The sequence below is a fragment of the Maniola jurtina genome, chromosome W (assembly GCF_905333055.1).
Source record: "Maniola jurtina chromosome W, ilManJurt1.1, whole genome shotgun sequence".
In the NCBI taxonomy this organism is placed as follows: domain Eukaryota; kingdom Metazoa; phylum Arthropoda; class Insecta; order Lepidoptera; family Nymphalidae; genus Maniola; species Maniola jurtina.
In genome coordinates this window covers 5,395,280-5,464,671 of record NC_060057.1, presented here as the reverse complement: position 1 = coordinate 5,464,671, position 69,392 = coordinate 5,395,280, and the positions used below count along the sequence as shown (strand labels likewise).

The following is a 69,392-nucleotide window of genomic DNA, read 5'->3' as shown; positions in this document are numbered from 1 at the left end:
CTATCCGAAGGAAATTATCCACCTTATTAGAATAAAGAGAAAGCAAAGAAAAAAATGGCATGCCTCGAGATCGCCAGAAGACAAAACAACACTTAACAAACTCGCGAAAACAATCAAGAAAGCAATCAAAAGTCATAACGAAAATAAGTTAAATGATTACCTACGAAGCTTGACCAATGATCGAGAAACTGACTATTCTCTTTGGAAAGCAACGGGAAATCTAAAAAGACCCATCACACATATACCACCACTTAAAGACTCAAATGGAAAATAGGCTATCAATAACATTCAAAAAGCTAATAGATTCGCTCAGCATCTGGAATATATATTTCAACCAAATGAGGGCCATTCACTTGATCTTAGTGAGAATGAAGAAAGACAAGATGATCGGCAAAATATCAGACTTGTGACACCAAAAGAAGTATCTGAAGAAATAAAGTTCAATTTAAGCAAAAAAAAAATCTCCAGGATACGATCTCATTACTGGAGAAATTTTAAAAAACCTTACCTCGGAAAGCTTTAGTGAAACTTACCAATCTCATAAATGCGTCATTTAGACTGAGACATGTACCTGAGTTATGGAAAGTTGCTGAAGTCATTATGATTGCCAAACCGGGGAAACCACCCCATGAAACAACATCATATAGACCAATCTCTTTATTACCAGTTATTTCAAAGTTGTTTGAAAAATTATTACTCAAGAGACTAAAACCCGTACTAGAAGATAGAAAATTAATACCAGATCATCAGTTTGGATTCCGAGAAAAACACTCAACGATAGATCAAGTCCACAGAATAACTGATATAATAGAGAAATTATTAGAAAATAAGAAAGTGTGTTCTACAGTTTTCTTAGACGTAGCGCAAGCTTTTGATAAAGTGTGGCACGAAGGGCTTATCTATAAACTCAGAAATATGCTACCAAAGTCATTTGCAGATATCCTTGAATCATACATTTCAAACAGATGGTTTAGAGTTCGTCAAGAAGATGCGTATTCTGAACTCAAGGAAATTAAAGCTGGGGTACCACAAGGAAGTGTCTTAGGTCTGGTCCTGTACTTATTGTACACCTGTGATATTCCAGCACTAGAAAATAATACCATTGCAACATTCGCTGATGACACTGCGATTATAGGAACTGGTGAAAGTCACGAAGAAGCAGTGGAAAAAGTTCAAGTTGCCATAAATAAAGTTAACGAATGGACTATAAAGTGGCGAATTAAGCTTAACGAATCGAAATCAATGCATATAGATTTTACCAATAAGCGACCGAAATATCACCCGATTTATCTAAATCGGCAACTTATTCCATATGTAAATACAGCAAAGTACTTAGGTATGACGCTAGACGCAAAGCTTCGATGGAAAGCTCATGTTAAAAAGAAACGCGAGGAGCTGGAACTACGTTATAAAAAAATGTATTGGCTGCTTGGAAGGCACTCAACACTCTCTATAAATAATAAACTTATGCTATACAAGCAAATTCTGATGCCTGTATGGACGTATGGTATACAACTCTGGGGGTGTACTAAATCGACCAATGTACAAGTAATACAGAGATTCCAGAACAAAGTACTCCGGGAAATAACAAATGCACCCTGGTATGTAAGAAATCACGATCTCCACAGGGACCTTAAGATAGAGTTCGTATACAAAGTCATCCAAAAGTTCGCAGAAGCTCACCAACATCGACTTCATCATCACGTTAATTTCGAGGCTGTGAAGCTTCTAGATAACTTGGACATAAAAAGAAGACTCAAAAGAACCAAGCCGTTCGAACTAGTGTTAAAAAGTGCATAAATGCAGTGATTGTGTAATAGTGTTTGTGCTACTATATTTTTATCTAGGTCGCAATAACATAGTGGACCGTAAGCATATTAGAATAAACTAAGGACAGTTATTGGACTGAAATTAGATTTAGAAATTATTCATAAGTAGAAGTTTAAGCTAGAATAAAATTACTAATTAGCCCATAGGCTAGATCGTAGTAGGAATAAAGCTACCATTATATAATGGATGTTCCAGCGCAGCGCTTCGTTGTGATTGTGCTAAATTTATATGGATTCTGCATTGCGTGTAATTTTACGTCAGGCTCTTTAGTGTGATAACACGTCATAAAATTCAAAAAAAAAAATTCAAAATGTTTTTATTCAATTAGACTTTTACAAGTTCTTTCGAATCGTCAAAAGCATCTACCACTGGTTCGGAATGCCTTTCCTACCGAGAAGAACCAGCAAGAAACTCGGCGGTTGCTCTTTTCAAAGATTTGATATACAATATTATGCCATGTATAAAAGCAATTGAAGTCCTGCGCATTGCTGGAGCGAATCGAAGTTCAAATCCACGCTTTTTTATCATTTACATAATCTTCGATAGTATAATATGCTTTTCTCAAGAGCATATTTTTAATAGATTTTTTGAACCTGTGTAAAGGCAAGTCCAAAATTGACTGAGGAATTTTGTTATAGAAGATTATACCCATTCCCACAAATGACTTTTGGACCTTCCTGAGACGGAGCGTAGGAGTCGCAAGCCTGTTACGGTGTCTAGTCAGCCTGTTGTGTAGATCGCCAACCCTCTTGTAACTAAGAATATTTTGTCTTACAAAAATTATGTTGTTGTAAATATATTGAGAGGCTACGGTAAGGATACCTATTTCCTTAAATTTTTCTCGAAGTGAATCGCGTGGTTTTAAGTTATAAATTGCGCGTATTGCCCTTTTTTGTAATACAAAAATTCTCCCAATGTCTGCCGCTCTACCCCATATTAAGATTCCATAAGACATAATACTATGAAAATAAGCAAAATATACTATCTTTGCGGTCTCCACGTCAGTTAATTGTCGAATCTTTCTAACCGCGTAAGCAGCAGAGCTTAGTTTGCCAGCAAGAGTTGATATATGGGTGCCCCATTGCAGCTTCGCATCTAAGGTTATCCCCAAAAATGTAGTAGTCTCTTCTATTTTCAAAATATCATTATTTATCCTTAAATTAATGTTACTTGTGTATAAACCCAGTCCGCCATTGTTTACGTACAGGTCGATTAATAAAGCAACTAATATCTAAAGTTAGTGTTATTTGTGCCCCAATGTATACCTAAATATACATAATGGTGGCCCATGAGGGGACCCAAGCAGCGTGAACCAGCAGGACAGCGAAAATATTGCATCACGACGCAGAAATATCAAGATAAGTGTCCATCCTTTGTCCTACTTTTTTCTTATCCAAATTTCCAAAATAGTGGCTAAAGCTATTAGGAGTTGCATTTATTTGAGTAGATAAGGTTTCGTTCGTGTTGTAATTAGTGTAAAATATCAGTAAGTAACGTAAAATTACGAGATAAAGCGCAGTGAAAGTTTTTTCAACCCACCTACATTTGTGAATAAAAAATAAATTTTTGATTATCATGAACTTTATTTGATATAAATACTTAGATAGTTCTGCCGACTATTCCAGGCTGTAACCAGCGTTGTGCTACGCGACTGCTGCATGACAGCAGCAGTTATTCATCGCATGCGGCACGTGGGTAAATAAGGCGTTTGGTGGTCTTCAGCCTGGCATCCTAGGGCAACCGAAACGAGGAACGTGAGCTTATTGTTTTCATTTAGTTTATTGAGTTAAATATATTAGTTTTGATTACCTGATATCGTATAACTAACAATGCCTAACGAAAGGGATAATAAACAGGGCTTAAAGGAATTATTAGTCAAGCGAACGTCCGCCAAAGGACAGATCACTAAATTTAAGAATTACTTGAGCGGACTTGCTATTAAGCCCGACTTGAACAACATTCAATTAACTGAGTTGAATCTTAAGCTTGCAAAGTTCGAGGCATTGTCAGTTAGAGTTGATGACTTGCAAAGTGACATCGAGGTTTTATGTCCCGAAAATATTGCTACCGAAATCGATGAACGTGAAAGCATAGAACACGATATCATTATTAACATTGCCACTGCCAAAACATTGGTGGAAAAATTCACAAAAAAGGTTGAGTGTGAACATATGAGACTAGGCTCGTTTCTTGACAATTCTTGCCATTCTGAGAATCAAGAAATTGGGTTAAAACTACCTCGTATTGAAATTGCTAAGTTTGATGGCGCGTGTTTTCGTTGGATGGAGTTTCGTGATACGTTTGAATGCTTAATTCATAAAAATTCGCGTCTCACTGATATTCACAAATTCCATTACCTTATTTCATATTTAGAAGGCGGGGCAGCACGAATCATTTCAAATCTAGAAGTTTCATCCGCTAATTATTCTGAAGCGTGGAATTTGCTATGCAATCGATACAACAATAAAAGGATTTTGATAAATCATCATTTAAATTCATTGTTTAATTTTAAGCAGCTTCCACGGGAATCAGAGAAGTCCTTAAGATTCTTGGTCGATCACGTGACAAAAAATTTGCGCGCACTGGCCAGTTTAGGACAACCAACGGACCAGTGGGACGTGTTGATTATTTTTATGCTGTCGTCTAAATTGGATAGCACCACACTCATAAAATGGGAAGAGCACCGCAACAATTTAGACGATGACGCTCCAACTTTGGAACAGTTTTTTAAATTTATGATTGATCGTGCGAATGTGCTAGATGCTTTAAACCGTACAAATAGGCATGACAGCACTGGTTCTAAGCCCCACATCAATAGTGTACGTAATATTTCAACAAATGATAATCCCAATAAGCAACAAGCATCTTATACTAAATCATTTGCATCAGTAAATAAGTTTAGAAGGCCAATTAACGTTCTTTCTTGTGTTATATGCAATAATAATCATAAAATTTACGATTGCCCTACCTTTAAATCAAGGAGTGTTGACGAAAGGATGAAGGAGGTTAATAAATACAAATTATGTGTGAACTGCCTTCGTCAAGGACACATGGCCAATAATTGCCGCCTGCGCCCTTGTCAGTGCGGGGAATTGCATAATAATTTGCTCCATAGTCCGAGTCAGACTACTAGCCACCACGTTGATGTGGATGATATAGATAATAGTAGTGATGATGAATTAATGGTTAACTTTTCAACACAAAATTCAAAGCAAATTCTTTTATCAACAGCTATTGTGGAAGTTACTAATCCATTGAGCCGGCAAAAGGTCAAGGTTAGAGCACTTCTAGACTGTGGTAGTCAAGTGTCATTTATTTCCAAAAATCTAAAGAATAGACTACAATTAAAATCAAATCCTATTGACTCGCTTAAGGTCATAGGAATAGGAAGAAATAGTTTAGATAATGTGTCAGAGAGTTGTGATTTACAAATAAATTCTATAAATAGTACTTTCAGTATAAATATGTCAAGCCTTGTACTTAATGAACTAACAGGAGAGATACCTAAGCACCCCGTTAATATTGATTCCTTAAATTTACCTAAAGATGTTTTATTGGCTGACCCTAAATTTTATAAACCATTTCCAGTTGATGTTCTGATTGGAGCCGATTTGTTTTGGGACATACTAGGAACAGAAAGGATTGCGCTTGGGCCTGGGAAACCAAACCTGAGAAATTCTCGCCTAGGGTGGCTGATATCTGGTCCTGTAAGCTCAGTGGTTGTCAACAAAGCCACAGCCTATAATGATGCGTTGGTTCCTAAATTAGCAAGTAAAAATAAATTCTGCAAAATAAGCAAATGAAACTTCTATCTCATTTTGCAAGTCAACAAGGTATTATGTTTAAATTTATATCAGCGTACGCTCCTCTTTGAGTTTGTCTGGGATGCCTGGGCATGAACTCCGCTAAAACGCGGTACATAAATACTATCGGGAACTTATTCATTTGTTTATCAGTCAATCATTTATTGCTTGAGCAAATTTCAACTTTGTTTGCACAAGTGGAAGCAATTCTTAATAGCCGACCTTTGTGTTCCTTTCATCCTGGCCTAATAACCTACTGTCCCTCACTCCTGGACACTTCATCATATGAAGGCCCTTGGCTGTATTACCTTCGTCAGCATCTGAAGACTGTACCGACAATCAGCGAATACGTTATGAACGCATTAAGAGCATAAAGCAGCATTGTTGCAACGATGGTAGAAGGGCACCTTCCTGAACAAAGGACAAAATAACGAAACGAAATTACTGCGCGTCTCAGCGAAGGCGTTATGGAGCTTTTATCTGAAGACGGCGCACCCCCATTGTGTTGGCGCTTAAGACGAGTTGTACAGCTTTTCCCTGGACCAGATGGAGTGTCAAGAGTCGCAGACATCCATACGACCAAAGGCCGTGTGCGTCGGTCGTTCACTCGTCTTTGCCCACTACCTACAGCGGATGAACCGAAAGGTTGAAGTTGTCATTTCAACGGGGGGGAAGATGTTCCAGCGCAGCGCTTCGTTGTGATTGTGCTAAATTTGTATGGATTCTGCATTGCGTGTAATTTTACGTCAGGCTCTTTAGTGTGATAACACGTCATCACACTAATATTATAAAGGCGAAAGTTTGTATGGGTGTGTGTGTGTGTGTGTGTGTGTGTGTGTGTGTGTGTATGTTTGTTACTCCTTCACGCAAAAACTACTGGACGGATTTAGCTGAAATTTAGAATGGAGATAGATTATACCCTGGATTAGCACATAGGCTACTTTTTATCCCGGAAAATCAAAGAGTTCCCACGGGATTTTTAAAAAACCTTCATCCACGCGAACGAAGTCGCGGGCATCAGCTAGTAGTTGTATAAACCCAGTCCGCCATTGTTTACGTACAGGTCGATTAATAAAGCAACTAATATCTAAAGTTAGTGTTATTTGTGCCCCAATGTATACCTAAATATACAATGGAGCTTTATGGTAAGAAAAAAAAAAAAAAAAATCTAACACTTACCAGGCTGCATGGTCTACGACCTTTGCCTCATATAAATTTTTTCTCACTGGTTTTAAGTTTCACAAGACCAGTAAGCAAAACTCAATGTTACTCACTGGTTTTAGGCAGCAAAGGCGCCCTGTTTGAGCTAGAGAGGTGAAAAAATACTGTTTCTCACTCCAGTGAGCAAAATTGAGTTTTGCTCACTGGTTTTAGGCAGCAAAGGCGCCCTGTTTGAGCTAGAGAGGTGAAAATTATATTATTAACTAGATGATGCCCGCGACTTCGCCCGCGTGGATTTAGGTTTTTTGAAATCCCGTGGGAACTCTTTGATTTTCCGGGATAAAAAGTAGCCTATGTGCTAATCCAGGATATTATCTATCTCCGTTCCAAATTTCAGCCAAATCCGTCCAGTAGTTTTTGCGTGAAGGAGTAACAAACATACACACACACACACACACACACACACACACACACACACATACAAACTTTCGCCTTTATAATATTAGTGTGAAGTGTGATAGTAGTGAAATAAACATAACTTACTCGTAGTTAATGTTATATTCCTTGTACTTTACCACTTTAAAATTTCGTATATTGACATAAGTAGGTACATACTAGATTTATTACACAAAAGTTAAATATAAATAGTAATTTAGCCAGTGTCGCTAACACAATATATCTGTAATTAGTTAGTTTAGATAAGTTAGTTAAGCAACATTGTTTTATTTTGTTAAAACTTGTGAGAACTTTTTTTTAATAAATAACAATGTCAACAAATTACAGAAAGATTGATCATTAATTTCTGCCTTACTTTAAGACTTAAGAGCGTTATTTGACATTATTCCGACGACTTTGTCCATGTGGACTACACAAAACCGTAATAGCCCGTCCCCGGGATGCAACGTGTTTCTGTACCACGTAAAAACATTTAAAGTCCTCGAGGTTAACGACAAAGTCTTTACTTGGTACAGTTACCTTCAATATCAATCAATTTATAACCGACAGTTTCTAAATCCCTTCAGTTTTGAATGGTCATGCTCCCTGCAGCATCAGGATTGAGGAGTTGGAATCCAAATTTTTTATAAAACAATGTCGCAAAGTTCCTCTATCGATAAAAAAAAAAAATGACCCAAATCGGTTCAGAAATCTCGGAGATTTCGGTGTACATAGGTAGAAAAACAGAACTCCCTTTTTGAAGAGGTGGAACACACAGAATTTGGATGCAAACATACACACATACATACATACATACATAGACTGCAAAAATCATAACCCTTCCTTTCGACTTTGCCGCAGTCGGGTAAAAAGGAGGAGGTTCTTAATTCAACTGTATGTTTTTTATATTATACAGATTTTTCATTATATGGATGAAATGAAAATAATCAAAAGTTGAATTGCCAAAATATGTTTTTTTTTATTCACTATAGGCAAGATCACACCTGATGGAAAATGATGATGTGGTCTAAGATGGGACGCGTTTACCTAGAAAGTACCTACCTATTCACTCTTGTTTTAAAGATACCCGGATTGTAACTGGTAGAAAACATAGATCGCGGAAGAGTATTCCAAACCTTAGCCATGCGTATGAGGAATGAAGACGCAAAACGTTTCGTGCGTGTAGATGGAATGTCGACGACATAAGGATGGAAACTCGCCCGACGTCTTGCGGTTCGGCAGTAAAATGGTGAAGGGGGGACAAGATCGAAAAGGTCCTGTTCACACTCTCCGAAATATATCCTATAAAACACCGACAAGCCGGCGACCTTACGGCGGTGATCGAGACTTTGAAGTTTTGCCAACAAAGGAGTCTTCGCCTATAAGTCTCCTAGCTCGACGGTCAACGGCATCCAGAGCCGCTAGTTGGTACTTAGCGGAGTCATCGTAGAGGTGACTGCAGTACTCCATGCACGACCTGACTGGTGCTTGATACAAAGTTATCAGTTGGCGCGGCGTGTCAATGTGATCAGTGATATTAATAGATATATTCCGGAAAGTGGGAGTCAAGGTAAAAGGACTCAGTTTTGCTGTGAGTAGACACGCCTGTGTTTTGGTAGCGTTAAACTCTACCAAATTGGCATCACCCCTAATCTGAAACGTATTTCAGGGCAAAGTTTAACCGCAGTACCATTGCCTCCCTGAGATGATCTCAGAACTACTAGCGCGTGGACTGGATATGTATCTCTCCATTACTGTGCTGTCGTCTGCGTACCCAACGATTCCGGGTCGTAGCAGATCGTTTACATGCAACAGAAAGAGAGTAGCGGAGAGAACAGACCTCTGAGGAACACCGGCATTAGTAACCATGAGTTCAGACGAGCAGCCATCAATGACTACTCAGAAGTATCTTTCGCTCAGGAAGTCAGGTATCCAGTCGCACAAGCTCAATGGAAGACTGTATGCCGGAAGTTTGCTAAGAAGGCAGTCATGCCAGACCCGGTCGAAAGCCTTAAAAATATCTAGAGAGACAGCTAGTGCCTCTCCATGCTTCTCTATGGCCTCACCCCCAACATGTAAGAAAAACATTCAGAATGACAGCTACAATAAAATAAAATAAAACTCACTCAGTTCGTAAAATAGGTGGTGGATTCGAAAAGTCCATATTGAATGGCGCTACAGGATCTGAAACAAAGAAAAAACCGGTCAAGTGTGACTCTGAGTCGCACACGAAGGGTTCCGTATATTGGCGTCACTCAGAAAAGCAGGTATTATTTAAATATTTTTATCGAATTATTGAAATGTCCTCCCAAAACCAACACAAAAAAAAAACACAAGTTTAATGTGTAGAGGTTATCCGAGAGTTTTAATCTAAACAAACTAATGCCAAAATAAATAATTTAATTAGAGCGTGATTGCTATCACAACATCTAATTATCCAGTTCACTATCCAAATACCGAAAATATGCGATATCGCTCCGAATCTCAGATGGAGACTAAACTAAAACCTTCAAAACACCCGTATTTATGCAAGTTCAATCTTGTTGGCCTCCTAGCAACAGATTGTATGACATCGAATGAGCCAAATATCGATTTTATCAAACTACCTTCATTTGACAATTTAATAATTTTATATTATTTTTGACGACTTCGTCTGTGTTGGCGTTTGCTGACGCACGTGCGGTGCTTTCTCGGAGTGTTTTTTTTTGTTAAAAGTAGCCGGTTTTTGTGTTTTACTAGTGTTTTTTGGTGGTGGAACTAACTGTGAGTGTTGAGAATGGAGGTGGACCCCCCTCCGGAGCCCCCAGACCCTGATGGGTCACCAAACAAAGATGCGTGTAACGCGTCTCGACAGGCGGCTTCCTCCCGGAAGCGGCCTGTCGTAACAGATGAGCCTGCTGCAGATAGCAGTAAAAACCCGGACATAAATTCAACCCAACCATCCATACAAACATTGTTTACTCACCCTTCCTTTGCCGAAGGCCCTAAAAGTTATTTAAGAGACGACAAAGGTCCGTTCATTGTTCACGTCTCGAGAGACGTCGCAGACCCATCCGCAGGGGTAACTATCCGTGCGCTTAAATTCGGTCAGTTTTTGCATACTAACAAATTCGCAAATATTATCAATGATGGTGGGACGCAATAAAATTAGCGTGGAGTTTAGTACTGCCCAAGCAGCTAACGACTTTTTGGTCAGCCCTTTACTCCCACTCACAAAATACAAGGCAATTATACCCACATTTAATATAACTAGGATGGGTTTAGTACGTGGCGTTCCAGTAGATTGGTCAATGCAGGAATTTGTCGACTCTGTTGTTCTGCCGGCTGGCTGTGGAGAGATCCTGAAAGCCCGTCGTCTCAACCGAAAGACCATCAACGAAGGCATTACTGAATGGGTGCCCACCCAGTCGGTAGTTGTAACTTTTAGAGGCCAGACGCTCCCGACCCGAATTTTCTCTTTTTATACATCGCTCCCTGTGGAGACATACAAATATCCCACGATTCAGTGCCTTAACTGTTGCCGTTTTGGTCACATTAAGACACAGTGTAGGTCCAAGCCCAGGTGCTACAGGTGCGCTCAGCCCCACACAGGAGATACTTGCGATGTTTTACTAGCAAATGCTACCTGCTTGCATTGTTCAGGTAGCCACTTTGCATCAAGTAAGGACTGTCCGGAGTTTTCACGACAACAAAGTATAAAATCGGTTATGTCTCAGGATAATGTATCATACGCTGAAGCATCATCACGGTTTCCCCCAGTCCGCAGGTCATATGCAGAGATGACAAGGGAGTTGTTCTCCTCTCCTACATTTTCTCTACGTCCTGTTAACTCCTCTCATCCCGCAAACTCATCTCGTCCTAGTACACTCGGAAAAATAATTCGCTTGACAGAGCATACTAATGCGAGCGTATGTATAACACACAAAGATACGACGCGATGCTATCCGATAATAGATACACTCACACTTACTACACTCACTCACACTTCTAGATAACCTTACCAGTCGTATAGGGTTGCAAATTTCACTTTGGTTAACATAGTTCTGATGGCCGAGTGGTAATAGTGTTGACGTTCTTAAACATGCCGTGAGTTCCAATCCTAGTGGGGGATTGCTTTTTTATTTTTGTAATTATTTATTTTGTCTTCTTTATACAGTTAAAATTATTATACTTTCAAACAATATAATTATAAGCAAGAAAAAACAAAAATAATAAAACTTTTCTATTTTAGAAGTTATTTATTTGTCTTTTGTGCAGTTCATAATTTATTATAATAAGCAAGAAATAAATAAGACGCTTGTCAAACAATTAACACATCAAGTTAACAGAAGGTATAGCTATTAAAGAAGATATAAAACATAAACTTAAAGGAAATATTATAATTATAAATCAAATTAATATTTGATAATTTGAAAATTTTAATAAATTAAAATCCATAATTAAAATAATTCTAGATAATATAATTAAAATTAAACTAACTTCATAAGAAATAGTCTGAGCCAAAAGAGGAAAAAAAATTGACATACTTTATCTACTCCTATTACTCCTATAGTAATTTAAAACCAATACCGATGTGAAGTATACTAAAAGTCAGTCAAGTATGAACGTAATGTTTTATTTACGTTTTGGGTTACTTTTAGGTTTGTGAGATGAATCAACATGTTAATTACTTAGTTAGAAATCAAAATCAATTATAACTTCTAACTGCAATAACAATAATATCACTCACAAATAGAATTAAATTATTTACCTATACTTTAATTAATAATATATAAAGGTAGGCCACCCTCGTTAGTTATTACTTTTTGTAATCGACTCGTCATGTTAGTAACCATATTCCAGCAAGTCTATGCTGTCCCAAATTGAAGAGACTCAGACCCAGGTTGAAGTTACCACTTTATTCAAAGAATATATCGTTTGCCTGTAGTTCTATTATAGTATTTTACGTCCATCCTTGTCCGACTCAAAAGATTTTTCATTGGTAAAAATAACAACATAATTACATCAGTCACAGTTTATATATTCCATTGCAAAATGAAAGTCTATGTTCCCGGTGCAAACCATTTGTAATATTTTCTTCGTAGTGTATTCCGGCAGCACGCAAATGGTTCCGCACAGTTTGCAGAGGAGATTGAGTTTTTAAAAAGGAATCCACGCTATGCATTGCAACGATGTCTTGGTGGTGATGTGACTCCATCTTACAAGTTGATGGTTTGGGCCTAGGTCAACAATTGTCTACATGCCCCGTTTCTCCGTAGTGACAGACCCACAAGCGCACGGTATTCATCTGTAAAGGATTTTATCCTGGATTAATACATAGGTTACTTTTTATCCCAGAAAATTAATTAGTTCCCACGAGATTTTTAATAACCTATATACACGGGAACGAAGTCGCGGGCATTGGCTAGTATTTAGTATATTGGTTACATTGTTATATTATAATGCGTCTGATTAAAAGTATTAAATGGATTAAAAACATTACGCTAACATTTAGAAAATACTAAATACACATAAGTAAAAAGCATAAACATAATTTCAATACGAGTAGGTTATATTTGTTTACTTACCGATATCATCGATCTCGGTTATCGAAATATTGCACTCAAATAACAATCTCTGCTTTTTAAACAAAGATAAATAGGTGTTCCACGGTGGTGAGAAGTTCAGTAGTTATTCAGTGTGAAAAATAACACAATCACACTTCACACTAATATTATAAAGCCGAAAGTTTGTATGTGTGTGTGTGTGTATGTGTGTGTGTGTGTGTGTGTGTGTATGTTTGTTACTCCTTCACGCAAAAACTACCAGACGGATTTGGCTGAAACTTGGAATGGAGATAGATAATATCCTGGATTAGCACATAGGCTACTTTTTATCCCGGAAAATCTAAGAGTTTCCACGGGATTTCGAAAAACCTAAATCCACGCGGGCGAAGCCGCGAGCATCGGCTATCACACTAATATTATAAAGCCGAAAGTTTGTATGTGTGTGTGTGTGTATGTGTGTGTGTGTGTGTGTGTGTGTATGTTTGTTACTCCTTCACGCAAAAACTACCAGACGGATTTGGCTGAAACTTGGAATGGAGATAGATAATATCCTGGATTAGCACATAGGCTACTTTTTATCCCGGAAAATCTAAGAGTTTCCACGGGATTTCGAAAAACCTAAATCCACGCGGGCGAAGCCGCGAGCATCGGCTAGTACACCATAAATGAATTCACTACTAGAATCTATTAATCCGCGTGCTCAAGTTCTATTTGACAATAATTTATAAAATAGGTAGGGTAGATTTAAAAAAAAAATTATTGTTTTGTGAGCTCGAAACATTTCAGCGATGAAGTATAACTATAATAGACCTTAACTGACTTGTTTTAAAGCTTAAATTCGTCCACATATCTACAGCCAGCACTGCAAATTAAAGTCGTGAATTTTAGACGTTATCTCAAGGTGGTTTAAGGCCATTTTACTCTGACATTATTGTGCTTCGATGATCGGATTCTATCAGCGTGGGTAAGCGGCAATACTACGCCTAGTGCCTGCTGTGGGGAAATCAGCGAAATATGTAATTTGTAATTATTGCAAGTAGGTATGGTGAAAAGAGACCGACAATGCGTTAAAGAGAGATAGGTGTAAAAGAATAAGTAAACGAGTTATGCACACACATAATGCTTCGTTGTGTTGCCGGGTTACCGATTTGTTTTGCTTTGTGTACCACGCCCAAAAAATCTTATCGGGAAACAATTATCCGTTCTCCTCGCCTCCGTGCTCCCTTACCAAAGGGTTATAATAAACAGGCTCACGAAGCTGTTATTAACAACCCACCCTCTTCCCAACCCAATGGCTGTGCTCTTGGCAACAGTCAACCCGACTTCCCTCCTTCCCAAGGGAAAATGTTAGAAAACCTTTCCGCTTTGCTCCTGAGCATCGTTGCTCCATGCAGCGAACTCCCACTACCGCCCAACGTTGCCCAAAACCTTTCCCGTCTTTTCAAAATTTTAAATAACGGCCCCAACAGCTCTACTACAATGGAACTGTAAAAGCATCAGACCTAGAAAACAAGACCTTATTTCCTTAATTAATTTGCATAGACCCGTCATAATTGCCATCTCGGAGACATGGCTGAGGCCTGGAGCCCGATTTCGGATTCCTGGTTTCTTCTGTCTGCGGGATGACAGGGATGACGGCTATGCAGGTAGTGCCATATTCATCCGGCACAATCTTTCCTTTTCTTCTCTTCCTATCCCCCCTCACAGTAATCAGATTAATGCTGTTGCTGTGAGAGCTGTAAATATTTCCTTCCTCTCTTTATATATCCCTCACCCAAACCCATCCCTGATTCCAGAAATTGAAACTATCCTTGCTTCTCTTCCCAGTCCAACTGTTCCTCCTTCTTCTCCTTCTCTCTGGGCTGGTTTCCGCACTTAAACGTTTCCGTCTGTTGTGCGTGCGTTGCCCCTCCCCGCCGAAGTCTTCACTCCAGCCATCCAAGCTCGCTCCAGAAGCCAAGTAGACCGCCCAGGTTGCCGAGGACTTCATGGAGTGAGGTTGGGGAACCCAAATGGCGTTCTCGTTGTTCTGCCACGACCATGCACTCCAGGAGCACGTGTGTCGGCGTCTCATCGACCTCCATGCAGGCCCTGCACAGAGGACTGTCGGTAACACCTATAACGAAAAGGTGTTTGTTTAGTGGGCTATGCCCTGTTATGAGTCCCACCACCTTCCTAAGTTTACCTTTGTCCAGGCGGAGTAGTTTGTTAGTTTGTCGTATATCTATGTTAGGGAAAGCCTCTTTGGCTTGCCTGCAGTCAGTTGCGTTTGCCCATAATTGGGAATGCTCCTTAAGTGTTAGTTCATGCAACCAAGTTTTATACTCACTGAAGGGTATGGGTACAATAGGCTGAGGCCCTGTCACCTTCAGCGTCGTGGCCTTGCGTGCTAATGCGTCCGCTGCCTCGTTTCCCTGGTCCCCATCATGTCCTTTGACCCACCGTAGGGTGATATCATTCGACATGGCGAGTGTTTCCAGAGCCTTATGGCAGTCTTGTATGAGTTCGGAGGTTGTCCAGAATTTAGCCAAAGCTTTGAGAACAGCTTGGCTATCTGAGTTAATGTTAATCTTAAAGTTTTTTACCTGTCGATTTGCCATTGCTATGGCTGCGGTTGTAATGCCTACACACTCTGCTTGGAAGACAGAGTTGTCCTTACCGAGTGCGTGACTTATTTTCATGTTTAGTTCTTGGCAGTAGGCCCCTGCTCCTGTGCCAGTTTTTGTTTTGGATCCATCGGTGTACACTTCTATTGCATCCCGTGTTGACTTCGTATCTATGTTTATCTCTGGATATATTTTGTATGGTTTGTCCAGTATGTGTTGTTTCCTGGTTCTGTCACATTTCCACTCCAGGCGTGGTTCTTTGGTTATGCTTTGCACTAGAATTTTAGTGTGCCTTGTGTTCTGTTCTTTCCATAGACCTGAGGTTTTCAGTCTCAAGGCTGCGAGCGTTGCTTCTTCTCTGATTTGTAAGTGTAGGGGCGGGATCCCCAGTATGATTTCAAGTGCTGTTGTTGGTGTGGTACTCATGCAGCCTGTAATGGCGAGGCATGCTTGTCGTTGAAATTTCTGTAGTTCTTGCTGGGCGGTCGTAAGAAGAGTTCTCGGCCACCATATCAAAGCGGCGTATGTTAATGAGCTTCTTACTACCGCTAGGTATAACCACTTTATTATCTTTGGTTTAAGCCCCCATTTTTTCCCCAGCATGCGTTTACATTGGTTTAGTATCGTAAGCGATTTATTAATTTTATCTTCTGTATGCCTTTTCCAGCTGAGCTTGCTGTCCAGAGTCACACCAAGGTATTTTACCTCAGTTGACAGTTTGAGGCTTGTGTTGAACAGAGTTGGTGGTTTGGTTAGCTCTATTTTCCTTTTGTTGGTAAACAGAATCATCTCTGTTTTCTTTGGATTTACGGTGAGTTCATTTTCATTGCACCATCTTTCGATTACGCGCAATGCCCGTTGCATGACTTCATATAATGTGTTCTCTAGTTTTCCACTGATTAAGATGGTGAGATCATCAGCATAACCAATGGTGTAAAATCCGCTTGTGTTTAGTTTGTTTATCAAGTCGTCAACTACAAGGTTCCACAAGATCGGTGATAGGACACCCCCTTGAGGGCAGCCTCTCGCTACTATGCCTTTTGTGACTCCGTTGATATCTAGTTGTATGATTCTTAGTTCTAATAATGCTCTTATCCAGCTGCGTATAGTTCTTGGCGCCCCGTATCGTCCCAAGGCCCTGTCTATGCTATAAGTCCAACTGTTATTATGGGTGATTTTAACACCCACCATACTTTGTGGGGGTGTTATAACTGTGACGGATTCGCTCCATCGTTGATTGACATCTTTGAGGATATGAACCTTTGTATCCTGAATGATGGCTCTACGACTCGTAGAGTTTATCCCAATTAGAACCCAAAATCAGCAGTAGATCTATCTCTTTCTTCGACTTCCCTTGCATCTCAGCTATCTTGGCAAACTCTTCCCAGTACCTATGGTAGCGATCACTTCCCAATCATCCTAACTCTAAACAATAGATCAATCCCTCCCTCCAACCCTGACCCTTTGCTAAAATATAAATTACAGAAAGTAGATTGGTCTCGCTATGCTGTCTGTAGATGACTTGATGGACTCTCTACCTTACCTTACGTGTGATGGAAACCTCTTGATTTACTATGATCTCTTTGTCAAATCTCTTAGTTCTTCTTCTTAAAAATCTTTCTGTTTCAAATCATTTGCCTTCCCCTCCCTGGTGGGATGGGGAATGCAAAGATTTGTTTAACCAGAGGGTGGCAGCAGAGAAAGAGTACACTGCCCATATGACAGAAGAGAATTTTATTAAAAACAAACATATTGACGCTAAAACAAAAAGAATGGTGTCAAAAAAGAAAAAGTTTGGCTGGACTAAGTTCTGTGAATCACAAAACATAAGAAGATTCCGCAGAACCCTCAACTACTGTGATCCTAGCTCCAACAATCCATCTGAATGGCTTAGCATTTTTGCTTTGAAGCATCAGTGTAGATAAGAAGGTGATTTGACCAATTTTGATGAACTAAGCTTTGAAATTTTGAATTAGTATCAGGGGCTCCTTTGACCAAACCAAGATCAGTAACCACAGAGGGATTGAAAATCAGGGCTTTATATGCTGTGGAGAATAGAGGATTCTTTGGTAAAGATAACAAGGGATGAGGGAGATTGGTAAATTTACGGAAACTATCCAATAGATAAGAAGAAGGATTGCGTGGGCTAAGGACTTGCGACAACTGTTCTAATTTGGTCCACAGTGGGTGAGAGGAAAGCTGTAACATTTTGCTGACAAAGCGGTCACATAGGTATTGCCGTCGGAGATGTAAAGGAGGATCAACACATTCAACTTGTAGAGCGTTAGTGGGGGAAGACTTCATTGCACCCAGGATGATTCTGAGGCAACGATATTGAATTTTATTTATCTTCTCATACACAGTTTTATTTAAGGGGTCTAAAACAAATGAGCAGTAATCAATGTGGCTACGAACTAAAGCATTATATAAGAGTTTCAGTGAGTAGGCATGAGCACCTCACCAAACTCCCGCTACTGCACGTAGAACATTGATGCCCTTTTCACATTTATTGGTTACTAGGGGATGCCCGCGGCTTCGCCCGCGTGGATTTCGATTTTTTAGATCCCATGGGAACTCTTTGATTTTGTCTTGATTTTGATGTCTGACAGATAGACAGACACACTTTCGCATTTATAATATTAGTATGGATATATTCAGTATGAGCCAATCCGTTCAGTCTGTAATCAAGAATAATACCAAGGAACTTTGCCGTATCTACTAAGTTGATGGGTTGATCCTCATAACAAAAGCTAAAGTTAGGGGTAGACCGCTTCCTCGTAAACACGACTGCCTGGCATTTAGCCACTGACAAAGATAGGCCGTGGTCAGAGAGCCACTGCCCTAGATAATAAAAAGCAGAGTTAAGACATTGGGGTATTTCCTCTACACAGTGGCGGTCTTAGGGGGTGGCGAACGGGGCAATCGCCCGGGGCCTCGCTCTTGCAGGGGCCTCGCGCAACAACCCAAGCAAATTATAAAAAATATACATTTTTTAAACATATTTTTTAATTAAAACTTTTGATTCTGATCTTTAATTACTTATTAAGGTTATTAAATAACGGTAAATTAAAATAAAGTTAGTTAACTAATTCATCGCTCGGGCAATCCCCGTATTTTATTTCGTTCGTCAGTTCTTGTCACCTTAGAATTATTTTGCTTGTAGTATGAGTTACAAAATTGTTACTGGTAAGGTTTTGGGGGTTCAAACTTCCAGACAAAGAAAGCTTAAAATAGACTAATTCTCGAATTCCTTCAGGCTTAAAATGTTGAATTCGTAAAATGTTGAATTTGCAAAATGTTGAATTTCGGAGTTGCTAAATGTTAAATCCCAAAATGTTGGATTCGCAAAATGTTGAATTTGAATTCCCAAAATTAAATGTTGAATCTTAAAAGTAAGCTTTTAATTCGCATATGCTTATACGTAATTTATAAAAAAAAAACCGGCCAATTGTGAGTCGGACTCGCGCACCGAGGCGAGGGTTCTATACTCGGGTATTTTTTTCTGACATTTTGCACGATAAATCAAATATTTCAACATTCACACAACAAATTCAACATTATAAGAATTCAACATTTTAGGAATTCAACATTTTGGACCTGAAGGCTCAAATTTACCATTCTCTTATTTAAATATATCGAAAATTTTGCGCTGGCTTCGCTCGCGCTTTTATATTGTATTAGTTGATGCCCGAAACTTCGTTCCCATCGATTCGGGTTTTAAAAAACGTCATGGAAACTCGGGATAAAGTATCTGTGCGCAAGCTATCTCTGAATTATACCAAATTTTAGCTAAGAAGATGGGCCCTGAAAAGGACTTTGGCTAATATTAATATGGTTTTTTTTGTAAATAATATATCAAAAATTTCGCGCTCGCTTCGCTCGCGCTTTTATTGTATATTCTTTGATACCCGGAACTTAATCCACATGGTAAGTTTTTGAAAATCCCCCTAGGAACTCTTTGTCTTTCCGGAATAAAAAACATGAGAAAAGTAGAGTGAGGTGCTTTGAAACATAAAATTTTGTTATGGCTGAGCTCGTTTATATTTCTCTTTTTTATCTGTATTAAACAAAAAAGTTGCGCTCGCTACATATCTTTCAATTTTATTGAATACTAGTTGACCGGCCCCAGCTTCGCACAGGGAGCCTATCTATTCCATAGACAAAATATGGGTGGTATTATGGAACAGGTAGACTCCCCGTGCGAAGCCAGGGCGGGTCAACTAGTTATGACTAAGAGTCTACTTTCTACTAAGCTATTATACTGATCGCGATCGTTATGCTGTTACCCGTTGAGGAGTTCCAGCCTCTATTTCCGAAACTGTTCATCAGGGGGCACGGCAGTGCCCCCGCCAAGACGAGCCAAACGGCGGCCGGGGCGCTACGTAGTACCTTTTTCTCGAAGTGTTTCGCCGTATTTTCGACCCGTCATAACTTCGGTCTGGATGACGCTAGAAAGCTGAAATTTTCAGTATAAGGTGTCCTCAGCAAATTTACCAAATATACTAAGTATCAAATATCTAGCTTTTATGGTTACAGATTTATTGATACCTAAAATACGCCGTTTTCGTCCCTCACTGATGATCATCACAATTCATAGTCTGTAATTCTAGGGTACTTCCAGAAGTCCTAGAAGGCTGAAATTTGGTATGTAGACTAGAAATTGCATACAAACTACAGAAAAATTAAGAAATTGGCAATGCCCCCCCTCTACGACTCTTATGGGAAAAGCAAATCTGTAAATTCTGTCGGTAGAATGCTGATATTTTCAGGATAAGATGTTCTTGGCAAATTGATTAAACACATTGAGTATCAATTGTCTAGCTTTTATAGTTTCAGATTTATTGACAGTCAAAACTTCTAGTCTGTAATTCTAGGGTACTTCCCGAAGTCCTAGAAGGCTGCAATTTGGTGTGTAGACTAGAAATTGCATACAAACTACAGGAAAATTGAGAAATTGGAATTTCCCCCCCCTCTACGCCTCTTATGAGAAAAGCAAATCTGTAAATTCTGTCGCTAGAATGCTGATATTTTCAGGATAAGATGTACTTGGCAAATTGATTAAACGCATTGAGTATCAATTGTCTAGCTTTTATAGTTTCAGATTTATTGACAGTCAAAACTTCTAGTCTGTAATTCTAGGGTACTTCCCGAAGTCCTAGAAGGATGAAATTTGGTATGTAGACTAGGAATTGCATACAAACTACAGAAAAATTGAGAAATTGGAGTTTCCCCCCCTCTACGCCTCTTATGAGAAAAGCAAATCTGTAAATTCTGTCGCTAGAATGCTGATATTTTCAGGATAAGATGTCCTTGGCAAATTGATTAAGCGCATTGAGTATCAATTGTCTAGCTTTTATAGTTTCAGATTTATTGACAGTCAAAACTTCTAGTCTGTAATTCTAGGGTACTTCCCGAAGTCCTAGAAGGCTGAAATTTGGTATGTAGACTAGGAATTGCATACAAACTACAGAAAAATTGAGAAATTGGAGTTTCCCCCCCTCTACGCCTCTTATGAGAAAAGCAAATCTGTGAATTCTGTCGCTAGAATGCTGATATTTTCAGGATAAGATGTCCTTGGCAAATTGATTAAGCGCATTGAGTATCAATTGTCTAGCTTTTATAGTTTCAGATTTATTGACAGTCAAAACTTCTAGTCTGTAATTCTAGGGTACTTCCCGAAGTCCTAGAAGGCTGAAATTTGGTATGTAGACTAGAAATTGCATACAAACTACAGAAAAATTGAGAAATTGGAATTTCCCCCCCCTCTACGCCTCTTATGAGAAAAGCAAATCTGTAAATTCTGTCGCTAGAATGCTGATATTTTCAGGATAAGATGTACTTGGCAAATTGATTAAACGCATTGAGTATCAATTGTCTAGCTTTTATAGTTTCAGATTTATTGACAGTCAAAACTTCTAGTCTGTAATTCTAGGGTACTTCCCGAAGTCCTAGAAGGCTGAAATTTGGTATGTAGACTAGGAATTGCATACAAACTACAGAAAAATTGAGAAATTGGAGTTTCCCCCCCTCTACGCCTCTTATGAGAAAAGCAAATCTGTAAATTCTGTCGCTAGAATGCTGATATTTTCAGGATAAGATGTCCTTGGCAAATTGATTAAGCGCATTGAGTATCAATTGTCTAGCTTTTATAGTTTCAGATTTATTGACAGTCAAAACTTCTAGTCTGTAATTCTAGGGTACTTCCCGAAGTCCTAGAAGGCTGAAATTTGGTATGTAGACTAGAAATTGCATACAAACTACAGAAAAATTGAGAAATTGGAATTTCCCCCCCCTCTACGCCTCTTATGAGAAAAGCAAATCTGTAAATTCTGTTGCTAGAATGCTGATATTTTCAAGATAAGATGTCCTTGGCAGATTTATTAAATGCACTGAGTATCAATTGTCTAGCTTATAATAGTTTCAGATTTATTGGCAGTCAAAACTTCTAGTCTGTAATTCTAGGGTACTTCCCGAAGTCCTAGAAGACTGAAATTTGGTATGTAGACTAGAAATTGCATACAAACTACAAAAAATTAAGAAATTGGAAATTTCACCCCTCTACGCCTCTGTATGGGGGAAGCAAATCTTTAAATTCTATCGCTAGAATGCTGATATTTTCAGGATAAGATGTCCTTGGCAGATTCATTAAACGTACTGAGTATCAATTGTCTAGCTTTTAAAGTTTCAGATTTATCGACATTCAAAACCTCTAGTCACAAATTCTAGGGTACTTTCTGAAGTCCTAGAAGACTGAAATTTGGCATTAAGTAGGAATTTCAAGAATTATGAACAACAGATAAATTAAGAAATCGGGTCCCCCTTCATCCCCTCGTATATGAGATGCATATCTGTAAAATCTGTTGCTCGAATACTAAACTTTACAGGATAAGATGTCCGTGGCAGATTTATCAAAGGTACCAAGTATCTGTGTTTCCTGAAGTCCTAAAAGACTGAAATTTGGTATATCTGCTTCAAAATTGAGTTGCAAGATTCCACCCGAACAAATATACTTACATACGAGTACATTGCAAGTTGAATAGAAGCTTTAAAAAAAGAGGTAACGATAGAGAGTGGGCCATGAAAATGATGTACCTACAAGAAATAGATCCAAAAAAAATTTAGGGCACCTGCCAAAAAGAAATGAAATCCCACCAAAAACATTTCATGTAAAAAGTTAGCCAAGACTCACAAGTTCATAATGTTTTCACTGTTAAAAAGTTATGAGATCTCTAGTAGAGCCAAGCCCCTAGCTGAGCTTAGATTTGTGCTGGCCATGGGACCTATCCCAAGTCCAAAGTAATATAGCTCTTAAATGTTCTTGACTTTATCACATTTATAACAATAAATAACAAATCACTCTACTTACAAGCTCTGATTCTACAAACCCTATATCTTGTTAAAAAAAGTACGGCTTGGCCGTTTAATGTTCGTAAAACTATTACATGACATAACATATTAAACGTTAAAAGTTATTAAACGGCCAAGCCGTTTTTTTTTTTAAATTTTAGAGTAATTAAAGAGTAGGGCACACCATCTTCCCCAGGGGTTGAATCTTTCAGACCACTGAGAGCAATCCGAAGCTCTGAAAAGGAAAAGGGGGCATCCATTTCGCCCATAATGGGTGCTGGTGTAGAAACTGGAAGATCGTCCCGATGGGGAACAGACGGGGGAGCGAGTTTGTCAGCAAAAATGCTAAGCCATTCAGATGGATTGTTGGAGCTAGGATCACAGTAGTTGAGGGTTCTGCGGAATCTTCTTATGTTTTGTGATTCACAGAACTTAGTCCAGCCAAACTTTTTCTTTTTTGACACCATTCTTTTTGTTTTAGCGTCAATATGTTTGTATGTTTGTATTTAATAAAATTCTCTTCTGTCATATGGGCGGTGTACTCTTTCTCTGCTGCCACCCTCTGGTTAAACAAATCTTTGCATTCCCCATCCCATCAGGGAGGGGAAGGCAAATGATTTGAAACAGAAAGATTTTTACGAGGAATATTGGAGTCGGCCGAAGAAATAAGAGATTTGACAAAGAGATCATAGTAAATCAAGAGGTTTCCATCACACGATTTGACGATTTAATAATTTTATATTATTTTTGACAATTCAAATCAATTTTTAAAAGTAACCTTACACGTATCACTCTAGAAGAAATAACATATTAATTTTTTAATTTTTCTTTTATTATCTGTTATAGCAGTAATAGTAGAAATCGAACTCTGTGAGTCAAAAGTCAAAATCATTTATTTTCATTTGAAAAATGTGAAAATTTCTTCTCTCTATCTATTATGGTTCACGAGACACAGCCCGCTAACAGACAGACGGATGTACAGCGGAGGCTTAATAATAGGGTCCTGTTGGCATCCTTCTTAAAAATATTTAAAAGATTTTCAGTTGTAATGTATTTGTGGATGGCTTGGTAGGATTTACTGGCAAGACTTGCGTCTATGTGCTACCCGGCGCGCGACGAATCTTCAGGCATACCCATGGCCGTAGCCAGGCAAAGAGAAATTGATTTCAAATGCATAATAACTAGTTCACGAATTTACAAGCTTTTTGTAAAGCTATCAAAAAATTTCTTGTTGTTTTCTATCTTGCTGCCAAATTGAAAGGTAAAATTCCACTAGGCAACTAGGTATTCACCCCGTCAAGTCTGGCTACGGCCTCTTTAATTTTCTAATTTTCTTAATGCAAAATCTGCTTAATTTTCTAATTGCAAAGTCAATTAAATAACTTTGCAATTAGACATTGTAAGGTCTACATCTCCTGAGGATGCTCCGGTGTCGGGGCGAAACGCGCGTCGAGTGGTGTTGGGTTTTGTGTGGTTCTGCGTACCATACAGATTTCTTTGGTTTGGCGGATTATAGCAAATTAAGCTTTTGGTTCCTTGTATATCATGGACTTACGTAAAATAACGTCTGCTTCTATAATACAACAAAGAGCGTTTCACTATAAAGAAGTATATTAAAACTTACACCATGCTTATAAAAAAAATGATTACCTTCAGGTGGAGGCGGTGGAGGCGGTGGAGGGGGCTGTAGCATGTCATTCACTTTGTGGTGCAAAGCATGCGCGCGCAAAACACCAGTCCTGTAGAAATTCTGCTCTTCAAACACAGTGGCATGCACATACTTGCAATTTGCAAAAGTGCACACTGAATTTTGAAAGTTTCTGCAGAAGGTGTACACTCCTTCCAGTTGTGATAAATCATGTTTGTGGGCGTATTTACAGTTCCTTTCTCTTTTGCAGTTTCCCCTTATGAAATCCCTGCATATGGTTTGATCTGTGGGGGTTTCTTCTTGGCCTCCTTGTAGATTAGGGATGTAGTCTTGTGGTGGGGGATATGTAGGCAAAGGAGGCCAAACTTCAGGCCTCTGCCAGTCCAGACGAAGATCCATTCTTTTTAAATTTGGAGGTGGCGGTGGATCCGGGGCACTTAGCGCCACTGGTGGTACACGAGTTCCCGAAGTGGTGGTCTCTAAACGAGACATTATGATTTTTTTCATGTTGTAAAATTTGGCGATGGTTTGAATTTGATTAAATGCTCTTCCACTCCAACTAAAATATATTATAAACTAGAGTCCATTTTAGTGGTGGGCGTTGCGACGACGAACCGTTTATACCTAAAGACTGTTTTCAAGTGTTTTCTGTTCTGACTTCTGCGACGGTGAACACAGACCACGAATCGTGAAACCGTTTTCACTAGGGATGGGCGTTGAATGAACGGACTAGTCCAAACTGTCCAATAGACGGTTAAAGACTCATCGACGATTCGACGGTCCTCCGTCCATGCGTTATCTAGTCGAATTATTAGACGGGTAAACGGACGCAACGTCAGCGTCACACATAGTCTTAGTCGGTTAATACAGTTTATTTGTTAAATCAAACAAATTTGAACCATGTTATCTAAGTCATTGAGTTCATTTAAAATGTGTGATTGATGGACGATTTGCCATGTCAACGTAATGAACAATGGACGTTTTAACTTCAAGAGAATTTGAACCTTAGCAACGAAGTAAAGGCGGTAATTTATTAAATAGTTTCTTGCGAGCGAATTCGTAGAAATCAACATACCATTCAATTTGAACTCGATGAAAACGTCACGTCGCAGCGTCGACTAGTCGACGAATTGAACTAGTTGCTCGACTAGTCGATGAACGTCCATGAACGGTCTAGTCTCGTTTACGGAAAATGCGTCGACGACCCATCGCTAGTTTTCACGTCCTGGGTCAGTCATACAGTCTTCGTTGCACAAACCAGTCTTCGAATAACTTAGTGCGATTTTGTATTTTAAGGCTAAGAAAATACAGTCGAAAGTGAATTGATGCAACGACACACGTCGTCGCAAACGTCGCGTCGTCCTTAACGTTCACGTTCGTTCTTAAAATATAGTTCCTACCGTTTTAAAGAACAGTGTTCCGTTCTGCGACGGTGAAACCGTATTCACGTCCTGGGTAAAACAGTCTTCGTTGCACAAACCAGTCTTCGAATAACTTGGTGCGATTTTGTATTTTAAGGCTAAGAAAATACAGTCGAGAGTTAATTGATGTAACGACACGCGCGTCGCGAATGTCGTTCCACGTTCTTTCTTTAAGTAGTTCTTACAATGAAAAGTGAATCTTTTGACCATGACATACAGTCGATAATGTACTACCACCAGTAGAGTGACCTATGCTGTAAAGAACGGTTGTCGTTCTTCCGTAACCGAACGGTTCCGTTTTCTGTAACCGTTTTCGTCGTCAGGAAAACGGTTGCGTTTCGTCCGACAAAAAAGCGACAACGACCCACCACTATTCATGAAAGAAGTCCCCCAGACGCAGCGCTGTACTCGCGTGACGTAATGTTGCCATTTATGAGCAAAAAAATTACCTATTTTACATTTAGCAATGTAATTTTAAATCAAATAATACTATTTCCTGCATACTTCGATGAAACAATATAAGCTCTTAAATTGTATTAAGAAATAAATACATTTTAGATAGGCTGTAATTTCATTACTTAAGCCCATACTATAACAATAGTTCAGATTAGTGAAACATGCATATTTCTGTTATGTCAATAGTAGTTATATTTGGGCATTTTTATCAAAATGTCTACCAACCCACTCATGGGATGACCCATGCAATAAATCCAAATAACTAACGTTATTATGACTCTGTAAGTGTCGTGCTACTTATTATTAAATAGTTTAAAATGACTAAAGCTTTCTTTTCATTAAGTTGTTAGGTGAGAAACTTAAAACAAAGTAATGAAAGCCGACGATTTTTGTTCATGACCGCTACCGAAAACAAGGGACAGTACCTACTGCGAAACGTAGAATGCCACATTTCTGAGTTTAATTTTATTACTTTGTTTTAAGTTTCTCACCTAACAATATAGTAAAAAAGGAAACTTTAGTCTTTTGAAACTATTTAATAATAACACAACACTTACAGAGTCATAATAACGTTAGTTATTTGGACTTATTGCATGGGTCATCCCATGAGTGGGTTGGTAGACATTTTGATAAAAATGCCCATTTACCTATATTTCTGCTATGTAAAAAGTATATTTTTATTTACTTATATAAGCGGTGTTCTACCTAGGTACTTACAGGGAAAAGATGAGAAAATAGGGTAAAGAAAAGCATTATAATTTTTTATTCAGAGTTTTAGTGAATAATTGTGATCAGCGGCTATAGGAACATCACTGTTTGAAGAGTGGATGGAAACTGAATCAGATTCTGTTTCAGTATCACTAGCCGTAGATATAATTATTCGGTTGATCTCTTTATCCATAAGACCATCATTTTTTACATATTCCTCCTCTAAATGTTCGACATGCGTGCACTGAGCTGTCCAATCTTCCACCGTAATAGACTCAAAGGCCTCTTCAGTTAATTTTACAATTTTTTTTGGATCTTGTGCCACGTTCTTATCCGCCACCTTTCTTTTTAGAAGGCTCCAGATTTTCTCAATCGGGTTGAGGTCACAATGGTAAGGCGGCAACCTTAATACTTCGTGTCCATGAGGTGTTAATAATTCATCCACTGCAAATGTCGGTGGACCTTTATTTTGTTTGATTAGCTCAAACAGCACAGCTTTTCTCCAGGTGTCTTCAAAATATATACCCTTTTGCCGGAGCCATTCCTGCATACTGCTTTTTATATTTGACATTGAAGGGGCTTTGTTTAATTGAGTGCAATGGTAAGGAGCGTTGTCCATTACCACAAGCGACCTTTCAGGTAGATTAGGTATTAGTTTTTCCGTCATCCATTTTAAGAAATTTGCAGAGTTCATGTCATCGTGGTAATCTGAGGACTTTGATTGGGATTTGAACATTAATAATGCACCATTTATGAATCCATCTTTTGTTCCCGCATGAGCGATTATCCAGCGACTCCCTGATGACTCTGAGACGAACATTCCTGGCTCGTCCTCACTCTGCCAACAACTTTTTGTATGATAAGTATTGTGTACCTATATAGGTCTCATCTAAGTATACAACGGGTCGTTTTTCCACAGTACGATTTATTCGTATTTTATCCAAATATCTTGCACGCCATGCGGTAATGTCGTGACGTTCCATAAGTAGTTTGCGTCTGGATTGACATCGCTTGTACTTGAAACCAATCCTATTTAATATCCTGTGCAATGTGGTGATGCTTCCCTGAAAATTGATGTCTTCTCTCAGAGCTGACCGTAATTTAGCCAATGTTGGAAATTCTTTATGCACAATGTAAAAACTGTGAATTTTTTGCCGGATAGCGCACAAATCGAACCCGTCTAAGTCGAACTTTTTCGGATGCGGGCGAATCTTCCCCGGGGTGACAATTTTGCTCTGACACACCTGCATTTAAATAATGACCAATTAAAAATAATAGCAACTTTAAGTTTATAATGTTTATGTACTATGTAATATATGTTTTAATTTCAGTTTCATCACTATTTGTTCATTTTTGTCGCAAAAATGAATTTATATCATAAAAAAAGTCCCATCAATACAGCAAAAAATTTTTATATGGCAACTCTAAAAAGAACCTGTTATGGCGGCGCAGGGGGGAGACACTTATGTGTTTGCTAAAAATACACAGCGTTGCTATGAAGATCATTTTGTGTGGTGTGCACTCTTCCTTAATTTTTCTATGTGTACTCACCTTTAATCCTGCTATGTTGGTATTTTACCTGTCTGTCACCTGCGACTTGCGAGGGCGCCCAATCTCTCCTAAGTTGGTCAGCCCTCTTTACTGTCATAGCGTTTTGTGAATTCCTGCATTATCGGACGAAAACTTTCATTTTTCGGAAAAAAGTTGATTTTAAAAAGTTTTCATGGACTTTTAAACGGATATTTCGTGTTCGAAAGTGAGAATTTAATGCCACAGAGGCAAAATGAGTAAAAACAGTGATAAAGACTCGCAAAGTGAGCCATATTCTCAGTCTCATGGAGAGAAAAGAAGTCACGACTCATCATCATCAGATGATAGCAGCGGGAAATCCGAGTCCGAATCGGAACGCGATTGTGCGCGTCCCCCGAATAAAAGAACAAGAAGAGTAAAGGAGAATGGGGACCCACGAATAGACCTCTTATTGGACCATGTTAGTCAACTATCGAATTATCTTCAATTGTATATGCCATATAATGTGAGGGCAAGAGCTGAGTTGCCTGCGACGGCGAGTGGGGAGATACCATCATGCTCCTCTGCAGAATTTTCCCAGAGCTGGACAGCTGGATCTAGGTGAAAATGAGACAGTAATAGATGTAGCAAAGATTATAAGAGATGCTCCGGCAGAACGGGTGCAGGCTCTTTGTAGACTGCAGAGATTCCACACAAATCAATGGAAAGATGTTAAATATTCGAAAAGTCTGCAGACGTTACTGGCGAGACCGGGCTTTGCAGATTTGAAGGTTAATGATGAACTCTGCCACTTGAATAAAGGGAAGTATTTTTTAATGAGCACGGAGAGAGTGCTGGCGGGGCTCACGAATGGACTGTTTGAGCATAGAGAGCTAATGCGGAACAATTTACAGGAAATAGTAAATTGGGCAAGCAATTCGAGAGGCGAGTTGAGTTGAAATAAATTTTCTGTTATTTAAGAAAGTCCGGAGTCCCAGGGCCACAAGAAAATGGATCAGATCCTACAAGTGGTATGTGGGAAGAGGGCCGAGTGTATTGAAGTGCGAAGGGACAGACTTATAGCAGAGGTGCAGAATAAGAATTTGCAAGCTACGTTGAAGAATGTTCCTCCAAGTGCCAATTACTTTTTGATCCTAAGGCATTAACGCCGGTGATTCAATCTTTGGGGGGATCGGGTTCGTGGCTGACTGTACCTACATATTTGAAGGAAGGTAAATCTTTCAAAAATAAAAACAAATCAGAGGGTGAACCTATTGCTTCCACATCAAGGCATGTGGATCAGGGATATCGTAGCTCAACCTTCCGTCCTGGAAGGAATAAGACTTTTGTAACGTGTACCTGAGCGGTCCCGTTACATCCCTTATTTAGATTGCATATTTTTTTTTATATTAACGTAACCTTAAATCTGTTTGTTCACCTTTTTATATGTCATATGTCAGTGTCCCAAACTTCACCATGACGTTTAGGCGTGACGTTTGGGAATGTAATTCAACGATCTGTCAAACCCTCTTTCATATTGGAAAAAAAACTGGTAACATTTTGACAGCTCGTTTACCGAACGAAGTTGGCACTTTTCGGTGGCCATCTTGAAGCTTCACTTTTTCTTCTTACATTGACGTGCAAACATTTGCTCGTCAAATTATTTTTCTAAAAATGTGAAAGTTAAACTAAATAAGTATTATAATGGGCCTGAGGGCTATAGAGTGGTAGGACACGGCGCTTTTAGCGGTAAGTGTTCATTTTTCTACCCAATCTCGCCATTAGAACATTGAATTTTCCAACAAGAAAATGGATGAAAATTTTAACCTAACATTTCCTTGTTACAGCCGTTGATCCTAGATCTTCGTCCCTAGATCGACCTTCCCAGATTGTTATTATTTAACGCCTCATTTGATCATTTATCATGGGGATTTTCTGTAAATATCATTTTGGATCTAAATGTTACGTGTTAAATCGGATTCCATCCCGGAACTGGTGTGATGGATTGCAGTTTTCGGCCTGTGGAATTAGTTAACTATTCGACATGTGCCTAGCTTATTCTCTATTTTAACAAATTTTGTGATAATTTTGTACTTTATTTTTTTATAACCTAGTGTGTGGCCATGTGGCCCAGGTTACTATAAGTTTGTTTATTTTTGATCTTTGTAAAATATATAATATATAAAATTAAGACAAGAACAAAGGGGCGGTACCTATTATAAATTGTCATATTTTCTTTTCCTCTTTAATAAATAAAATCTTGTAGGAAACTTTAGAAATTTAATAAATTAATTTTAATAATAAATTTTAAATTCTTTGATTTTTATTCACCAATATTTATTTCTTGTGGACATTTGGCGTCCCGGACTAGAGAGCACGGCTAGGTGGACCGAATCTCTGACTTGCGATTAAAAGTCCAGGCCTCGGCAAGTCTATCTGAGGAGATTTCTATCCAGCTGGCTGGCGCCCGAAGGTTTTCCCTATATCCATTCTATGTATATATACTTTTGTCAGCTGGAAGTAAAAGTAAGATTTAATTTTATTGTTTTTATTATTATTTTTTTTAAATAATTTTATTTTAAATTTTTCACCTATTGGGGGGTGAAAAATTTCTCTGTTACAATTGGCGGCCCCGAACAGGGACCGATTTTTATTTGGGAACCTAGTTGTGTTGATTCTCATAGTATTGGTGAATAAATATTTTAATTGTCCTCGTTCTTGTCTTAATTTGTATTTTTTGTAATATTTTAAGGTGTATTGTATTCTTGTAACTTATTTTTTTTCTTTTTTGAATTTTGTATGCCTAGATACTAAGATGTTTGTCTTAACATAGCAATTTAAGTGTGCTCGCCTAGTTAATAGTTTATTTTGAGGTTTTTTGTATTACTATTATCTATGTGTTACTAGTGAAAATGCTACCTTACCTAAAAAGGCCATTTCTTTGTAAGAAACGGAGCCAAAAACTTGATAGGTGTCGCTGTGACCAGTTTTCTCTTGAAAATGATAGGTGCACGACGATGGAAAATCTATTTTACTTGATTTTATCTATTTTATTTAGGCTTTTTCCAAATTTTATTAGAAGAATCTTCTAGAGAATAGACAGCGTTTGTAGTCCCAGGTCGTGGTCTATTTGTATTCGTTAGGATGTTATTTGGTATGACAAATGCACCGTCGAATTACACAGACTTTCTGATCGTTTGTTTGGACCAGATTTTGATAACAAAGTCCTGTTACCTAGATGTTATTATTATTTTACTTTCAAAAGATTTTAAATTCATTCAGCATTTTGGATAAATAAATATCAAAGATTAAAAGATTCTAGACTTGCAAATAACTTAAATAAATCTGAATTTTGCTAAAGAATATAATATTCCAAAAATATTTCATAATATACTCCTCAGAATTACCCAGTTGAACGCTTTAACAAAACTATTGAGACTTGCTTAGCATGCTATGTTGAAAGCGATCATAGAACCTGGTCTAAATATTTACCCCATGTTCAGGCAGCTATTAATGGCACTATTAATTTAGTTACAGGATACACACCTAATTTTCTTATGTTTGGTAGGGAAGTTTTCCTTGATGGATCCCTACATAAATTTTATTCTATCTCTGACCCTTCTAAGTTAACTATTGGTAGTCGTTCAGATTATTCGGACGCACTTCTTACTTTGAGTAATGTTTTTGATAAAACTGTTAGTAATCTGGCTAAATCATATAGACGAAATGCCAAATACTACAATGAAGGAAGAAAAAGCATTTCTTATTGTGTTGGAGACACAGTTTGGAGGCGCAACTTTGTGCAATCCAATGCTGCTTCTTTCTTTTCCGCAAAATTAGCCCCTAAATTTGTTAAATGTAAAATAATAAAGAAAATTTCAGATAATGTATATTTATTAAAAGATTTGGAAAAAAATAGTACAGGTAGATACCATATAAAAGATATTCTTAAAATTTGACAAAATTAAAACTTAAAATTAATTTTAACAGGAAAAGAATCTAGCAGAAGCTAACACAATAAGGACTCATTATTATTTTGTGTAGGATTTTTTTGGCTCCTTTGTCAGTCCTACCGATTTATAGGTTGCGGCTATGCAGTTGAAAGAAAGAAAGAAAGAAAAGAAAGAAAACTTTTTTTATTTGATCACTACATCACATTACAATACAATATATCTTAAAACTAATTGAATGAATATCTACATAATAATATTATACTTATAAGTTAACATATACTAAAATTAAAATGTCCCATGTGACCAAATATAGGTCTCCCACTCAGCATAATGCTGCAGCAAGCTGCAGCGCTGGTTTTCAGTGGGAGCCTTAAAGAGTGAGGTCACGGACTACAAGTTACCTAATTTAAATATAAAATAATTATAATATAATAAAAAAAAAAAAAACAAAGCAAAAAGACTAACGATATAAAAATTAAGGTGCAAAGACAAGCAAGAAAAATAATGAATGCAATCTAAGATTATAATCTAATAAATTATAAAGTGCGGCTTAAGTGCTGTAACGATACTGTGCTGATTGATCCAAATAGTAAATATTTAATATAATAATTAATTTTAATTTGTAATTTTTTGTTGCAAAAGAAGATATGTTTTCAGTTTAGTTTTAAAAATTCCAAGGGACATAGGCAATTTTAACGGTGGTGGTAAATCGTTCCAGCACTTAGTGGCCGCAAATTTAAAACTTCCCTTAAATGCCGCTGTTTTATGCTTTGGTGTAGACAGTAGGAGATAGGAATTACGTGTAATGCGTGTTGACTTATCACCAAACCACATTAGTTTATTACGCAGGTATTCTGGGATTCCGTGCTTAAGTACCCCAAACAGTAGAGTAGCAAGGTGTAACTTCCTACGTGCTTCCATCTTCAGGAGATTTGCCTCGTTAATGTAGGAAGTGACATGCGTGCGTGGTGGGATATTAAAGCAAAACCTAGCACAGGCGTTTTGGACGCGTTGAATAACTTTTTTAGTCCTACTTAAGAGACGAGGCCCATATACCGTGTCAGCATAATTTAGTCTTGACAGAACGAGTGATTCGCATAACCGTATTCTTAGCTTTAAACTAATATAGGGCCTCATTTTATAAAGCAGCTTAAGGCGATATAAGCTATTGCGGACGGCGTTAAGGATGTGAGTCTCAAAGTGCAGTGCGGTGTCAAAGACTACTCCCAAATTTCGTGCTTCCTCTATCTTTTCAATGATATTATTATTGATTTTTATTGTGGGATTAAGCATGTTTAATTTAGCAACAACACTTTTGGAACCCAACATCATACATTGTGATTTACTAGGATTTAGTACCAAGCAGTTCCTTTTTGACCATAGATGTATTTGCTCTAGATCAAAGTTAATTTTTGATTCAGCTGCCGCTGTGTCCAGGGGATCAAAAGAGATGTACAGTTGTGTATCATCAGCATAAAGATGGTATAGGCAATGATTAATGCAACTTTTAATGTCAGCAGTATAAATTGCAAACAGCAAAGGTCCAAGAATAGATCCTTGAGGAACTCCTCTGGTCACAGGAGATGGGTCTGAGGTTGAGATTGTGCTGTCGCTGTTCGTGACTTCAACAAACTGCGCTCTATCACTTAGGTAGCTATCAAACCATTTCACTGTTAAGATGTCAAACCCATAGTAAGACAGCTTGGACAGAAGAAGAGTTGTATTTAGGGAATCAAAAGCTCTTGAGAAGTCTAAAAGAACAAGCAAAGTACCCTTACCCTGATCCTGTGCAGTCAAGATATCATCTACTACGGTTGCAAGAGCGGTAGTTGTGCTATGTCCTTTTCTAAAACCTGACTGAAAAGTTGGTAGTATCTTATTTTCTTCCACGTAATTTGTTACCTGATGAGCCACAACCTTTTCTAAAATTTTTGAGATGCAAGGCAGGATACTGATGGGTCTCAAGTCTTTAAAATTGAGGGGATTATTACATTTTGGCAATGGTTTTATTTTAGCAATCTTCCACGCATCAGGAAATGTAGACGTAGATATAGATTTATTGACTATCGCGGTGATAACTGGTAATGTTTGAGGCAAAGTCAGTAATAGCATTTGAAGAGATATGTCGTCTACACCCTGCGCATTTGACTTTAAATTCTGAATAATCTTGGCAATGATAATTTCATCCACTGGATGCAGCGTAAATTGACCATCTCCATACCGGTGATATTCATAATAAGACAGATCCGACAAAGCTACTGCCTTTTCGCCTGGTACGTCAAGAAAATGTTTGTTAATTATGTTGGGGTCATTTAACATCGCTGGCAGTTCTTTCGATTTTTTCTTGTCCGTTATCAAAGATGATTTTTTTAGATTTCGCCACAATATAGCTGGAGAATTGATGTAGGCATTGATGTATGTTTCATGAAACGCTTTTTTTTCAGATTCCAAAGCATATTTAACCAGAAGCTTCATGTCTTTGTAATATTTTTTATGCGATTCAATCCCAGTGGTCTTAGCCCGATCGTGACTTTGATTTCTGAGTTTTATCATTAATTTTATAACGTCAGTAATCCATGGATGCTGCTCTTTCAACACCACTTTTTTTAAAGGCGCATGCAAATTAAATAAATCTAAAATTATTCTATTAAATTCTAATACAATATCATTTACATTATTAGTACTATTTACAAAATTCCACGATATATTATTTAAATCTCTGTTAAAATTTTCAATATTTATATTTTTTAAGGGTCTAATACTAATCCAGCGCGGTGGGAGGTTGTCTTTTTTCAAATTAAGGGTGGATGAAACTATCGCATGGTTTCCAAGTTCTGGTATGTGAGTAACTTTAACGTCATGTATACGTGAGTCAGTACAGATCACATCAATAAGTGTGCTGCTTTGATCTGTGAAGTGTGTTGGTTCAGTAACAGTTGCTCCGCATTACCTCCTTTTTTTGTATATATTGTATATTTTTGATTTTATAGTTCTGTTTATAAGGGATCTTTTGGTAGCGGTTATGCAGTTGCTTCGTTTTACCAGGCTCTTGAAGAACTCATTTTTGGTTGCGGTTTTGCCTTTGTTTGCACCGTATTACCTAATTTTGTTGTAAATATGTATAGTTTTCTTTTATGGGATTACGGTTTAGCACATGCCCCGTACTATCCTCCTGCTTGTTCTGCTATAGTCAGTCAGGTAGTTTTGTAAATATGTACAGATCTTTTGTGGGATCATGGTTGGCACATGCTCCATGTTATCCTCCTGCTTGTGTCTGTTTTATCGGGCAAGTAGATGTATATATTTTTTTATGTGGGTCTTTAGTACTCTAGACTCGTGAGAGTGACTCCATTGAGCGTCTTGTGGTGCAGGGCAAGGTGGAGGGTACCAGAGGGCGAGGAAGGTCGCCTACGCGATGGACCGACCAAATTAAGTCCGCTGTGGGCGGTGCCGTGCACGAGTGTACCAGAATGTCGACCAGCAGGGAGAAGTGGCGAATGCTCGTGAGGCGTGTAACATCTGCCCCCCAAAACGTCACTTCATGATGACCACGACCGCTCTGCCAAGAGTGTAACGACAAAGAAGAAGTACTCATCCTTGGCATTGTCTCACACATGTGGACATGTTCGCTAGGTCCTTGCTTTAGGCAGGACGATGTTTTAGGTGTTGCTCTTTTGTAGCGCATCTTTATTTTTGGATGGTTCGACAATGCGCGGCGAGGGTGCCTGAGTGCTTTGTTCGGTTGCATACCATTCCGAAAACCCCTTAGCTAGGTTAGTTCGTCAATACGCGGCGAGGGTGCCTCAGTGGATTGATCAGTTGCATACTAACTCTAGACTCTTTTTTATTTTGGCTTATGTTGTGTTAGGTTGGTTTGCCATTTCACGGCGTTGATGCTTAGTGTCTTGGTCAGTAGTATACCAATCCTAATCACACACTCTTCAGAAAGTTTTCTTCCCTTCTTCGCTAGTTTGGTTTGCCATTTCACAGCGTTGATGCTAGTGTCTTGGACAGTAGTATACCAATACTATGCAATTCTAGTTTAGGAATTTTGTTTTAATGGATTGCTTCTCAATCTGTATTTATTAATGATTATTTGGTCGTTTTGGCTTACATAAATTTAGATATTTAACTTTCCTTTTCTTTGGTAGTTCCCTTTGTTTTGTCTTCTAGAATTGTTTAGGGTAAAGAAAAAAAAAGGTTTTTTTTTCTTTTCTCTAGAAAGGGGAAATTGTAACGTGTACCTGAGCGGTCCCGTTACATCCCTTATTTAGATTGCATATTTTTTTTTATATTAACGTAACCTTAAATCTGTTTGTTCACCTTTTTATATGTCATATGTCAGTGTCCCAAACTTCACCATGACGTTTAGGCGTGACGTTTGGGAATGTAATTCAACGATCTGTCAAACCCTCTTTCATATTGGAAAAAAAACTGGTAACATTTTGACAGCTCGTTTACCGAACGAAGTTGGCACTTTTCGGTGGCCATCTTGAAGCTTCACTTTTTCTTCTTACATTGACGTGCAAACATTTGCTCGTCAAATTATTTTTCTAAAAATGTGAAAGTTAAACTAAATAAGTATTATAATGGGCCTGAGGGCTATAGAGTGGTAGGACACGGCGCTTTTAGCGGTAAGTGTTCATTTTTCTACCCAATCTCGCCATTAGAACATTGAATTTTCCAACAAGAAAATGGATGAAAATTTTAACCTAACATTTCCTTGTTACAGCCGTTGATCCTAGATCTTCGTCCCTAGATCGACCTTCCCAGATTGTTATTATTTAACGCCTCATTTGATCATTTATCATGGGGATTTTCTGTAAATATCATTTTGGATCTAAATGTTACGTGTTAAATCGGATTCCATCCCGGAACTGGTGTGATGGATTGCAGTTTTCGGCCTGTGGAATTAGTTAACTATTCGACATGTGCCTAGCTTATTCTCTATTTTAACAAATTTTGTGATAATTTTGTACTTTATTTTTTTATAACCTAGTGTGTGGCCATGTGGCCCAGGTTACTATAAGTTTGTTTATTTTTGATCTTTGTAAAATATATAATATATAAAATTAAGACAAGAACAAAGGGGCGGTACCTATTATAAATTGTCATATTTTCTTTTCCTCTTTAATAAATAAAATCTTGTAGGAAACTTTAGAAATTTAATAAATTAATTTTAATAATAAATTTTAAATTCTTTTATTTTTATTCACCAATATTTATTTCTTGTGGACATTTGGCGTCCCGGAATAGAGAGCACGGCTAGGTGGACCGAATCTCTGACTTGCGATTAAAAGTCCAGGCCTCGGCAAGTCTATCTGAGGAGATTTCTATCCAGCTGGCTGGCGCCCGAAGGTTTTCCCTATATCCATTCTATGTATATATACTTTTGTCAGCTGGAAGTAAAAGTAAGATTTAATTTTATTGTTTTTTTTTTTATTTTTTTAAAATAATTTTATTTTAAATTTTTCACCTATTGGGGGGTGAAAAAATACTCTGTGACACTTTTCATAAGAATTTAAAGAAGGAAACAAGACCAAATAATAATAAGAATAAGTCCTGTCACAAAGAAATTTTTCACCCCCAACAGGTGAAAAATTTAAAAAAAATTATTTAAAAAAAAATAAAAAAAAAAACAATAAAATTAAATCTTACTTTTACTTCCAGCCGACAAAAACATATATACGGAGAATGGATACAGGGAAAACCTTCGGGCGCCAGCCAGCTGGATAGAAATCTGCTCAGATAGACTTGCCGAGGCCTGGACTTTTAATCGCAAGACAGAGATTTGGTCTACCTAGCCGTGCTCTCTATTCCGGGACGCCAAAGGTCACGAATAGATTGGTGAATAAAACATCAAAGAAATTAACATTTAGAATTTATTATTAATTTATTAAATTTCCAAAGTTTCATACGAGATTTTATTTACTAAAGAGAAAAAAAATATGACAATTTATAATACCGCCCCTTTGTTCTTGTCTTATCTTAATTTTTATATATACATATATAGGATACAAAGATCTAAAATAAACAAACTTATAGTAACCTGGGCCACATGGCCACACACGAGGTTATAAAAAAAATAAAGTACAAAATTATCACAAAATTGTTAAAATAGAGAATAAGCTAGGCACATGTCGAATATTTAACTAATTCCACAGGCCGAAAACGGCAATCCATCACACCAGTCCCGGGATGGAATCCGATATAACACGTGATTTACGACACGTAACATTTACGATCCAAAATGATATTTAAAGAAAATCCCCATAATAGATGATCAAATGTGGCGTTAAATGATAACGAACAGTGGATAAACGATCTGGGAATAACAATCTGGGAACGAAGGCTGCAACAAGAAAATGTTAGGTTAAAATTTTCATTCATTTTCTTGTTGGCAAATTCAATGTCCTAATGGCGAGATTGGTTAGGAAAATGAACACTTACCGCTAAAAGCGCCGTGTCCTACCAGTCTATAGCCCTTAGGCCCATTATAATACAATATTTCCTTTAACTTTCACATTTTTGGAAAAATAATCTTACGAGCAAATGTTTGCGCGTGTACGTAGGAAGAAAAAGTGAAGCTTCCAAGATGGCCTCCGAAAAGTGCCAACTTCGTTCGGTAAACGAGCTGTCAAAATGTTACCAGTTTTTTCCAATATGAAAGAGGGTTTGACAGATAGTTGAATTACATTCCCGAACGTCACGCCTAAACGTCATTGTGAAGTTTGGGACATGGACACTGATATATGACATATAAAAAGGTAAACAAACAGATTTAAGGTTATGTCAACAATTTACTATATAAAAAAATGCAATCTAAATAAGGGATGTAAGGGGACCGCTCAGGTACACGTTACAGTCCTTTCGGGGGAAAGATAAAAAATGACAGCCATATAAGATTCAGGGGGGGTCATCTAAGAAACTTCTTGCCAGCCTGGAGAGCTCTAGGAGCCAACAGCTTTATTATGAAAATTATTTCCGGGGCTCGCATACCTTTCATGAGGAAACCCCCTCTGATATATCCATACAGAAATTTGATGAACCGATACAGTACAAAGGTTACACCGGATTTGACGTGCATAATAAAGGATTTAAAAGAGCAACAAATTTTAGAGAAACCAAAGCAGTTAACACCAAGCTTCCTATCAAAAATATTTTTAGTTCCCAAGAGCAATGGCAGCCTTCGTCCTGTGTTCGACCTGAGGGGGCTAAACAAATATGTGCAGGCCAAACATTTTCAACTAATATCCCATGCATCAGTACCAGAGTTCTTACAGGCTGAGGATTGGATGGTCAAGATAGATATTTCCAATGTATATTTTCACGTGCCAATAGCAGAGCCCCATCGTTGCTACCTCAGATTGGTTTACCAAGACGAGTTGCTGATAATGACATCCCTTCCTTTCGGCCTATCATCTGCACCTCGGACATTTGCAGCTCTAACGAACTGGATTGCGGAAATCCTTCGTTCCAGAGGAATTCGAGTTCTAGTCTATCTGGACGATTTCCTCTTGGTCCACCAGGACCAGTCCAAGTTAAGATCTCAGACTGCGGAAGTCGTGAAGATCTTGGAGTCTCTGGGATGGCAAATAAATTATCCAAAGTCAGTGGAAAGATTGCTAGGTCAGTTAAATTTCGCCAATTTTGTGGTTCCAAGAGGCCGCCTTCACTGCCGGTACCTACAAATATTTCTGAGACGATTCAGACGAAACCACAAAATGAAACGGAAGCTGCCACCACAGGTAATGGACGATCTCAGATGGTGGATTCGCGCTATCCAAGCCGATTCACTTCTACATCAACGTCCATACACTCACTTCCTGACGACCGACGCAGCGGATGCAGGTTGGGGAGCCCAGCTAAACGAAACTCTGATGTCGGGAATGTGGACAGAAGAACAGATGAGATGGCACTCGAACTGGAAAGAGCTGTTTGCAGTAGATTCGGAATCGATCTCATACACTGAAGGATGCTCATATTCTAGTCCAGTCAGACAATCAGACACTGGTCTCATACATACGGAACGAGGGAGGAACTCATTCCCTGAGTTTACTCAACTGACACGCAAGTTGTTGAGGCTGACAGAAGAGAGGAACATACTCTTATCAGCTCATTACCTCCCGGGGAGGTACAACTGCACAGCCGATCGCCTATCAAGGGGGCGAAGGCTATCAGAGTGGCATCTATTGCCCACAGCAACAAACCGATTATTTCATCGTTGGGGAAAACCAGACATCAACCTGTTCGCGTCAGCAGAAACAGCCGTGGTCAACAGATACGTCTCTCTGGACTGCAAAGATCACTCAGCACTATTCTTAAATGCCTTCAGTCAAGATTGGGACTATCAGCTGGGATGGATATTTCCTCCACCCAATCTCATTCCTCGGGTTTTGGCGCAGCTAAACAGGGCAAAAGGTCTTTATATTATCATAGCACCACTCTGGGAAAATACCTTTTGGTTAGCGGATCTGAAATCACGAGCCTTGGAACCACCAATAACGATAGAGAGACTTTCGGAATGTCTAATCGACACTGCAACAGGCCTAGCTCCAGCGAAAGTAGACCAACTGATCCTTCAGGCTTGGTTAGTTGGAGGTGGGGGCAACAGACCTGCAGCTGGTCTGAAAAAGAAAGACAGTTGTTAAAGACTAGTTGGAGACAGTCAACAATACAAACTTATTATCCAGCTATTAGAAGATGGTTTAAATGGTGTGATGAGAATAAAGTGAATAGTTATAAACCGCAGTTACAACAGGTAGCTAGATTTCTTGCCTATCTGCATTTACAATTGCATCTTGCTTATAATACAATCTTAATCCATAAATCTGCCATATTCACATTTTGTAAGATCAATTCAGAGCAGGAAGAAGAGCAAGTACTTGTAAGGCAAATTCTCAAGGCAATAGCTACAGCACACCCAGCTAAGCCAAAACCACCAGTGTGGGATGCTCAAGTGGTATTAGATTGGTTGTCTACACCAAATGACAAAATTACACTCTTTGAGGTATCATGCAGAACTGCAACTATCCTTCTGTTAGCGTCTGGAAGAAGGGTACATGATTTAACATTGCTAAGAATATCTGATTCTCATATATGTATCTCAGATGATAGAATAGTTCTGTGGCCAGCGTTTGGCTCGAAGACGGATTCAGGGCAATATAGACAGTCAGGATGGTTACTATTAAAACACCCAGATCCACAAATTTGCCCGGTGAGATGGGTCAAACAGCTAATGTAATAATAATATAATAATAAAAAATACACAGCGTTGCAGGAATGTCTTCCTGGTGAAGACACTATGACAGTAAAGAGGGCTGACCAACTTAGGAGAGATGGGCGCCCTCGCAAGTCGCAGGTGACAGACAGGTAAAATACAAACATAGCAGGATTAAAGGTGAGTACACATAGAAAAATTAAGGAAGAGTGCACACCACACAAAATGATCTTCATAGCGACGCTGTGTATTTTTCTATCAACACATAATAACAATTTTGTTGTAATTCAAAATATTATAATTTGTCGTCGAGTCAATATTAAAAAGAGGTTTTAATGTCATAGACTCCGTGAAAAGGAACGTTACGTGAATAATTCAGCCATATTTGTTTAGCTGTCACTGTCAAGTGTCAGAGTTGGATTTTGATGGGCACGCGTTGCTGTGTTCGGAATTCACTCTCGCATTTTATTATCAGAATATTAGCGTAGCGATTGGCGGTTGGTTGGTTGGTTTGGGACCGGTGTAGGAGTGGAGGAGCCGGTCTAGGTAGGTTAGGTTAGGTTTACCTAGTTACGCTGGAAGTTGTCACGTGCAGTAAGTGAGAGTTATCATGTTTGTAGTTGCGGGTAGTTCAATATCATTTGATAGTCCAAGAATATCGTTGGTGCGCCCACGAAGGCTTGGTTAGTCTAAAGGTTGCTATCCTGACGTATCCGCTTGGTTATTATCCAGTGCGCCTAACATGCAGCTCACGAGATAATTTTGTCTACGCATTTTGTCGTCTTATCTCTCTATGTCTACCGAAGCTAACATGGTTGCAAACGTCAATCGTCTCGTGACGTCACAAGTAGAGATAAACTTAATTTTTACTTATCTGTGGTATTTTTGTCTACGAGCACTAACATGCCAACGTAATTTTCTCGACTTTTGACATTTAAAATAGGCATAATTGTCGTTGTCGTTTCTAGCGGACGAGATAATTTGTCTTCAATAGATTAACGGAATTGCGATGGCCGTTAATTTTTATAATTATTTAATTTCATTATATGAAGAGCGAGAGGCGCGCAAAATCCAGCGCAGACGAATTAGGGATGTGTGTGATCCATTTGATTTAGGCGATAGAGAGTTTCAATTGCTTTGGCGGATCTCCAAACCGATGGCACTCTATATCGTTGAAAAACTTTCAGAGGATTTGAACCCTCAAACCAGTGACGGCCTGCCTGTTCATCTCAAAGTAAGTGAAGATGCCTACCTACCGCTCGGAATTGTGTCTAAGAAGTACTTACTGAAAAAATACTAATTTTTTTCAATAAACATTTGAGCCTCTTTGACTCGATGTCCAAGGAAAATGTTACTTATCGAGGTAATAGTAGCGTTTTACCTGAAAATAAAACGCATATTAAAATACTTACCTCACTGGAAGCTTTATATTGAGAGTAGCATTTCCGTTTCCGTCGATTTCATGCCAGTTTTCGTACTTTTATTGATATCATATCCGGTTTTGTGGCGCCACCTGGCGGTGTCGCGCTCAAAGTTTTCTTAAATTTTTCAGCGCGGCCATGGCTTCATTGGCTCAATATCACCAGGCAGGAATTACTGAAAGCTTCCAGTGAGGTAAGTATTTTAATATGCGTTTTATTTTCAGGTAAAACGCTACTATTAAATAACTTGACCGTCACTGGAAGCTTTATATTGAGACCCTGTTTGTTTTCGCCTGGTGACGCCACATAATAGATATTAGAATTCTACGCCAATGTGATTACATTTGTACCATAATGAGTACTTATATGATATTATGTTCTTTTTCATAAACAAAATTTTGTTTATTTGAATACAAAATCAATAAAGAAAAGAATTTTAACTATCAGTCATAGAACTGAAGAAAAGTTAGTTGAGCGATACCACCTGGACTAAGTACATTGCCTTCAATCACTTTACATTTAGAAATTTTTTGAATTGTATTAGCTGATTGCTAATTTTTATGAGCCGTCTCATCATAAGAATGATTTTCCCTGAGTTGAGTGTATGTTACTAGAAGTAGCAGATATGCTTGCTTCTTTCAAAAAGGTTTTTACCCAGTCTGCTATACCTACTGTACGAGGGGCACGTTTAATCCGTTAACGATTATAAAATATAGAGCATTATATTTTGTAGCATATCATACTCTGTCGTTTAATAATTAATTACCAATTACACATATAAATCCAAAAAGAGGGTAAAGATACCCGTTATGACTATTTCTATTACAAGCAATTTCTGATTGGTTGTCTATGTCAGATTTTGAGCCGAATTTAGGGCAAATGTCAGATTTTAATTTTATAATCATCAAATTTTACTAAATACACATCATTCGCTCTAAGGTACGATTTTGATGCAATATGAAGTTATCTGAATAGTAAGCAGTAATAAAAACGCAGATATTACAAATGATTAGTTAAGTAATAAGTTATTATTAGCACCCCAAACGGGTGGATTTCAAATCTTTCTGAAGAAATCGATTTTAAAACATGCTTGGACATGAATACATAATTGAGTGAATTTGCTTTTATTCATTAATATAGCACATATGAAACAGACGCGCATTAACAAACATTACTTGACTTTTATTTCATACATCCAATAATAGATCCAATTACAGGTTCGTGTAAGAGGAATATAATATAATATTATATATAATATTATGTGCCAAAACTGGTGCTAATTGTGATACTTTAGGTTGGTATCAATATTTTTCTTTAAAGACCATGTAGATCAACGTTTTCAAGCTTATTCAATAGTTTCAAGATAGATTTCCGCTTGAAATTAAGCAGTGATTTACTGCTTAGGTTTTATGTGTCTAAAGTATAGGACCACTCATTCTTTCTAGACTTCTTAAGACAATGACAGACCCATAGCGCGTCAATGAGGCTGTGTTTTATATAACGGTCGAGGCCCGCCAAACACTTTCGATCGGAGTAAATTATATAAACTAAATCAACTATTCAAAAAATATTCCTTTTGACCAATTGAGATGGGTCAAGAGTCAAGACGAAGAATTGAAAATAATGGCGTAAACCACCTATGCCCGTGGAAACTTTCATGAGATAGAGCATCGTGAAACAGGACTTGATGGTCCATCAAATCTAAGAGTGCATAGTTGTGTACTACGAATGCTTTCTCCGAGGTGAATAGATCGACCTCCAGGATTACTCACTTTGCAAATATTATTTCCACACAAGCTCGTATTGCCACTCTGGGAGGTTGGCTATGACATTAGATACAAATTATTTACATGATTACTATACATACCGGATATAATATTGTATGCTATCGTGTATTTGTCAAGCGATAATTCCAGTATTTGGAATGTTTTATTCAATAAGGATAACAACATCTTTAAACCTTGTAAATATGCTTTATTAACAAATGAATGAATGATAGAATGAACATCATTCCTCTTTTTCTTAAATGAGAGAGTAACGTCTCGTCGTTACTTTGAATGAGACTTGAACTAAGGCGTAAGAAGTGAGCCTTCTTGAAGCTTCTGAAGGGTAAATTAGACTATCATTTCGATATATCGCATCTGCCAGCTTAGAGCGTAGCGTGGAGATCCCCACTTGGTGGAAAGACGACATTTAACGAGTCGCAGGGATCCGCTAGATTCATGCAGTGTAAGCACGTGGCATGTGGTAGTCTCTTTATGAGACCTATGTCCAGCTGTGGACGTCTATCGAATGATAATAGTGATCTACCAGTATGGGATAGATCTCGGATTATCCAGCGGTCATTGGTTTGAGTCATCGTGATTGGATAGCAAAATTGGCAAAATTCGGAAGTCCTATTATTTTTTGTTATTTTATAGAATAATAAAAATATTATTATAGGATTAAACTAGCGTTTCTAACTGTTCTTACATCCAACTGCTCTCTTTGGAGGCATTTTCTAGGGTTTCTATAGTATTTCTAAATAGACTCACTCTTTCGTGGTCAAAGAACCAATTCTCAAATTTTATATACCAAAAACAGTAAGTTCAACTGTAGTAGATATTAACTTAATGCATGTAAAAAATTGTACATGTATTAAGTCTCTTTGTACATTTAGCATGTACTTGCATTAACTTTCTATGACAAGACGATTAAGTAAAATAGGACTCATATTTCACCATTCTCTTAATATCACCCATAGACACCGTGGTTAGTCCGAACGGCGGGTAGGTTATCATCTAATTGCTAGCACTTTCCTGTATGGCCTCAATAAGAAGCACTGACACAAGACTGTTTCACTACATGAAAACAGACTTTGCATGTTTATTAAAATGAAAAGTTCTGCCATAACATACATAGTTGTTTCGTACTCTAAGATGTGATCTTGGTCGGGATGACACTTCAGTACCAGAAACAAGGTGAAAACGAAGCTTGGCGTGCGGTGCAAGCTTCATGATTCATTTTATGCACTATTGCAGACAGTTCCTTGGGAAAAACAATAGGTGGCTTTTTAAATGTTGGTATGCGATACCATTGAAATAACCTTTGTATAACCTCTGGTGCCTCTATTTTCTTTCATTGCGAAAGACGGTGCACTAAATAACCTGCTTGGAACGAGGTTGGTTTAGTTTCTCTGATTTGTCTTGGAGAATTCGGGTGCAAATAATCATGCTGTGGCTTACTTACCTTTTTGGACCGCCAGTCCTGATTGAGGAACGATAAGAACTTTCGACTTTTTAGATGACCTTTGTAGATATTACCGGTATGTTCGTTTCCACCCCGCGAGGGTGTATGATGTAGATCACGCTGGCATCCACCCCGCGAGGGTGGATGATATTGATCATACTGGTATTCACACCGTGAGGGTGTATGAGATTGCTCAAACTAGCATCCACCCCGCGAGGGTGGACGATATTGAGCATACTGGTATCCACCCCGCGAGGGTGTATAATATTGCTCATGTTAGGATCAACCCTGCGAAGGTTGAATGATATTGATCATACTGGTATCCGACCCGCGAGGGTGGATAATATTGATCATTGAATTGGCTCAATGCACGGCAAAGGTAGTCATGGCAGCTCTATGTATTGAAATGGTAACATTTGAAATGCATGGCCCCTACGAGGGGCGGGTGACCATTTTTCAGAAAAGCAATGTGCATGTCGAGTAGTTCCACGCGATGGAACGGCAACAATTATAATTTTCTGTGCTTGTGAAGCGGCGAACGCGTTCAATGTGTTTTCTATTTATTGCTGGGTCAAATAAATTTATTTTATCTTTATTCAAATACACTTTTGCTATTGCTTTTGAATCGTCAAAATAATTTACCATAGTGTATGCAAAATAGTTCCACGCGATGGAACAGTAACATTTTTAATACCCTGCCCCCGCGAGAGGCAGCGGACTAATAATAATTCCTTAGCTTTTGACTGAACAAATGTGTTCTTTTCGACCCAAAAAATATTAACAAACTCCACTCGTTTTTTCCCATATGGATGTAACCAAAAGACCCACCTGGCTCGTGATAATTTCGCAGCGCATCGCAATGCCTTCTATGCTGTAGCCACACACTAATTGTGGAAAGACCCGACGAAGTCTGATTATTGATTTCATCAATATTTTAGTTAATTTAATATTATTATTTAAGTTAATATTGATTTTCAGTTAATTTATATACGAATAAAAATAAAGTCAAGAAAGCACAATTTTTAGGAAAACCTAGGCTTATTTTTGTTTATGCAGTATGTGATAGCTGCATAAGCTTTATCTGCTAGAAATTGCAAGGTATCATACTTTTTTACTTCTTTGTTTGTTTCTAGGTCTATGAACCTTGAGTTTTATCAAAGAATTTTTAATGTACTGTGTAGGTATACGTAAAAACCAAGATGCGCTAGCTAAACCTGAAAAACCTGGAAACTGGTTAATTAATGGTTAGAACCTGTTGAAAGTAAAATCTAAACACGAACTTTGTTATTCGATTTCATCCTGATGATCGTCAGGTGTGATATTTTTATTTTTATAAAGGTTACCTGTAATTTCATTACTATTCGATGTAACAATTTGAATTAACAATAACAATAACTAGAAAAGACATATCATAATCTTAAAAGAATTTCTCGTATAAATCCGAGAGGATTCATTTCAAAATGCAATCGGGGTCATAACTATCGTCATGTACCCTCTCAATAAAATGAGCATATTGTAACAGACTTAAAAGGTAAATTTTAGCTAATAATATTAATTTCAAATATTTGAAATTCATTTCTAATAATCGGTTTCTAATTGTTACATCGTCTCAAGTACGAAAAGTTTTTAATAACTACCTTCTGGCAAATAAATATAAAGTACTGTGATCCGAACGGACAAACCGTTAAAAATATTGATCACGTACATATTAATATATTTTAAATTTTACATTTTACATAATGTAATATAAATTAAAAATAAGTACTTACTGCGAATTATTCACCAAATTCACTTTATTAAGTACCACACAATGAAATAAAATAAAAATATCTTGCAAAGTTTTGTGTTGACTGATTGCAAGTTGCTTCGACGGCAAACAAAACGCCAATGAAGCCATGGCCGCGCTGAAAAATTTAAGAAAACTTTGAGCGCGACACCGCCAGGTGGCGCCACAAAACCGGATATGATATCAATAAAAGTACGAAAACTGGCATGAAATCGACGGAAACGGAAATGCTACTCTCAATATAAAGCTTCCAGTGACGGTCAAGTTATTTAATGAATGTTAGACTTATCGAAGACTTTGAGACAAGGGGTTTTTAATTATCCTATTTAAACAAAAAAAGCAAATCGATGTTCTATGTAGACAACACGAGATAAGTCTAAATATAAAAAAGGAAAAGGTGACTGACTGATCTATCAATGCACAGCTCAAACTACTGGACGGATCAGACTGAAATTTGGCATGCAGGTAGCTATTATGACATAGGCATCTGCTAAGAAAGGATTTTTGAAAATTCAACCCCTAAGGGGGTGAAATAGGGGGTTGAAATTTGTTTAGTCCACGCGGACGAAGTCCCGAGCAAGATAAGATAATTTTGTACCTAAGCAGATGTGAACAAAAATGTATATAATAGTAGTTGTTGTTATTGAGAACTTCTGCAAAAAAAAAACGCCCTGTGAGCTAAATGATTTCTTGGACATTGTTATTGATATTCAAATTTTATTACTTCCTGTTTATAAATTAATAACTGTGTCTTAGAGAGGATTTCGAGTTAAAGAGGTCTCACTGTACTGATACTAATGAATAATGTTATTGTAGGTATTGTGCTCCATCCAATTTCTTGCCAATGGAGGCTACCAGAGGCAAATTGGGCAAGAACACACAATGTGCCAGGCCCAAACAACAGTAAGCAGTTTTCTTGGTCAGTTTCTGACCTCTATTTATAGAAGGTACATTTATGTTTAAATTGTTTTCAAACAAAAAAATTATACTTCCAGTATTTGTTTACATAAAATATACCTATGTACCTACAAATTTCAGACTTTTGGCTGAGTGGGTTCATTTTCCTGGCTCCGAACCAAGCCGGAGGAGTGTGGCTTCAGAGTTTGAAGCAAAATTCAACGTGCCAGGAATAGTGGGGCTCCTGGATTGTACCCACGTTAAAATATTTCCTCCGTCTGGCCCACAAGGTGCCCATTATAAAAATAGAAGGAAGGATGCACACACCATTAATGTACAACTGGTATGTATTTTTATTTCTTTTGTTTCATATGATAAATAATATTTCTTCACAACTTTCACACTGATGACAGACAGATAGATGGAAAGAAAGATGATCCTATAAGTGTTCCTCTAAGGGTACTTAATTCCTTTTTCCTTTGAAGTACAGAACCCTAAAAATTGTAGACTTGAGTGCTGGAGGTTTTTGAAATTTAAATTTTGTGTATTTCTGTATTCTAAAGGGAACTGTTTACCGTTTTTTTCGCAATTCAGTTTGAAATTATTTTTATAGATCTGTGATGCTAACTGCAGAATACTCAATGTCAATGCGCGCTATCCTGGCAGGGTGCATGATGCCTTTATATGGCATCATTCATCTGTACGAGAGGAGATGAAAAGGCTGCATGACAGAAGAATCGGAAATTATTTCCTCTTGGGTAGGTCAACATACAATTGATTCTTAATTAATTTAGGAAAACATTCAGACACTGTAAAATAAACTAGATAATGATGCTGAAATATTTTAATAAGTAAAAAAATATATTATTAGGGACTATTTAATTAGAGCTATAGGCTTAACTACCACTAGGCTATTGTTACATTATTTTAATAACTGAATATTGTATGTTATGCTATGTTTCACTGTATTAACATAGTACAAACATACACTGAAACCATGAATAATAAAGCCATTTTGATATTTTATTATTGCAGGTGATTCAGGGTATCCATTTGAACCTTGGCTAATGACCCCAATTCTGCATGCAGAACCTAACTCTCCTCATCAGAGGTACACAGATTGGCACTGCCAGGTACGGAATGCAGTGGAGAGGACAAACGGGTATCTCAAGGGTAGCCTAAGATGCCTGGGGATAGACAGAGTTCTGCACTATTCCCCAGAAAAAGCATCTGAAATTATATATGCTTGCTGCATCATTTATAATTTGATGAAGCATTTTGGGTAAGCATTTTAATAATCTCTACATAACATTATTTTGTTATTAACTGAAGGTAATGTATTTAATTTATGTAATGCTGTTTTTACAGTGTACCATTGGAGGAAGATTCAGGAAATGCTGAGCAGTACGGAGACAATGAGCCTAGTGGTGTGGAAGAACCTAGGCATCTTCTAAGATTCTCCCAAGCCAAACGGGAACAACTCATCGCCAATTATTTTAACTAGCTTAAGATCGCGACTTCGTCCTTGTGGGCTACACAAATTTCAAACCGCTATTTCACCCCCTTAGGGGTTGAATTTTCAAAAATCCTTTCTTAGCAGATGGCTTCATCATAATATCATGCCAAATTTCATCCCAAACCGTCCAATAGTATATTATAAGGGGCTATAAACATATAATTAGAGCTATAGGCTTAACTACCACTAGGCTATTCACATTAGGTATTTTAATAACTGAACATTGTATGTTATGCTATGTTTCACTGTATTAACATAGTACAAACGTACACTGAAACCATGAATAATAAATCCATTTTGATATTTTATTATTGCAGGTGATTCAGGGGCTAATGACCCCGATTCTGCATGCAGAACCTAACTCTCCTCAACAGAGGTACGGAATGCAGTGGAGAGGACAAACTGGTATCTCAAGAGTAGCCTAAGATGCCTGGGATAGACAGAGTTCTGCACTATTCCCCAGAAAAAGCATCTGAAATTATATATGCTTGCTGCATCATTTATTGGGTAAGCATTGGGTGGCTCTTCCATTCTACGTGACATTGGCGAAGTGCATTGTGCTGGTGTGGCACTACTAAAAGCCATTATACAAAATAAGAAGAAGCATTTTAATAATAATATAAATAAATAAATGTATTTAATTTATGTAATGCAGTTTTTAGTGTACCATTGGAGGAAGATTCAGGAAATGCTGAGCAGTACGGAGACAATGAGTCTAGTAGTCTAGTATGAGTATACTAATAAAGTGATACACGTGCAACCGCCAGTCTGTCGAGGGACGAACACAGGTTTTAATGGGTGCAAGCCCCACATAATCCCTCCGTTCCCTGACGGAAGGGTATGCGTCAGGCATTGGATTTGACTCTCTCCAGTAATACACGAGGCTGCAATTGCTTGTATAGTACAGTATGGCATATTATTGTAAATTGAATACTTGAAAAGAGCAACCGCCGAGTTTCTTGCTGGTTCTTCTCGGTAGGAACGGCATTCCGAACCAGTGGTAGATGCATCTGACGATTCAAAAATACATGTAAAAGTTTTATTGAATATAAAATATTTTTGTTTTAAATTAGTGTTTTATTTATTCATCATCATCATCATAGTCACAGCCTGATAGTAAGTAAAAAGTCAGATTTAATTGTTTATGATTAGTTTATTAAAAATAATTAGTTTACTAAATCACATTTAAGTAGATTGTGCAGTCCGTCATTAACTTGCAGTGTTCTACCACAGAGGGTTCTACTAACTAAATCTGTTAGGTACCTATATCTTATACGATGATACTATTAAAAATAATTAGTTTACTAAATCACATTTAAGTAGATTGTGCAGTCCGTCATTAACTTGCAGTGTTCTACCACAGAAGGTTTTACTAACTAAATCTGTTAGGTACCTATATCTTATACGATGATACTATTAAAAATAATTAGTTTACTAAATTACATTTAAGTAGATTGTGCAGTCCGTCATTAACTTGCAGTGTTCTACCACAGAGGGTTCTACTAACTAAATCTGTTAGGTACCTATATCTTATACGATGATACTATTAAAAATAATTAGTTTACTAAATCACATTTAAGTAGATTGTGCAGTCCGTCATTAACTTGCAGTGTTCTACCACAGAGGGTTTTACTAACTAAATCTGTTAGGTACCTATATCTTATACGATAATACTATTAAAAATAATTAGTTTACTAAATCACATTTAAGTAGATTGTGCAGTCCGTCATTAACTTGCAGTGTTCTACCACAGAGGGTTCTACTAACTAAATCTGTTAGGTACCTATATCTTATCCGATGATACTATTAAAAATAATTAGTTTACTAAATTACATTTAAGTAGATTGTGCAGTCCGTCATTAACTTGCAGTGTTCTACGACAGAGGGTTCTACTAAATAAATCTGTTAGGTACCTATATCTTATACGATGATACTATTAAAAATAATTAGTTTACTAAATTACATTTAAGTAGATTGTGCAGTCCGTCATTAACTTGCAGTGTTCTACCACAGAGGGTTCTACTAACTAAATCTGTTAGGTACCTATATCTTATACGATGATACTATTAAAAATAATTAGTTTACTAAATTACATTTAAGTAGATTGGGCAGTCCATCATTAACTTGCAGTGTTCTACCACAGAGGGTTCTACTAACTAAATCTGTTAGGTACCTATATCTTATACGATGATACGGAACCCTTCGTTTGCGAGTCAGACTACCTGCACTTGACTGGTTTTTTAGGATTCTGTACCTCAAAAGGAACTTATATCACTTCGTTGTCTGTCTGTCTGTCAGTCTGTCCATCATGTCTGCCAATAAAACCTATAGGGTACTTCTCGTTGACCTAGAATATTGAAATTTGGTAGGTAGGTAGGTCTTATAGCACAAGTAAAGGAATAAATCCGAAAACAGTGAATTTGTGGTTACATCACAAAAAAATATTAAAATGTATATTTTCAAATATAACTAAACCAAGTGGGTTATCATAGGAAAGGGCTTTACCTACACATTCTAAAACAGATTTTTATTTATTTTTATGCATAGTAGTTTTTGTTTTATTGTGCATAGTGTCGAAAAAATGAACCCTCAGTGTGAGAGTCTGACTGGCATATGCCATTTTTGGCTTATAAATGGCTACTTTGGACAGTTCTTAAGAATCAGTGTTATGCATTTCAGTTTCTTAGAAGTAGATAAATATGAGCTGAAAATGTTGTTTTGGACTTGGTACAATTAAGTTAATTTTGCTCTAGGAGTCTGACTCGCACTAGGCCGGTTTTTGTTTATGAGATACCAACGGAACCCTAAACACATTAAATCAGTTTTTACACTTAAGAGGGGTCTCTCCGTCACTCGCTCCATACAAACGTAGTTCCAATTTCATTTGAATATTAAGCAACCAAAGTCCACGAAATTTTGCAGACATATTCTAAAAACTAATATCTATGCCTGTGGTTTTCCAGATTTCTGTTAAAATATTCGGTTTCAAAATTATGCGGTCTTAAAAATTCACATACAAATCTTTGAGCCCCTGTAATTTTAAAACTACATATTTTTAGAAAAATCTAAAACGCCACAGGCACAGATATTAGTTCCTAGAATATGTCTGCAAAATTTTATGGACTTTGGTTGCTTAATATTCAAATGAAATCGGAACTACGATTGTATGGAGTAAGTGACAGAGAGATAACTGTTGTAAGCTTGCACTTGTCACTAAAAATATCAAAAAAATCTTAAATAACATCTTTAACATAAAATGTCCTTCTAAATACAAAACATTATTATATTTATAGTGATACTAAAATTGATGGACGGACTAATCATGTAGAATAACTTAAGATAATGCAATTCTTCTACTTGATTAGTCATCCTTCAATCACGCCGCAACGGATGACGCAATTTTTTCAGAATGAGAAGGGTTTTAGCCATAGTCCACCACGCTGGCCAACTGCGGATTGTCGGGACAGTTTGTATTGAATTCCGAGCCAGCGAAGGATTCTAAGGTTGGCTATTAGTCTTCTTTATTTCTTTTCTTTCTTCTCTCTGGGCTGGTTTCCGCACTTAAACGTTTCCGTCTGTTGTGCGTGCGTTGCCCCTCCCCGCCGAAGTCTTCACTCCAGCCATCCAAGCTCGCTCCAGAATCCAAGTAGACCGCCCAGGTTGCCGAGGGCTTCATGAAGTGAGGTTGGGAAACCCAAATGGCATTCTCGTTGTTCTGCCACGACCGTGCACTCCAGGAGCACGTGCGTCGGCGTGTCGAGAATCTAGCCAAAGCTTTGAGAACAGCTTGGCTATCTGAGTTAATGTTAATCTTAAAGTTTTTTACCTGTTGATTTGCCATTGCTATGGTTGCGGTTGTAATGCCTACACACTCTGCTTGGAAGACAGAGTTGTCCTTACCGAGTGCGTGACTTATTCTCATGTTTAGTTCTTGGCAGTAGGCCCCTGCTCCTGTGCCGGTTTTTGTTTTGGATCCATCGATGTACACCTATTGCATCTCGTGTTGACTTCGGATCTATGTTTATCTCTGGATATATTTTGTATGGTTTTTCCAGTATGTGTTGTTTCCTGGTTCTGTCGCATTTCCACTCCAGTCTTGGGTAATGTTTTGCACTAGAATTTTAGTGTGCCTTGTGTTCTGTTTTTTCCATAGACCTGAGGTTTTCAGTCTCAATTCTGCGAGCATTGCGTCTTCTTTGATTTGTAAGTGTAGGGGCGGGATCCCCAGTATGATTTCAAGTGCTGTTGTTGGTGTGGTACTCATGCAGCCTGTAATGGCGAGGCATGCTTGTCGTTGAAATTTCTGTAGTTCTTGCTGGTCGTAAGAAGAGTTCTATTAGTCATCAATCATCATTAGAGAAGTGGCTATTAGTCATCAATCACGCCGCATCAGAACACCCTTCCTGCAGCTCGCTTGATGTCTACGGTTGGGGGGAGGAGGGAGGGGAGCGGGGACGGACGCACTTTCTTTTTTCTTTTGCAGTCCTATAACAAGATAAACACAATGTTATAAAGTACACAAAAATTTAGATACTTTATTATTGGGGTGAAAGAAACTATTTTCTAAGGATGAGATCTATAGAGCGCACTGTGACTTAGCTTAGACTTAAGACAGAGTTAAAACGAGATAGATCTATCACATAAATGTCTCGTTTTAACTCAATTTTGAGTCTGAGAAAAGTTAGAATTGATTTAAAAAGATTGCACTTCTAGTTAAAAACATGAAACTTGAGTGTAATTGTTAAACATCCCTTATAATTACAATACATTAATGCTTACAAGATAGCAACGTGCTCTTGAGCTGTCTTGAGCGCTTCGCGTCGTAAGCCAATAGCTTCCCGACGTAAAGCGTTCGCCTCCTAAAACCAAACAAATACACAATACACTGTAGTTACACCATCAACAATTTATGGATATAAAGGCAGAATACATCTGCCCATTCTAAGGATTATCTTACTCTTAATAAGTTGTTGTTCTCTAATTGCGCCTCCAAGAACTTATCGTGAGGCAGCGATTTGCGAGCTCGTCTCCGTGGGGGCTGACCAGTTTGTGGTCCTGAAACCACCACACCCATGCCCGAGGTGCTGGGGCATGGTTCCGGTTCTTGTGCATGTTCTGCATGCAATTGGCTAAGAGCTGGCAGTGGGGTTGTGGTTTCCTGAGTGAACTAAAAGAAAGAGGAAAGTAAACACAGTTAAATACAATAGGTACACAGTGTAAATTCTAACTTTTAGTATTTAGCTATGCTATAACAAATTATGATTTCAAGTTGAAAAAATAAATGACTAGAAATAGATTTAGAGCCTACAATGTGCAAAGCTGTGGTAGTCTAGCGGTTAACAAGTCTGCCTCCTATTTGAGACTCATGAGCTTTTTAAGCAATATAAACTTCACTTTAACTGTGAAGGAAAACATCGTGAGGACACCTGCATGCCTGAGAGTTTTCCATGTTATCAAAGGTGTGTGAAGTCTGCCAATCCGCACTGGGCCAGCGTGGTGGAATATGGCCTAGAGTCTAGACCCTTCTCAATCTACTGAGAAGAGACTCGGTAGTGGGCCGACGATGGGGTTAATCATGATATATGTATATTTCTTACACCAATTGGTGACTCCTCAGGACCACAACCCACTGCCATCTCCTGGCTAATTGCATGCAAAACATGCACTGCGTTGTCGGAGATTGACGGCATCTCCACACAATTGCCGGTGGCATTTTTGGCCTTGTTTAAGGCCGCACCCTCATCTCGGGCCTTACGCTTCTGGTCTCGCCAGCACTTGAAACAAAAAGTTGTTAAATTAATGCGCTTCTCTGTATATCTTGAGGAAATTGTTATAGTATATGAATGAATATTTATGTTAAACATAACTTTTGAACCTATTTCCAGTGAATTCCACTAGTACCTAACTGATGCAAATGAAAACGGGTACTTCAACTTACAATTTTCCATTGTTCCACCGACCTCTGTGGGCCAAGCTCATCTAGTTCGCCTTTTAAGCGTTCCCACTGGGAATTATTTGTGGCCGCCCCTAAAGGCGTCCTATAATCCCCAGCGGCGAACCCGGGGTGCCTCGCCATATAATGGCACAAATGTGCAATTTGTGCCTTGTTGCTTCTGATACTGAAACATAGTGGTTTAATTAATTCATGTTTAACTCCATATTAAATAGGTACACCTAATAATATCCATATCATCAAAATAATTTACTTACAACTTCTTATTATTTTCCATTTTGCAAAACATTCACATTTCACAGTCCAATAACATAAAACTGAAAACCGCCAACATCCAAAATAACAAATTCAAGAGACGTTAAATTGACATAAAACGTCATTTTTAAACACAGACTATAGGTTTTAGACAAAAAATGAATGAACGAAATCGGTGTTGCAACATTAGAATATCGTATGATTTTGTGAAACCGCAACATCGGTTTGTCTACGCGATAAAGTCAAGTCTTCGACGACAAATTTGTCTCTCGTGTCGACCATGTTAGTGTAAACGAGAAAACAGTCGGCATCGACAATTATGTCTTTCTCTCGTCGCGAGATATCACGTCGGCTTATGTTAGCTCCACAGAGGTGCGATGGCAGTTTATTCGTTTCTATTATCTTAGGGATCATCCTGTTTTGCCTATAAATTTATAAAGATAATACTGCCATCTGTTTCTTGGGGTCGGAGATTTTTCGACAAAACAGTATGCAAGAGCCTCAACAGAGGGCACTATATTTTAGATTTCCCATATCTATAATTTACTATCATTTTGGTATAAATCTAAGACTATAAAGTTAATAAAAATATTTAGTTTGTGACTAAAACACATAAAATACAAATAATAGAAACACATTATAATTTTCAAAGTTACTTAGCAAAAACTAAGATAATTATGAACAAAATGTACAAGGCTTGTTTATTTTGTATTCTAATTTCTTAGTAGAATTTATTAACTCGAGACTGGTATTCCTCAATGGATGTTTCTGGCTTTCACAGACCACGAATCCGGAGATAGACGACGAAGTTCCATAGATCTGTTTATGATTAGTAGCGAGTACTATACATACCGATAATATCGGATTATATATATAGAAAAAATCAATATCTATCTATAATAAACTTTCTTTGTATCATGGTCTTTCTATTTCACCCTCTTATGGCAATTTAACACTATACATTACACGTCTCTTTCCCACAATATAATATAGATGTAAACGGTTGCGGCGAAACGTCACGATGACGTCATGACAGCCTAGTAATTTTAGGGATGAGCTTCGAAAATCGTAATGAATCGTAAATTAAATATAGTGTCGCACTTTATCGTAAAAATATTAGTTTTTCGGTTTTCATTTACCGATATTCGGCAAATAACCGATTTATTCAACTTTTTTTGGTCAACAAAAATAAAACGAAATAAAATAATTTAAATAATTTATTAACGATTTAAAAATCTTATTAACTATTTTTGGTTCAATGACGTGATGGTGATAAATATTAGCACGCTTAAAAATTAAGATGGATGCGACGGGTCTGCCCGCGAAATTCAAATTTAATTTGGTTTTTCGCAATTTGTAAACTAATACGACAACGTAGGCTTATGGCATTCTATTTGCGACAATAACAGTATCATCCCCAACTATTTATTTAAAAATCTTCACTTGAAAGGGTCCAGTTTAAGAAATTAGCTCTAGTATCCACTATAACCCACAAATTAGTCGACGATACTAGAGCTAATTTCTTAAACTGGACCCTTTCAAGTAAAGGTTTTTATATAAACCTGTGAGGATGCTACTGCCATTGGAGCAATTAAAATGCCATAAGCCTAGGTTGTTGTATTAGTTTACAAATTGCGAAAAATCAAATTAAAATTGAATTTCGCGGGCAGACCCGTCTCATGCCCTTAAGGGCCGGCGCACACATGGTGGAGTGCGGCGGAGTGCAGCGCAGAGCATGCCCGCGAAGTTTTCTAATCGCGTGACACATTACCCGAATTCCAAGTAGAGAATGCGCGAGCACGCGCGGGACTGCGCGCGGATGCGCGAGTATCCGCACGGATGCACAATTGATTTTAGATATTATTTCAATGAGGACAAAGTCGATAATACTTTGACTGTGAAAAATGCTCTGCGCTGCGCTCCGCCATATGTGCGCCGGCCCTTAAAGTACCTAAACTAAACCTTCGTAGGGTTCCAATGCACCACAACAAACTCAGCTGGGTATTTTTTATTATTACCATCTCGCAATCACACTTAAAACTAGTCAGAGCAATTTAATCATACTATTTTTTTATCATTATCTTTTAGAAAATAAAAACTTTAGATTTCAAGATACATCTCCAAAACGTTGTTTTGAGAGATTATTATAAACTGTATAACAATTAAATATCATAAAATGAATTGCTATAAGTGTAATAATTGTAGTTTTCTGACCAGCGTTTTATATTTAACACAATCGAACGTCTTGGACGAATTATACAAGACGCAAATGCCAAATTATCGTAGTCTTCATAAAGATATTATTCATTTAAAGTTACTGAGGTCAAGTCTGCCGTCCTAACAAAGAGTGCAATAAGTCGAGTTTTTGGGCAAATTGACTTAAGACCATATCCGTAATCACGAAAATGCTCTATATTTTCGCCTTAGACGTTTTTTTTGTATCTTCAGTAGTTTCGGTTCTGTTGGTTATCAAAACTGCAATATGTAATATTACGATTTGTAAGTAGCTAATCATAACCGCGAATATCTCGAAAGTAGTCGAAACCTAGTTATTGCTCTCTTCGTTAGGGTAATCAGGAAAATGAGCTCTATATTTTCGCCTTAGACGTCTTTTTTGTATCTTCAGTAGTTTCGGTTCTGTTGGTTATCAAAACTGCAACATGTAATATTACGATTTGTAAGTAGCTAATCATAACCGCGAATATCTCGAAAGTAGTCGAAACCTAGTTATTGCTCTCTTCGTTAGGACGGCAGAAGTATCAACCGATTTAAGTAATAAAATTTACATTGTCAGGAAATACAATACAAAACCAGATAATGCAATAAGAATTTTGCATAACAACATGACTTATCTCATACTTATACTGATACTTATACATACTTACATAATGACATACTTTTGTGTCTTATGACACAAAAGTATGTCATTATTATTCAGTTATGTAGTCATGTTTTCAACAATAATAATTGTACTTGATTCTAAAAATACCATTCAAGTGAGAGTCGGATTCGCACAGAAGGGTTCCGCACGATCGTACAAGAAATCTCAAACCAGTGTAATAAAAATGTGCAAATTAATGACGAATGTGATTTAGTTAAACTAATTATTTGATTGGGAACACAAATCTTTAATTTTTTTGTGATGTAACCATAAGTTCACGGTTTTCAAATTTTTTCGTTCAATTGTGCTATAAGACATTGCCACCAGCCAAATGTCATGATTCCTATTTTGATTCCCCCAAAATGGCAGACACGGGGGGCAGACAGACAGACAGACAACGAAGTGATCCTTTATAGGTTCCTGTTTTCCTTTTGAGGTATGAAACCCTCGACAAATGTAAATCTTTTCCATTAAACTACATTAACCAAAACATATTCTAGTAAAATGTATGAAACAAAAATTTTCAAAATCTATTTATGTGGATTTAGAAAATCATCAGTTTACAAATTCACAAAAAAATTAAGTTTACTAAATCAGATATAGATGGCGCTGTTGCCAATATCTTGTATAATGATATGGAAACCTTCGTGGGTGAGTCCGACTCGCAAATGACCGGATTTTTTATACCTAAAGCCTGACTAACTAAATTCGTCATCATTCCAAAACGCTAAATGGTTGCAATTTTCCGGACAATGCGTTCTTAAAACCACTTTTAGAATGACCACAACCGTTTAAGCTATCGAATAAATTATTTATAAATAAAATTATCTCTGTAATGAAAATGCCATCATCGATGTTTACAGGTATCGTACAATAATCGTCAATTGTTAAAATGTCCATGTATGTCTTCATCCGCATTGACACAGTGAGGGCCACCTCTCTGCTAAAGACTCTTACAGCAAGCTTGACCTGAAAGGTAAAATGAATTATCAATGAATTACACAAATTCGAGCAAATTGTTAGTTATAATATTATGAGACATAAATCACAACATTTCATGATAATCTTTGACTTTGATTAGATATGTGATGTAACCACAAATTCATGGTTTCGGATTTTCCCCTTTATTAATTATTGTGCTATTAGGACATTGCAAGCTACCAAATGTCATGGATTATATACGGGAAGTATCTCAAGAGCTTTGATTCCCTTGTCTTGATAGAGACACAGATAGACAGACAGAAAACGAAGTATAAGGATTCCTTTTTTCTTTGGAGATACGGAACCCTAAAAATAGAAGATCTAAATGAATTAAAATAAATGCTAATACATAATTCAAGAAATTTTTGGGCTGGGCCTTAAAAATAGTGCCACTGGTGCCGCTATTTTATGCACCAATTGGTCAAACCAATAATTAGTGGGACAAATTGAACTTTAAAATGTTATACAATCTACTTTGTCCTACTTGGAGGGGCAATGTGTAATAAGCCAAAATAAAAATCGGTCAAGTGTGAGTTGGACTCGCACACAAAAGGTTCTGTACCATCGCACAAGATATAACACTATTTAGCACGCTGAAAAACAGACATACAGACAAACGGACGGACAGGTGGACGTGTAAGCGGACGGACAGCGGAGGCTTAGTAATAGAGTCCCATTGGCACCCTTCACGTACGGAACCCTAAAAATTGATACGAGTCGTTGCAATGCTAAATACTTTTGGGTGCTCACACCTGTTTCTTCATAAAATGTTTGTAAAACTTCAGTTTGGTATGGTAAGATGTCTTTACTTGCCTTCATATTATCGACAGAATTTGGTTTCAAATATCTATCTGTTAGTCGAGTATTCCTTACAGTGCCACCAATCCCACCTACATATATTTTTTCAATGATCTGACACGCAAATAGCACGGCGATTACCGATGATTAGGTCCTTTTTCTGAAATTGTTTAAATGACATTTTAGTAGATGTGGAACATCACACATATTATGATATACTTTTTTGCCATTCATAATATAATATTAAAATTTTACCTTGAAATAAAATTTCTATTATGTTTCCTAAGACGTCCGAAGTCCATTTATGAAGTCCATTTATGAAGAGTACATCGCTCCTTCCACGCGCTTTCGCTAGATCTCGTTGATTTCCGTCACGGAACCCGTGCCTTCAACGCCGCCAACAGCCGTTCTGTGAACTAACTAACACAAGCCACAACAAGCCACCATATTTCGTCATTGTTCGGTTCATAATGATTAATGATGTGTACGGTAAGATATAATAGTAGCACCAGGAAGACATCATCTGGACTTCGGACGTCTTAGGAAACATAATAGAAATTTTATTTCAAGGTAAAATTTTAATATTATGTGTTCCGTTTGACGTCCGAAGTCCATTTATGAAGAGACCTGTTTGTTATCTCCTGGTGGCTTGTGAAAAGGAAAAACGCAACAATGTGATAACTTTATGTTATGTAAATTAAAAACGTTAGTATTAGATATTTAAATAACCATATAGGTATGTAAGTAATCCTTAACCGACAACTGTTAATGGATGATAACAGTAACAGAAAATTGACAGTAAAATTTTCTTGATACTGGAAAATATTGAATATCTACACTATTCGCATTATTATTCGATTTCGCACTCCTATAATTCATGATAACAGAGAACTGAAAATTGGTAGTAAAACTTTACTCGATATTAGAAAACATTGAATAAGGAACTTAGATTTGAAATCTGTCTTTTTATGATAATGTATTCTTTACCACCAACTTGCTTTAGAATAATTAATAGAATAAACTTAAGCCCAAAGGAGGGCATTGTGGATTGAAAGCTATTTGATTTAGTCTGTAGCAGCTTCGGAAAATAGATTCTAAACCCAACTTAGTTATGTTAAATATTAGCATAATATATAACTTAGCTAAATAATAGCTGAACTATCTGGCCTGTATGTCTCTCAAGCTAATAAGTTAGTTGGAGATCATCTAAATTTGTTAAAAACAAATATTAAAATAAAAAGATTAATCAGGAGAAGGTCAGCTCAGATTCAAAATTATTATAAAATTATCTCCATTTATAATACCAAAAGTAGGATTCTTATATCAACTTTTTTATTTGATTCCTGTTACCTGCAAGTATGTACCTACAGAATATCCTTGCATCCCATATAAGAAGTTTAGGTGGAATCAGTTCAGCTAAAGCCACTGCTTTTATGGTATGAATAACCGTATAAAATTTTAACATTCGAACCTGTCTCACAAATAGAAGCTATCGCTGATTTAGGTTCATAATATTATACAAGTATGGTATGGTAAGCAAGATTACTGCCAATATAATTTTGCTAAATATCTCACTATATCATCCCTTGGAAAAGGCGGTTGTCTATATGACTATATTTTAAATGAAGGCCTAGGTACGATTTGAGTGTCAAGGCTATTTCGCAGGCAGCACGATGAAAGAAGCTCCATCTCGCTATAGGGCCTGGGCTATATGTCCATGTGTCCCACCCAAATAGCTGGAGTTTCCGATTTGCAGGGGGCTTGATGTCAGCCGATGATCGCCCCGTCGCTGTGTTGTATGTATTATGTATCTCTCACCTGAGTTAAGGTGATGCCAGATGCGTGGAAATAGCCTAGGCGGCGGTAAGATGAACCACGCTGACTCGTATATCCAACCTCTGCTAGACGCTGCGAGCAGGCAGGCGTTCGAGTCGGAAAGACGAGTTCAGTTTAAAATTACTCCTTGTAGTAGATGCCACTCCGAGCCTGCGTGATTACGCCAGAGGTTGTCGGCTTCGGTATTGTACACTCCCGGAAAGGTGATGAGGGAGGAGTACAATATTGAGGCTGTCCGTCAGAGTGAATAACTTTTTGTCAAGTCTAAAAACCATTTTGGTCTCGTTCCGCTTCGTACTTTATATCTAAAGTGGATACGACTGCTTTGACTGTAAGGCCAGTTTTGAGTTCTCGCGTATTGAAACATAATACATCTTGAGTTGTAATGGTATTTTCTCTGTCGATGACTCACTAGTATGATGTACACTAGCCGTTTATATATTTCTTTATCTGTTACAACGTAATCCAAAAGATACCTATTGAGGTGAACTGAGACCGTCGGAAAACAGATTCTCTAGCCACTATACAAGCTCGGCTCGCACTCTTTCAGAAAATGATGTTTGGTTTTGCTAGCATGCTTCCGAACACAATTTCAGTGACTTAGAAACGTACGGCAAGCAACCTTCCCCGGTGGGTGATGAAGGTCGCAAAGTTGAGATACCCTAAAAGGCGTTGCGCCTGTTTGAGGGTCCCACTGCCGGTTTCTAAGAGAGACCACAGACTCTGACCAACTTTTGTTATCCCGTCTGGGGGTAGGGACTCCTGTTGAGGTGGGTGTCCGATTTTACTCCCCAATACTCGCGGTTGAAAGCGATCTCCTTTGCGTCGTGATCGATTACTCGACATTGAAACCTAGGCTGGTTAAGAGTGATAGCCAGTAAGGTTATGAGCTTTCAAAATTTTCATGGACTGGTGACAATGTGAAGTCGTCCAAATACACCAGTAGGCGAAAGCATTTGTCGCGCAATACTTGAGCAGCCCAATTTGACACAAAGGCGAACAACTTTTGGTGCGGTCGCCAGACATAAGGATAAGAAAGTTATGTTCCAAAACCAACATACCGATTTGGTGATTTATGTTTTAGGCGCAATAATAAGCCAGACTTTTGAGCATAGAGTCGTCCGTTTAAAAACTGGCATTTGAATGGTCAAGAAAACCAAACGCATGAATATGTATCGGTTGCAATATTCTTGGGTATCAGTCCATTCAGTCAGTTTAGTTGGTTACGTGACCTGGTACACATATCTATGGCGGCGCCTCCACCTGAACCAATTTTATCTCTTAAGAGAGAGAGAGAGAGAGAGAAATATCAAGGACAAGAGTGAACTTTAGGCCGTAGGGCTACGCGAGCCAAATTGCACTTTATTTGCATTGTGACGAGTCATTATTTATTGTAAGGTTAATTTTTTAAAAATTGATTTGAACTGTCAACAATAATATAAAATTATTAATTAATCCAATGAAGGCAGTTTGATAAAATCTATATTTGGCTCCTTTAACGTCCTACAATCCGTTGCTAGAAGGTCAACAAGACTGAACCTGCATGAATACGGGTGTTTAGAAGGTTTCAGTCTAGTCTCCATCCGAGATTCGGAGCGACATCGCACCCCCTCGGCACTTGGACTGCGAACTGGACAACTAGATGTTGTGACAGCAATTCCGCTCCAATTAAATTAGTCTTTTTAAATTAAAACTCTCTGACAACCTCCACGCATTGAACCAATGTTCCATGCGAAGGTTTTGGGAGGACATTCCAATAATTCGATAAAAACATTCAAATAATACCCGCTTTTCTGAGTGACGCCAATATTATTAAAACGTATTTGCAGAGTGAGCGTTCTGTAAGGTACTAAGTAAATGTTGTCACGCTTGACCACAATAACACCCGATGGAAAGAGATGATGCGGTCCAAGATGGGACGCGTTCATATAGAAGATGCTCATTCACTCTTATTCTAAGGACACCCGAACTACAATTTGGCAGGAAATACAGATCGCGGAAAAGTATTCCAAACCTTAGTCAAGTATCTTGAACAGCGATGAAATAGACGATGTAGTTTGCAAGGCTGGTTTTAGTAGATACCTGATTTTATCAAAACCCCGAATTTGTAAGGTAATGCTGCGAAAGGACGGTACTTTGATACTCTTTTAGAAATTTTTAAAGTTGAAGGAACCAATGGAGATTGATTTAAAAGAATTCGGGCTTAGTTACGTAGTTCGTAAAAGGTGTATACTTACCTGTCTTAATACTGTTTGAGACAGTCGCCCGAAACAACTTTTTAGAGTAATTTTCATGATTTTTATTTTATAAACTGTTTTCATATGGCTCCCCCTTTTTCTTTCCATCAGAGAAGTCACTTTGTTGACGATAAAAGGTATTTCCTAAGATATAGATAGTGTTGAAAAACTTTGGACATACCTACCCTCAATTTTTTGATATTTTTCTATACAACTTACATTCAATATTATTCTTATTGTTAAATATTGTGAAATTGTATTTCGAAGAAGAGAGTAGTTCTAAAATTCTTACGAAAGTGCTAGACACTTTAAAAGTTATTGATTCGTCCATATAATCTGAAGAATTGAACTTATTTGACAATGCCGCACACTACGTCACATATTTTGAAACCACGAAATATTACCAATATTTTGCCTGGGGCGTAAAAAAGGGAACCCGTTAAACACTAGTAGTTGCTTCAGTAAGAAAATATGAAGCCTAGTAGGTAGTTGAATTTAGTAAATTCGGTTCGGGCATTGGTAATTTAGCACAAAATATTTCAATTTGACTCACCCTTTGGAAGGTAACTCAAACCTTAGTTTCAACTTTTACGAGGCACAATGTGCTCTGAGCTGCTACGGCGCCCTGATTGACTGCGGCGCCCCACGCAGCTGCGGTGCCTTGAGCGATGCGGCGGCTGCCGCGCTCCGAGCGGCTGCGGTGACCTGAGCCACTACGGCGTTCTTGACGAATTTTCACTCACTCACACATTTCACACTTGACACACCACACGATGACGAGTTTTCTGGCCGAACTATTTTGTCGGCCTCGGACGGCACGGAAATTTCACCATTTTTAAAGATCACTACTTCTCGATGAGAGAAAGGGATCAAAAAAAAAAATATATATATATATATACGATTCAATCTACGAATCGCATGCACAAATTCACTTACGTAACGGAAAAATATTTAGTAAAAAACCAAAATTTTCTACTTAAATAATCATAAAACTTTTTACTTCTATCTCAAAAGTTTTATATAAAATCTAACGACTTGCGTGGTCGAAAGACGACGCAACAATGACGAAATATGGTGGCTTGTTGTGGCTTGTGTTAGTTAGTTCACAGAACGGCTGTTGGCGGCGTTGAAGGCACGGGTTCCGTGACGGAAATCAACGAGATCTAGCGAAAGCGCGTGGAAGGAGCGATGTACTCTTCATAAATGGACTTCATAAATGGACTTCGGACGTCAAACGGAACACATAATAATAAACATTCAACCCATCATTGCCACTGCAAAGGAGATTGGTAAACTTTTTTTTAGAAAAAGTGCTATTACGAGGGCGGCACTGAAAATTTCGGGAATCAAGGAAGTGACACAACATTACTATTTAAAAATGTATTTATTGCTTTTCGAAGTATTCTCCGCGAAATTTGACACATTTTTCCATACCATGGAACCAATCATTGAAGCAACCATTCCATTCGGAAGTTGGGGTCTCCAAAATGGCCGTTTTGTAGGCGTCCACAGCTTCTTCAGGTGATGAAAATCTCTGACCACGCAATGTATTCTTTATTTTAGGGAAAGTACAGAAATCATTAGGGCTTAGGTCGGGGCTGTATGGCGGATGGTCTAATAATTCTATGTTTTCTTGCTCTAAAAACTCTTTTGTTCTGTGCGCGGTGTGAGAACTCGCATTGTCGTGATGGAGGATGATGCGGCGGTTGCAGTTCTCTTTACGGAGTTCAGAAACGACCTGTGGCAAACAAATGCTAGCATACCATTCTGCATTAACCGTTTTTTGTCCCTCAAGAGGAATAGTCGCAACATAGCCGGTTTTGGAGACAAACGTGGCCACCATTTTTTTTGCAACACTTCGTGAACGAACAATTTTTGTTGGCTTTAACTCATTTTCGAACACCCAAACTCGTGACTGGTTTTTTGTTTCGGGTTCGTACGCGTATATCCAGGATTCATCACCTAATACGATGTTGTACACAGCATCCTGCGTGGAATCTTTCGAGAGTTCTGACGCACCAAGTAACGCGAGCCGCTTTTTGCTCTTCACAGAGCAAATGCGGTATTCATCGGGAAAACAACTTTTTTACACCTAACTGTTCATGCAAGATTATTTGTATTTGACTCATGCCAATGTCTAAAGTTGCCTGAATCTCGCGGTATGTCACATGTCGATCTTCCTCAATCAGCTTACGCACAGCATCAACGTTTTCTTGGGTGACTGCAGTTTTTGGACGACCTTGACGGGGATCATCACTGAGCTTGACACGTCCACGTTGACATTCAGCAAACCAGCGATAAATTGTGGTTTTAGATGGAGCTTCAGCACCAAATGCAGAAATCATCCGGTCAACACACTGTTTTTGTGTTAAACCACTTCGAAAGTCGTAATAAATCATCGCTCTAGAATTTTTTCGAGTCAATTCCATTTTTCTCAACGACTAAACAAATTTGACAAGACCTTGTGACAAGACCGAGAATCTTTTTTTAAATAAATAAATGGTATTCGATTTTTAAAACCAAGGAGTTTTCAATTAAAAAGATTTTAATATGACAGGGACGGTGGAAATATTCCATTCCCGATACTTTTAGTGCAGCCTATGTATGCCATAAATGATCTTCTTAACGACTTAAATATAATAAAAATAAAAATATGGGTCTCCCTGCTAGGGCCCGCTGCACAGACCAAATTGCAACACCCAAAACTGGGTAACTATAATACTACCATGTACAATCATAGTATTTTGTTCCAAACTAGAGGATGCCCGCGACTTCGTCCGCGTGGATTTAGGTTTTTAAAGATCCCGTGGGAACTGGTTGATTTTCCGGGATAAAAAATTGCCTATGTCAATTACAGGGACGCAAGCTACCTTGGTACCAAATTTCATACAAATCGTAAAGCGGATAGGTTTTTAAGAATCCCGTGGGAACTCTTTGATTTTCCGGGATAAAAAGTAGCCTGTGTCCGTCCCCGGGATATAAGCTAACCCTATACCAAATTTCGTCAGAATCGGTTAAACTGTTGGGCCGTGAAAAAGTAGCAGACAGACAGACAGACAGATAGACAGACAGACAGACACACTTTCGCAATTATAATATTAGTATGGATGTTAGATTTAAGGAAAGTATTTATGGAATTGCTATAAAAAAAACAAATAAATAAAAAAGATCTTCATGTGCATCTGACATCTGAAACTGCTGAACCGATTTTTAAAATTATTAGACCAGTAGAAAGCTGAGCAATTCATGAGTGACATAGGCAATGTTTTATTTTCAAAAAATTAGAGATCTTTACTAAAATTGTAATTAGCTACCTGGGCATGTCACTTTTTCATAGCTTAACAATAAAACCAATTTAGATGTTTACCAGAAAGATAGCTTGCATCCTGAAGATGGATACCATACTATATATACTGGAAAATTAAATAAAGTCTAAATAACGCCATTATTGTTTTACTACAGACAAAATGACGGGTGTAAGCTTGTATAGTGAATGTAAAATAAGTAGTACAGATTCTTAATATGAGGTGTATGACTAATATAGTCTGCACATTGTATAAAAACAGAAATCAGCCAAGTTTGTGTATTTAATCCTTAGTCTATGATATTCAATTCCATCAGCCTGTATGCGTTCACTGCTGGACATAGCCCTTTCCAAGAGTGGGCCACCAAACACGGTTCTCCACCTTCCGTGTGGACTATACAAATTTCAAACCCCTTACGGGTTGAATTTTCAAAAATCCCTTCTTAGCTACGTCTACCATAATGACTATTTGCATACCAAATTTCAGCCCCATCTGTCAAGTAGTTTGAGCTGTGCATTGGTAAGTCAGTCAGTCAGTGATTTTTATATGTATAGATATATGGTATGATATTTAATAAACCACTGTTTTACTTGCCTCAATTTGTTCAGGAATGCATGGTATAGTTCCAACATGTTTCTTTTTCAGTTTTGTAGCT

At 37.8% G+C, this 69,392-nt stretch overlaps 4 protein-coding genes and 1 long non-coding RNA gene across 5 annotated transcripts; 1 reads left to right on the top strand and 4 right to left on the bottom strand.

Annotated features, from left to right (window-relative positions):
* Positions 1-9,351: 9,351 nt before the first annotated feature.
* On the bottom strand, positions 9,352-24,950 carry LOC123879841 (zinc finger CCCH domain-containing protein 10-like). Its single transcript, XM_045927734.1, has 2 exons — positions 24,379-24,950; positions 9,352-9,413 (listed from the first exon to the last, which is right to left on the bottom strand). Exons 1-2 carry the CDS (start codon positions 24,881-24,883, stop codon positions 9,352-9,354), a joined length of 567 nt encoding a protein of 188 aa, XP_045783690.1. The 5' UTR covers positions 24,884-24,950.
* A 2,069-nt stretch (positions 24,951-27,019) lies between these two features.
* LOC123879840 lies at positions 27,020-27,827 on the bottom strand. The gene has a single exon (XM_045927733.1). The coding sequence runs from the start codon at positions 27,779-27,781 to the stop codon at positions 27,020-27,022; it is 762 nt and encodes a 253-aa protein (XP_045783689.1). The 5' UTR covers positions 27,782-27,827.
* Positions 27,828-42,392: 14,565 nt separating this feature from the next.
* On the top strand, positions 42,393-50,633 carry LOC123879774 (putative nuclease HARBI1). The gene is made up of 6 exons (XM_045927674.1): positions 42,393-42,877; positions 48,895-49,025; positions 49,117-49,318; positions 49,589-49,733; positions 50,011-50,257; positions 50,344-50,633. Exons 1-6 carry the CDS (start codon positions 42,653-42,655, stop codon positions 50,477-50,479), a joined length of 1,086 nt encoding a protein of 361 aa, XP_045783630.1. The 5' UTR covers positions 42,393-42,652; the 3' UTR covers positions 50,480-50,633.
* On the bottom strand, positions 48,048-48,998 carry LOC123879777. Its single transcript, XR_006799073.1, has 2 exons — positions 48,874-48,998; positions 48,048-48,525 (listed from the first exon to the last, which is right to left on the bottom strand). It is a non-coding gene; the product is annotated as an uncharacterized LOC123879777 (long non-coding RNA).
* A 4,690-nt stretch (positions 50,634-55,323) lies between the features above and the next one.
* LOC123879776 lies at positions 55,324-56,356 on the bottom strand. Its single transcript, XM_045927675.1, has 2 exons — positions 56,089-56,356; positions 55,324-55,658 (listed from the first exon to the last, which is right to left on the bottom strand). Exons 1-2 carry the CDS (start codon positions 56,353-56,355, stop codon positions 55,440-55,442), a joined length of 486 nt encoding a protein of 161 aa, XP_045783631.1. The 5' UTR covers position 56,356; the 3' UTR covers positions 55,324-55,439.
* Between the last annotated feature and the right edge of the window lie 13,036 nt (positions 56,357-69,392).

Coding starts and splice junctions, on each gene's coding strand:
- LOC123879841 (XM_045927734.1), bottom strand. CDS start 24,883: ATGAAAAAAATCATAATGTCTCGTTTAGAGACCACCACTTCGGGAACT. Junction 9,414..24,378: donor TCCACCGCCTCCACCTGAAG/GTAATCATTTTT, acceptor TCTTTGTTTCAG/ATCCTGTAGCGCCATTCAAT.
- LOC123879840 (XM_045927733.1), bottom strand. CDS start 27,781: ATGTTCGTCTCAGAGTCATCAGGGAGTCGCTGGATAATCGCTCATGCG.
- LOC123879774 (XM_045927674.1), top strand. CDS start 42,653: ATGGCCGTTAATTTTTATAATTATTTAATTTCATTATATGAAGAGCGA. Junction 42,878..48,894: donor GCCTGCCTGTTCATCTCAAA/GTAAGTGAAGAT, acceptor ATGTTATTGTAG/GTATTGTGCTCCATCCAATT. Junction 49,319..49,588: donor ACACCATTAATGTACAACTG/GTATGTATTTTT, acceptor TTATTTTTATAG/ATCTGTGATGCTAACTGCAG.
- LOC123879776 (XM_045927675.1), bottom strand. CDS start 56,355: ATGTTTAACATAAATATTCATTCATATACTATAACAATTTCCTCAAGA. Junction 55,659..56,088: donor CTGAGGAGTCACCAATTGGT/GTAAGAAATATA, acceptor TCTTTCTTTTAG/TTCACTCAGGAAACCACAAC.